Source organism: Musa acuminata, chromosome BXJ1-8, assembly GCF_036884655.1.
Source record: "Musa acuminata AAA Group cultivar baxijiao chromosome BXJ1-8, Cavendish_Baxijiao_AAA, whole genome shotgun sequence".
NCBI classification, from domain to species: domain Eukaryota; kingdom Viridiplantae; phylum Streptophyta; class Magnoliopsida; order Zingiberales; family Musaceae; genus Musa; species Musa acuminata.
In genome coordinates, this window is record NC_088334.1 from 9,269,436 (window position 1) to 9,339,021 (window position 69,586).

The window sequence follows — 69,586 nt, forward strand, 5'->3', positions numbered from 1 at the left end:
AGCAGAGAGGGAATTTAAAGTCGAAGTTGAGGCAATTGGGCGTGCCCGGCACAAGAATCTAGTTAGATTGCTTGGTTACTGCGCTGAGGGGGCATATAGGTACTCCAGTCAGTGTGTTGATTGACTGTGAAGTTTCTTGCTGCGATTCAGCTAAATGCATAGGGTAGGATGCGTAAGGAATGACATGCTAATCTACATACTTTTGTTTTGGCTAGGATGCTTGTTTATGAGTATGTAGACAATGGTAATCTGGAACAGTGGCTTCATGGAGATGTTGGAGAAGTCAGTCCTCTGACTTGGGATATCAGGATGAACATAATTCTTGGAACTGCAAAAGGGTATGTTTTCCCATCCTCTCTCTCTCTCTCTCTCTCTCTCTCTCTCTCTCTCTCTCATATATGGAGTAGGTGGTTAGCAACTTCTTGTCTTTTTTCATTGGATTCTTTACAGGAAGTATACAATTTGTATCATGGAAAATGTATTGATCTTGCTACTCTGTGAAAGGAGCTTTTATTGAAGTGTTTAAGAAATAATATCTTGTTGATGTAAGCATAAGAATCACCCAAGTGAAGAATCAATCTCACAATCCGATCATGACATTGTCAGATCTGAAGGCATTTATGGAAGTCAGCCCAGAAATAGTTTTTGGAATATTCTATATTCACTCCTGTTTGTAGCTTACCACTCAAATGAGCATCAAACTGGCAATCTGATCATGACATTGTCAGATCTGAAGGCATTTATGGAATTCAGCTCTAGAAATAGTTTTTGTAATTTTCTGACTGAAGGCATTTCCGGAATTCAGATCTGATAATTCAATTTTAGTTTAACTGCACTTAAAACATTTATAGAGTAACATGGCAACCATCTAGGCCTATTCAATTAGTGGTGAAGATCCTTGATTTTTAGACATCTGACTTGCTGGACATGTTCAAGTTCTTGCAAGCTATTTTATCTGATTTCTTATCCTTAGTCCAAATCTATTAGGATTATGTTGTTATAATCCATTTATTCAGGTGTCCTGCCCTTTCCCGGGTCCTATTTCCAGCGAAACAAGGATAGAAGGAACCAGTTGATACCAAACATAACCCCTTCCCTAACAAAAATTCTTAATGGCCATAAACAGGTTCGGTAGAAAAAATGGCTGCAGTTTTTTTTTTTTTTTGTATTATGAAATGTACTGATTTCTTAGAAATACTAATTTGTTTCGATGCTATTGGGAACGTAACATATCTACTTTTATCGATGAGATGGTACAACTAAGATCTAAATTTGGTAATGATTGTCACAGCTTGGCCTATCTTCATGAGGGGCTTGAACCAAAGGTTGTTCACCGTGATGTCAAAGCTAGTAATATTCTACTTGATCAACACTGGAATCCTAAAGTCTCAGATTTTGGGCTTGCGAAACTCCTATGCTCTGAAAGGAGTTATGTGACGACCCGTGTTATGGGGACTTTTGGGTGAGTTTGAGCATTTTTCTATACTGAAGCCTGTTGTCTTGCATAGAAGATCATTGTGACTCTTAAGTTTGTTGTTAATTGCAGCTATGTGGCACCAGAATATGCTAGCACTGGCATGCTGAATGAGAGGAGTGATATCTATAGCTTTGGAGTCCTTATCATGGAAATTATATCAGGAAGGGCACCCGTCGATTACACAAGACGTCCTGGAGAGGTTGCCTTTCTCCCACAGAACATGATTTCTCAATGAAATTTTCTTATGTTGATAGAAAAAGAAGTTCAACATATTTGAAATAACTATGCTATATATAATGAATAATGTCATCTTTTTCAGGTGAATTTGGTTGACTGGTTAAAGACCATGATTGGGGATAGAAAGTCCGAGGAAGTGGTGGATCCTAGGATGCCCAAGAAGCCATCTCCAAAAGCATTCAAAAGGGCTCTTCTGGTGGCCATCCGATGTGTCGACCCTGACGCGCATAAACGGCCTAAAATGGGGCATGTGATCCATATGCTCGAAATGGATGACTTGCTAGTCCGTGAAGTACGTCAATCTTATCCATACTCAAAGGCTAATGCATACGGTCATTATGTGTATACTTGTTGCACCAGCTGACCCTTTCTCATCACCTGCTCAGGAATGCAAACTAGACCGGGATTCATCTGCCAGTCAATCATCAGGCAGATACAACCCAATGGAAGAAGGAAGCTTGAGCAGGCGTGACCACAGGACCAGGTGGTATTGACTTGTACAAGAAGGTCTGTGCTATTCCCAAATCCAACACTTTCACTATCGCGTCTCTCATCTTCGGAAGAGCAACATGGGAGAGCAGTCGATCTTTTAACGAACCGTACCATGATGACTATCTATAAATTTACATGCAGAGTTTCAAAAGGGAGCATCAGCATTCACCATCCCTGCTAACTGCTACAAGTTGGTGGTGCACATCAGTCGAATTCCAAGATCTACGTTTTCTTCATGTGGTTTCTTCACCATTGGTTTCCGCTGTTTCTGACCTATATATCTGACTCATTCATGTTTTAGTACACCTTGATGCATAAATGTGTACATGTATGCTCACATGAGATTGAGCTGTCCCGGTCCACTATTTATCGTTCCCCTTTTAAGATAGTTGGTTCCGACTATCTTAATTCATCGTCGAGATCATATTGTTCATTAGTAACTCTGATTGGTAAATTGACCTGCCTAGACTTCCACCGGGTTTCTCAGTGTCTCAATGCTGTCCTTCAATCTGGAAACAGAGAGTTTTAATCTATGCACCTATATAAATATTTCTTCTTTTATGCTTCCATTCTGTGACCACAGTATAATGTTCTATCTATGCAGCTGATTACCGTGAGAATCTTTCTCATTAGTCATTACACTTTCTGGGCATTTGGGAGTTTTGTGAATGTGAATCTGCGTAATCTCCAGTGTTTGATCTGTCGTTTCAAATTTTGTTTGTCCGTCAAAGCTTTTTGAAACATAGACGAGTGAAATCACTATTATGTGCTTATTGACGCTCGAGTATTCAAACTAAACAAGATGGTCGATGTTAATAATTATGCGATAAATACAATAAAGAATCTCCAAGTCATAAATCAAACCCATTTTAATCTATGATTTTGAGAGTATTTTAATATTAAAGTTTATAAAAGCTCTTAGTTTTGAGAAATTATATCCATTATTTCCTAAAAGATGATTTTATCCATTGCCTCCGCCTCATCGATTATCACCATTGACCTCGGTTGACTTCGTGTGGGGCCTTGATTGTCTCCATGCATCCCTCATCTGCCTCTTGTTACCTCTACTCCTGATGCACCATTATCCTCTCTAACGACCCCCTTTGCCAAATTAACAATGGGGATGATGGAAGTGACGAGATGAGGATGAGGGGGCCGTGCGCCCTCGTCATCGTCTGCAATTGCTTGCCAAGATGACGACAGGGATGGCGAGGTTAGGTTGACAAGTGGTGGGTGTGGGAATAGTGAGGTGGAGGCAACTACGGACCTACGTGCAGAGACAACCACAGATGAAGGTAGAAACGATGATCGATAAGACAGAGGTAGGGGTAAAATCATCTATTATGAAAGAATGATAGAGTTGGATTTTTTGAAAACTAAAAACTTTTTTCAAGAATCTACCCAAATTATATTATAGTTTTTTTAATCATTATAAAATAAACAGTATAAAAAAAACATTAGGCTAATTAATCATAAAAAACTACTTTACGATGTGAATGTTACCAGATAAAATACATACAAATATACAACCTCGGAACTTATCTCAATCAACCATTAGTCCAACCTTGATTTGAGTTGGGCAAAACCCAACTCGAAGTTGGGTTTGGGTTAAAAGCTTAACTCAACTCACCTAAGTTGTAGTACTAATTTAATTTCGTGGCACCATACAAACCTAATTATATATATATATATAAAAGCTTATACAATGATATAAGTTAATAACTATTTGGTCCATGGTCCATGCATGTACCATGGCTACAGAGATGCCACTCCTTATAGCTTTCGTGTGTGGGGAAACTGTGGTACAGCTTCACACGTTGAGCTGCCCCTAACCTAACGATCCAGACTCCTCCGACTTCACCCAGAGATCGACGTGGTACAGTTCCGTCCACCTTGTGGTGTAAATGGCTTCCACTATCACTTCTTATCGCTCCGGCCAAGACAACAAAAAGCTTCTCCTGAACAGAATCAGAGCCATCCAATAGGGCCTTCTACGACCAACACAATACTCGCAACCTCATTGGCTACGTGCCAACGCGACCCGTTTGAAGGCAATAGCGAATCGATCGAGCAACTGTGGCGCTGTCAATTCGAACCCGACCGTTCCTGCGATGAGGAGAGAAGACTTCGAGCTGAGGAGGGGATCGAGTGGAGGGGTGCAGGAGAAGAGGAGGGGAGGCGTTAACGTGTGGCGTTCCCTCACCAAGTAAAGCCCACAATTGACCGAAGCATGAGAACGGGATTCAAAGCACGAAGGCGGAAGTCCGTTTCTCCTGCTGTCACGAACACCTCTCTGCTGCATTCTCCTCGGTCGTCCTCGGCCTCTTCCTCGTCCTCGTTGGATCCACATCAACTGACTGTGGCTCACTAGACTCTCACCACTCACCCCTTCCCTGTCTATTTCTGTGGTCAATTCATAGGTTACGTGGAAAGGACGCTGGCATACGATCCTACTATTGGCTGGTCGGTGATCGGTGAGCCTAACCCAACCTTATACCAATATAATACGACCGGACTTTTTGATTAGACTAACTGTAGTTAGTGGCTGTAGCCTTTGGGTTAGGCTCACCGATCACTGACCAGCCACTAACTACAGTTAGTCTCGTTGGCACTAAAGATACGTGTTAGGCACTCATTGCTTGGAATGGCACCACATTTATTTATGTACGCCTAATCATCATCATGGTCATCAGTTAGGAGCGAGTCACGGTCGCATTCCCGCAAACAGAAAACAGGCGCCATAAGGTGAGGAGACCCGACTTGCAGAGGTGCGTCTCCGTCCATCACACCGCACGCCAGTGAGCATGACTGTGGATCACGTAAACGATCTCCCGCAGACTACTCTTTGCAAGAATGACGAGATGATAAGAAAGGGATACGTGTTAGGCATTCATTGCTTGCAGTGGGCAGTAGCTCCACGTTTTATCATCATCACCATCAACACTGGAAAACGACGGCCACGGTGGCATTCCCGCAAATAGGGAACTGGCGCTGTGGCAGTTTGGTGAGGAGGTTCAATTTAAACGCTGGAGAGCGCAGTGGTGCGTCTCCGTCCGCTCCACCGGAAACTGCACACACGCGTTCGTTGACCCCCCTCTCACGCGTCGCCGTGACAACTCGTTGGAGAGAGACCGCACGACCTGCCTCCCTCTGCTTCTTTCCGTCGAGTGGCCTTTTAATCATCAGCAGGGATTAACAGAAGAGGAGGGCATCCTCCATTCGCTGGAGTTAGGAGCCCATGGCGGCAGCCGCGACGACGCTAACTTCGTGCCGTTTCCCCCGGGACCTGTCCCTGCCTCCAAGAGCCGCGGACGACTGCTCTCTCCACTTCCGCCCATTCCCTGTTCGCCCCCCCTTCGGTAGGGCTTCAGCGCTGCAGCCGTGGCTGCGGCGACCGACTGCTGTCTGCTTTGTGCTGAAGGAGGTAAGTAAGGAGCAGAAGAAGAACGCGGGGTATACTTGGATGGAAGATGCCAGCGAGGGCGAGGAGGAGGGGGAGATGGAGGGAACGGAGGAGATCCGGATCTCGTGGAATCGTCGCACGGAGGAGAGGGCGGCAAGGAAGCAGGAGGAGAGACGGACGTACCTGATAGCGGCGGTGATGTCCAGCCTCGGCATCACATCTATGGCCGTCGCCGCCGTCTATTACCGTTTCTCGTGGCAAATGGAGGTCGGTGGCCGGCCCATATCTCTGTTATTTAATCCGGCAAAATGGTCCGTCTTATTTACATAAATCAATGATAGCCATATCAATCTGCGCCGCAGGGAGGACAGATTCCGCTGACGGAGATGTTCGGGACGTTCGCTCTCTCTGTGGGCGCGGCGGTACGTCTTATTCTCTCTGTTCTTCTTCTCCTATTCTTGGTCGGAGTAATGCGGATGAATCATATAAACAACAGAGTCGTCTACACTGGATTGTTGTACACTATATTCATCGAGCAACGAGATTTGATTTCGTTGCGTGGGTTGCAGGTGGGGATGGAGTTCTGGGCGCGGTGGGCGCACCGGGCGCTGTGGCACGCTTCGCTCTGGCACATGCACGAGTCACACCACCGTCCGCGCGACGGCCCCTTCGAGCTCAACGACGTCTTCGCCATCATCAACGCCGTCCCCGCCATCTCCCTCATGGCCTACGGCTTCTTCAACGGCGGCCTCCTCCCCGGCCTCTGTTTCGGCGCCGCAAGCTCCAACCCCCACCTCCCTCTCTCTGTCTCGTTTATCCTCGGTTGATACGAACTCCACGTGGCTGAATCCTACAGGGCTTGGGGATTACGCTCTTCGGCATGGCCTACATGTTCGTCCACGACGGGCTGGTCCATCGAAGGTTCCCCGTGGGACCCATCGCCAACGTCCCCTACTTCCGCCGGGTAGCCGCCGCCCATCAGGTACCACCGACCGCCGGCGCCGTCGAGAGCCTGGCCCCAAGACGGCTGAGCCTCTTATATTAATAGCAACCATGTGGACCAATGTCGTATATATCACATCTTGTATGTGTGTGTGTGGTTACTTCGTACAGATCCACCACATGGACAAATTCGAGGGGGTGCCGTATGGGCTGTTCCTGGGACCCAAGGTGATGCCGACAAATACTGAGTTGGGACCGCGCTGCCGATTCCAGAGACGTAACCCCATTTCTTTTTGGTGATTGCAGGAGTTGGAGGAGGTCGGAGGCACGGAGGAGTTGGAGAAGGAGATCAGCAGGAGGATTAAGCTCTACAACAGGTCCGACAGCAGCTGAAGCTTTCGCCTTCTCCAACATGGATTCACTTCGTGCACTTTATAGTATAGCTTTAGTTGTCACTTCCGAGGAACAGTTGAATGGGGTGGTGAAGAATGTATGTGAGAAAATGTTCATAGCGGAGAAGAGGAGATTCTTTTACTGTGAAATCAGACGATCGAGTTTTATTTATTTATTCCGCTATAAGATTAGATTGAAGGGATTTCGGTACTTCGTTTAGCATCACATGTGCAGCTTGTGAGGCATAACAGAAATAAGATTAAGCTTATGAGAACGAGGAGAATATTTAGTGCGAGCATACGGTCGTCCACGAAAAATCCGCGCATCCATGTGAAGTTAACTACTCTAGATATGATCCAAAACCGTATCTGTGATACTGTCAGACCATTCATGTGTTGGTTGACATGGAGTCTTGTTTATTAGGTCACCAAAGATGGTGCCGGTTAAATATGAATAACTAACGACATGAGACTGCTACCTCCGATCTAAATGATTAAGAGTTTTTGATAATCAAACATGTGGCATGCATGTGATAATCAAGTCGACAGGAGAGATAAGTTCAATACAAATGATTACGAGTTGTCTCCTTTCTTTTAATTAGATATTTGGTAACCTTGCATGCTCATATGTCATTATATATCATAAAATATAATATAACAAATATTCTAATATGTCATATTTTTCTTATCATATTACAAAATCTAACATGAGAATGATATGATCATCTGAAGCCACTCTCGATTAGTTTATTTGATCAATTAGTAAAAGAGTTTGAACAACATCGACCTGACGTGAGTGTCAATGATATTTTTTCCTGACAAATTTAATGGTCAATTATTGTTCATGACGAGTGCTTCCGTCGAGTGGCATTTGCTGAGGTGGATGGGACACGGCGATGTGCACGAGCAACCCCAACCATCAAATGTAGGGTATTTTAACAACCTTCTTTCTAGTGCAGACGATGATGTCACAATCGCTTTGCCTCCTCACAACTTATTACCGTGATCGCTCCTACCGACGATTTGTCATGAACTTAACTGGAATTGTCTAAGTCGTGAGGTACCATTACGGCAAAGACTTGAACTTAACTTGCGTTGCCTAAGTCGTGTCTCGCCTTTACGATATACATCCATAAAGATCAGCCCACTTGCAACCTCTCGCAGGTCCCGAAGGACCTATAAAAGAGAATGTTGATTAGTTCGAAGAACGAGCGACGGACAAGTCCCGACGTCTCGCAAAAAGGGGAAGCTTTATAAGTAATTCAGCGAGCAGCTTGCATGCACAAGAGAAAAGAGAGAGAGGAGGAAAACACGGACTTTAGAAGGTTGAACGAATAAGTTGCAAGTCCACAAACAGCTGCTCACTAGGTGTCGGGTGCGACAATAAGTTCCCGTCAAGGTAACGTGCGAACTTGTGAAAGATTATTCAACGCCCAACACTATATCGAAGCGCCATCCCCTATGGTGCCACTCGGGTGGTTCCAGGGTGTTGAGATGGCTGACGTTTAGCGTACAATAGCAGGTTGCAGAAAACAACCCATGGCACACGAAAATGGAGTTGTTTTGGGTTATTTTGCTCGATTCGGTGAGCGGTCGCACTATAGCACTATAACTTGTTCGAACATACATTTTTAGAAGCAAAAGGACATAAAACTAAGCCAAAATATGTTGCCAAACAACGATACATATAAACAAAAGTGACGAATGGTTCGTTGAACAGAGTTGTTGCAGGTGCGTGATGATCGTTCGTGACATTCTCCCCCACTTAAACTGTTGACACCCTCATCGACGCTTATTGGTAGTTGTTGATGATTGCTTCTTCATGTTGTAGGGTGTCTTTGGGCTCTCAACTGGCTTCAGTTCAGGGAAGTTTTCAGCACTTCACCAAGTATTCAGTCTGCTCAGCTCCAATGGGTAGCTTTATCTTGCGATCTGCTAAAATGGTTTCAACTCGCTTCTCGTATAAGGCTCTAGTGGGGGGTAGCCGAGTTGGAACATTTCAGGAAGCATCTTGCAGACCCGAGTGGTAGGCTTTTATGTTGTTGGCATGAAGAACATTGTGAATTTTGAACCACGTCGGCAGTTGTAACTTGTAAGAGACGTTACCCACCCTACTGATAATTAGGAAGGGCCCTTCATACTTGCGCATCAATTCTTTGTATACTTTGTCCCTAAAGAATTGGAGTGATGCTGGTTGGAACTTTACTAAAATCAAATCGTCGACCTTGAACTCTTGCGGTCGCCTTCCCAAGTTCACCCACTTCTTCATCATTTTGGCCGCCTTCTCCAAGTAAGCCCGCGCAATATCTGCATTTCGGTGCCACTCCTTTGCGAAGTGGTAGGTTGACGGATGACTCCCAGTATACCCGATTGTCATGTTGTGAGGAGTTGACGGTTGTTGTCCTATAATGATATGTTGGTTGGCACTCATGTAATGTCGAAGATATTGCTTTAGGCGCGAGTTTATCCTTTCGGTTTTCCGTCTGGGGGTGGAGGCTTGTGGAGAAGTATAACTTCAACCTCAATAATTTGAATAGCTCGGTCCAGAATCATCCCAGGAACCGAGCGTTTCGATCATTGATGATATTATGCGGGACTCCCCAATACTTCACCACATCCTTCATCATCAGCTTGGCCGCCTCCTTTGCTGAACAGTGTAGGGGAGCAGCAATGAAAGTTGCATACTTTGAAAATCGATTGACCACCACAAGTATCGATCTGAGTCTCCCTACTGCTGGCAAGATTGATATAAAGTCTAAAGAAATGCTCTCCCACGACCTTTCTAGTACGGGCAACGACTCTAAAAGTCCCACCAACTTTCGTTGCTCTACCTTGTCTTGTTGGCAAGTGAGGCACATTCGAACATATTCCTCTATATCAGTCTCCATCTTCGGCCAATAGAAGGCCCTCTCCACGAGAGCCAAGATTTGGTGAATGCTTGGGTGTCCAGCCTAAAGGGAATCGTGACGCTCTCTTAAGATTTCATACCTCAAATTGTCCACTCGAGAAATATAAACCCTATTCCCTTTTATGTAAACGAGTCCCTCCTAGACCCAAAACTGTTATGCCTTGCCTTCTTTAATGAGCTGCATCAGGGCTACTGCCTGGGGATCACTATACAGTCCATCCCTGATCCTGGAAAGGAAGTTGGAGTGCAACTGACTTGTTTGGCCTCTGCCCTCCAATTGTACGGCATTCACACGCTCCACTTTCCGACTCAATGCATCAGCCACGACATTTGCCTTTCCGGGCTTGTACTCCATTGCTATATCAAATTCAACAAGGAAGTCTTGCCATCGTGCTTGCTTTGGGGAGAGTTTCTTTTGAGTTTGGAAATAGCTTAAAGCGATGTTGTCTGTCCTCAGTACAAATCGCGATCCAAGAAGGTAGTGTCGCCAAACTCGTAGACAGTGGATCACCGCTGTCATCTCCTTCTTGCGCACCGGATACCGTCGCTTGGTCTTATTGAGTTTTTGGCTCTCGTAGGCCAATGGATGACCCTTCTGCATGAGTACTCCCCCAATAATGAAGTCTAAAGCATCTATATAGACTTCAAATAGCTCCCCATAGTCTGATAATTTGAGCACTGGTTCTTTCAATATAGCAGCCTTCAGATCTTGGAATACAATTTCACATTTATCAGACCACCTCCAAGGCTGCTCCTTCTTCAGCAACTCCATCAGTAGAGTCACACGCTTTGAATACCCCGCTATGAAGCGTCGATAGTAGTTGACGAAACCAAGGAAGGATCTCAACTCTGGCATCTTCTTTGGAGTTCATTATTCCACAACCGCTTGCACTTTCGATTTGTCCATTCGAATGGAGCCATCACCAATTCGATGCCCCAAGAATAAGATCTCCATTTGAGCAAAGTAGAATTTCTCTTTTTTCATGAACAAAGTGTTCTCCCTGATAACCTTGAAAATTGCCCGAAGGTGCTTGACATGCTCCACGAGCGTTTGACTATAGATGATGATATCGTCCAAGTAGATGACCACAAACTTATCCAAATACTCTTTAAATAGCTGGTTCATGAGAGTGCAGAACGTGGCTAGAGCGTTGGTTAAGCCAAAAGACATCATTAATAACTTAAATGCTCCATACCTGGTCAAACAGGTAGTCTTCGCTTCGTCGCCTTCAGCAATGCGCACCTGCTAATACCCCGACCGAAGGTCGAGTTTTGAGAAATACTTGGCGTTGCCTAATTGGTCGAATAAGTCCGCGATGAGCGAGATGGGATACTTATTCTTCATCGTCACTTTGTTGAGGGCTCGATAATCGACACATAGTCGGAGGGTCCCATCTTATTTCTTCTAGAAGAGAACTGGAGCTCCGAATGGTGCTTTAGAACTACGAATGAGACCATCGCTTAGTAGTTCACCTAACTGCTTTCTGAGTTCTACCAACTTTGGCAGGGGCATGCGGTAGGGTGGTCTCACTGGAGGCTTCACTCCTGGCTCCATCTCGATATTGTGATCCACGCCTCTGTGTGGCAGAAGAGTTTTCGGCAACTCGGGTGGCATAACGTCAGTGAACTCTTTCGGGACGTTCACCACCGCAACAGGTTCATGAATAGCCTTCTCGTCGAGTGGCTCTAGCTTCATAGCAGCCACAAATGTTAATTCACCTTTTCGCACCCCCTTCTTCAGTTGTAACGTCGATATCTATTAGGGGTCCTTGGTTCCTCTCTGAGAGATGGGAGCTACACAGGGGTCGTCACCCCCCATCATGCATAGGGAGTTTAGGAATGACATTAACACCAACTTCGTCGCGTGCATAAACTCCATTCCAAGGATCACTTGGAAGTTGTCCAATGGCACTACCATCATGTTCATGCTCCCGCTCCATGTTCTGATCTTGATGGGGACTCCCTTTGCCACCCCGGAGATTTGCTTGGCCTCCGAGTTCACTGCCTTCATTCAGCTTGGGCTCTTCTCTAAGATCAACCCAAGTCGCTTTGCTTCTCGATCGGCAATAAAGTTATGGGTAGCGCCTGTTCCACCATTGCATGAGTCGTTTGGCCATTGAGCTTAATGTCTATGTACATCAGCTCACTACTTCCTGCTTTTTGTAGCCTTGTCTTCGTGTTCTCCCCCACTTGACCTCGTATGGTATTCAATAAATGCATTGCTCCCATCTAAGGTCCTTGCGACTCCTTACCGTCGCTGTTGGATTCAGAACTACTCAAACTAATAGCGATAGCCTTGCCCTTGTCCGATCTGAGGGGATAGATGAAAGCTGTTAAAGCATTGAGTGCCTATTTTTGTGGGCACTCATTCACCATGTGCGGCCCTCCTCATAAGAAGCATCCGCTAGGTTTTGGGGCATTGTGTTTCAGGCTTAGCCCTTTGTGGGAACTCTTCTTCCTTTGTTCGCCCCTGAGCTTCTTCCCTCGAGAATATTTTAGAGGGCGATTGCCTGACGATTGTTTCCTTCTTCTTGGGTCTTCAGAGGAAACAAAGTCGGTAAGCCTTTCTACGATAGCAATTTCCCTAATCACATCGGCAACATTCCTTCGATGTAGTTCTTGTTGAGCCTATGGCTTCAAACCATCGAGGAAGCTGAATAACTTATCCTTCTTGGATATGTCTTGTATGTCTAGCATTAGTGTAGAAAATTGCTTCACGTAGTCTCGAATGGAAGTATTTTGGCGGAGTTGTCTCAACTTCCTTTTTGCGATGAACTCTATATTCTCCGGTAGGAACTGAGTTCTCAACTCCCGCTTCAAGTCCTCCTATATGTTAACTCGATACTGACCTTGTTGGATCTCCACCCAATGGGTTCTCCACCAAAGTTTTACATCTCCGTTCAGATACATGGTTACTATAGAAACTTTGATTTCTTCATAATCAGGCCTTGTAGGTTGAAAGTATTGTTCCAAGTCGAACAAGAAATTCTCGAGTTTTTTGACATCTCTGGCCCCTCCATAACTATGAGGCTCAGGTGCCCTCAAGTTTTGTAGCAGTGCAACGCGGGTGTTGCTTCCTCCCGCATTTAGTGCTCTTGTGAGCATGGTCACCCTTGAAGTGAATTCCGCCATAACTTCCTGCATGTGTTGCACGGAGTCTTTGGTATCATCTGACAATCGGTCGATTATGGCCTCAACCTTGTCGATCTTGGACTCTGCTTCTTCTTGCGAGCTCTCTACCCCAACAAGCCTTCGTTGGCCATAGTAGAGTTCCTCCAAGCTTGCTTTAAGAACATCCAAGTGGGTTTCTGCCGTTGTGAGTCTCTCCTTATGACTCTTTTTCCCGGTTGGCACTCTAAATTGTGCCTCCTCCACTCGCAGAGAGTAGCCAACTTCACGCTCATCGTGTTCCCTGTCGCACTCTTCTTGAGTGGTTCCAACAGCATGGCGGCGAGTGTGCACTTGCAGCCCACTTGTGGCTGCTTGGGGCAAGGGTTCGACTTGCCCCATCTTGCTTGATTTGCTACGATGCTTTGCCATGGTGAAGTTATGAAATTCCTTCGTTGTTTACTCGAAGTGCTTGCCCGCTCTGATACCATAATATCACGGACTTAGCTAGAATTGCCCAAGTCGTGAGGCACTCTTGTGGTAAATATGCGAACTTAGCTTGTGTTGCCTAAGTCGTGCCTTGCTCTTACGATATGTGTCCGCAAAGATCAGCCCACTTACAACCTCTCACAGGTCCCAAAGGACCTGTAAAAGAGAAAGTTGATTAGTTCGAAGAATGAGCAACTGACAAGTCTCGACATCTCGCGAAAAGGGGAAGTTTTACAAGTAATTCAGCGAGTACCTTGCGTGCACAAGAGAAAAAAGAGAGAGAAGGAAAACAAGGACTTAAGAAGGTTGAACAAATAGCTGCAAGTCCACAAACAACTGCTCACCGAGTGTCGGGCGCGACAACAAGTTTCCGTCAAGGTAATGTGCGAACTTGCGAAAGATTGTTCAACACCTGACACTATATCAAAGCCGCATCTCCCATGGTGCCACCCGGGTGGTCCTAGGGTGCTGAGATGGCTGACATTTCGTGTATAGTAACGGGCAAGGCACATAAAAACAGAGCTGCTTTGGGCTTTTTTGCTCGGTTCGGTGAGCGGTCGCACTGTAGCATTGCAATTTGTTTGAACTTACATTTTTACAAGCAAAAGGACATAAAACTAAGCCAAAACATGCTGCAAAGTAGCTGTATATGTAAATAAAAGCAACGAAGGGTTCGTTGAACGAAATTGTTGTGGGTGCGTGACGAACGTTCGTGACAGATTGCTAAGGACCATCGATGTGTAATTTGATGTGATATCTCCCATTATATATATATATATATATATATATATATATATATATATAGCTAATCGAGATATTATTGTGCATATATCAGTGTTGGATGATATCCTAGGAGCTTTTTTTTGTATGTGGTTTTTTTACTGTTAGTATTAAGATCATGATTTAATGTTAAGAATAATTATATATCTCGTCCAATGTTTGTGTAATCATATTATACATAATCCAAAAAATATGATATGATCGTAAGTATGATTGTAATGCTTTGAGGAAGAAGTCGTATCATATATGTGATGGTGAAAGTATCAATTATATGATTCTGAGGTGTTAGATATAAGACACTAAGATGCGAGTCATTAATATTTAGGTGTTAACAGTGAAGTATAGGGCATATAGTATTGATATTTCATTGGCCCTTCTTGCATCACTATTCTCATACCCATCTCACCAAGACCATCAATAAGCAAGCATAATTAGGTCATCAAGATTGCTAGGGCTTGAATCTAAAAATTGACTACAGTTTTCCTCCTTTAGATGGGACAATTAGGTACACACCATAAAGATAAAAACCGAAAACATGACAATGTGACATCTAGAATCCGAGAACACAAGCGTCGCATATCTTCATTAATTGCATCAGAATTCCCATAGAACTCAATTACAGTACTTTTTTTTTATCGAATTCATATTCGATTAATCAATATTCAAATACAATTTAATTGAATTAGAGGATCCCCAATACTTAAAAAAAAAGGTTAAAAAAATCTATTGTCATTTTACCCATATTCGAAAGGACAATTCCCTAATTATTTCAGTATTTGAATTTAAAGTTGATTTAATTTACTTAAATAATTAAATTTAAATTTAAAATTCAATTAAATATTTAAGTATCTGAATCCGTAAGATCGAAAATTCTCCATCCATTGCCATCCCTGCACGGTGTATAGCGGAGAACTTTTTAGACTATCATTGACCTCTATTCAAAATCCAACCCTCCTTTTTGCCCTTCCCGGTGTAGATCGTAGAGACAGAGAGAGAGAGAGAGAGAGAGAGAGAGAGAATTGGGGAGGATGAAGGAGGTGGTGCTGCACATCTACGACGTGACAAACAGCGGATCGGAGAAGACGAACAACACCATCCTCCAGATCAACCGCATCTTTAAGGATCGGATCGGCCTCGGTGGCATCTTCCACAGCGCCATTCAGGTTCATCCTCATCTTCCCCCAATCCTTCGCTTCCTCTTCCTCCTCCTTTTTCTTCTTTCAAGTTCCTTTTCTTTTTCTGTCCAGAAACCCTTTTCTTTATGTGCGTCAAGGAACTGATTGAGATCTGAAAGGGTTTTAGATCCGTCAAGAAACTGCATGATTAGTCGTTCGTTGCAATTCTTTTTACTTATTTCTGTTTATTTTCTCCCTAATTTTCTTTTGTTTGGCTGCTTGCCAAGAACCCTAATTAGGTCACCCAAGAAATCACATGCTTAGTCGCCCTTTGCAATTCTTTTCTCTTTATTTTGGTCTATTTCCTCCCCGGTCTTTGTTTTCTTTGGCTTTTTGGAAGAACCCTAGCCTGTGAGCAGACGGGATCTGAGTAACCGTGTCGGATGCCATTTTTGATCGAACTAGAAGTAATATTGGCTGCTTTTTTGCGCTTTCCTTATGCGCACGCTCGCTGTGGAAACCTGAAATAATTGATCGATTGCTTCATCTAGCAATTTTTTTAATGATTTTCTAGATGCGATTAGGGTCAGATAAATTTGAACTTCTGAATAGATTTGGTGGCTGCGTCGCAAATTAGTTAAATGAATATTCCATTAGTTTTGTTGGCAATCACTATACCTTTATCCTGTGTGCATTTCCATTATGATAGAGTGGATCGCTACCATTTGTTGTAATTCATAAATAGGATGAACATATAGGCGTTCATCAAACATCTTCAATGCTCCTGCTTGATCTGGCAGGCAAGCCTCCGGCATGTGTGGATAATTTTTATTCTATATTATTCTTAACGTGCTATTGCTACTTTCATTTGAAACTTTTTAAATTGTTGTTTCTACTGTTACAATAACTTCGCAGAATAAATACATCTAGTTATTGCCTCTCTCTATAAAAAATGTCTCTTGAGCTTAGTTTCAGACTTCGCTTCTTCATTGCCATAATGTTTATATTAGTGAATTGGTATTTCACATAGGCTTACACCTAGCTATCCTACATTTATTCCAATTAGAGATTATATGCTATGCCAAAGCTCTCATTGTTGTCAATTTAAACTCTTAATTGGCTGTTAACACTCATCTCTTTGCAGTCCATCTTATTTTTGACAAAATTGTTTGCTACATTTCATTTCATTTTTCATGAAGCCTCCTACTTTTTATTGGCTATTAGTAACACTTCACAGAATTTTTATGATTGTCATGTAAACTGAGATAAGCAAATCTTCTTTCTCCCACGTTATGTAATCATGCAATGGGATAGTATTGGATGGTTTGGTTTACTGGAAATTGATATCAGAGCATTCATTAAATTTATTTATAGTCCATGAAGATGGTGTATTGTGGACTACAGACAGATTACTATGTTTCAGTGATCAGATTTTACTTGGTTACCAAATAGGTGTCTTATTTTTGCATTTGGTGAATTTTAAGGTAGACTCGATTATTTTTTTTTTTGACTGCTTGAATTTTAGGTGAGCATGCAGGTCTTCTTTTCTTTAGTTTTTGTTATCTTCATGATGATGGGTTTCCAAATATTGAGAAGAAAAGTTTGAGATCACTTAAAGCTTTGCCTACAATCAGTAAGGGACTTGTTAATTTAATCTACTTTTGAAATCATCTCCCCTGGACCTTATGATGGTCTGATCAGGTAAGCTTGTTCATTTTATGTCTTCCACACGCTACGCATGTGTGACATTAGGAAGGGGGAAGATATGAGGCAAGAATATAGTTGTTTGGAGGGAACAAAAAAGTTGATGGCTTCTTAAGATTCATTTGCATTTTTATTCAATGACACACTCATTCTGATTTGGAGCATTTCTCACAGTAGTATTTTATGGCCCTTCACACATTGTTCTGTTATCGAAATGGAAGAATTCTTATTTTGTCTTTGGTTTTTTTTCCCTTGTAGTTTCTTTGATCATATGCATGGATCCATTCAGTTGAGTTGTTGTTTTTCTGATCATATGCATGGATCCATTCTGTTGAGTTATCGTATGTCAGCAGTATGATAAGATAATTTTAGGTATCACTAGCATTTTCTTATATTCTTGCTGTTATTTTTTGTTCTTAGACTCTTTTGTTATTTCTAGAATATGCTACATTTCATACAATGGTTTTTTTGCTTGATTTCTGTATCATGATGTTTATATTTTGGCAGGTTTATGGAGATGAAGAATGGTCATTTGGGTTTTGTGAACAAGGTTCTGGGGTTTTTAGTTGTCCACCAGGAAAAAATCCTATGTATACCTATCGTGAGCATATTATTCTGGGAGAAACAAACTGCTCCATTTTGAAAGTAAATCAAATTCTGAGAGAGCTTAGCCAAGCTTGGCCAGGACATTCATATGATCTTTTAGCCAAGAACTGCAATCATTTTTGTGATGCTTTCTGTGAAAGGCTAGGTGTTCAAAAGCTTCCAGGTAACACAGTTATCTTTATTGCGATTTTTATAACCAATAGATTTAGTGGAATCTTCTGTCTGTTTACCATTTTCAAGTTGAAACTTGTTCATTATCTACCCAGACATTAAAAGTTTTTTAGTTTTCTTTTTGATGGCTAGATGTTTTCCCCAGAATTAAAAGATAAGAGAAAAACATAAAAGAACTTCTTTCATTTTTTATATTCATTATGTCAACTTGAAGAACTGATAGCCTTTTTGCCTATTCATGAGACTTGATTAAAATTTGGTAAGCTTAAAGTGACCCTTTAAAGGGTAATAAAATCCCATGACAATTATTTACCCTTAAAAAGGTAACAACTAACACTTCATGCTCCAATTTTGAGTTCAATTCCACACTTCTATTAGAATCTAGAATGAGATGATGAGCTTTCTTGTTGGTTGTATTAATGGGTTTCTTAATCATTTGTTCTTTTCTTTTTATTATCATATCCATAACAGCATGACTATTTGAAAGTCTGGCTTTCTTTTGTTGCAAATACTGATTGAAGATAAATTGTTTTAAAGGCACATGGATATCATCCAAAATTTATTTACTCATCTATACATGCTGAAAAATTATTTATGATGCATTCTCATACTTCATACATTTGCAGGTTGGGTCAATCGCTTTGCCAATGCTGGTGATACTGCTATAGTAGTTGCAGAAAATGCAGCACTCCATGTACGAAAATAATCCTGATCCAATGCTCATTGTTGCACGATTTTTATCATGTTTTTAGACATGTAGATTCTTTAGGCAATTTAAATGTTTTATGAAATCACATCTTTTTTTTTTTTGAGGTGAATGCAGACCGCTACATCCTGAGTTCAATGAAAAAATGATATTGAATCTCCGCCTTTTAAATTCAGGCAAAACAAGGGCGTGGTTATAGAGTGAAATAGCATTACATAAAGAATTGGGGTTAATTTACTATGGCTAAAGTTATAACTGTCACAGAGCTTTCTGATTCTGATCTTCCAAAGTATTCAAGTTTAAGAAGATTGTCTCCCCACAGTGTGTCAGTTTTACCTGCATTGCTTTTGTTTCTTTAATTTCGTTTTCAACGCTAATGTTGCTTTTTTTGCAGCTGAGGCAAGCAAAAGACGAGATTGTTACTGCTAGCAAAGTGGCATACAGGTTCATGGCTGGTCTAGCCTCTAATTCCCGGGCCACTCCAGAGTCCCCGAGCTATTCAAACAGAGGTAGCCCTCGATTTCAGGGTGCATGGTTCAAGAACTTGATGTCCATTGGTGCCAAGCCATCGGCTGGCACTTCGGAGATTCCAGATGAAACTGATGACAGTCCATTGTACCGCCAGAAGCCTTCGGAGCTATCGCAGCACAACTCGAGGCAAAATAGTTGATATTACTGTACAAGTATTGGTACCGTGCATTAGACAAAAATTATTTACAACTAGACATGTTATCAACGTATCAAACTGTAAATCTCGGGTTCCTCCTTGTTATTCAGAGTGTCTTTGCAGCAAAAACAGATAGTTTGATCATTGTTTTATAACAAAGTATTTGGAAGTTGATCTCCCCCTTAATTTAATGCGGCTTTGTTGATGGGATTTGGCTGCAGTTGATGGCGCACTCGTCTGAGCCACAAGGATAAGAAGTGGACAGAGGCATACATACGGGTGCCATCTTTTTCTTGTTCGTTTGGTTGCATCCCTTTCCATACGAGCAATTTGGTCTCATCCTCTCCCACCTCTCTGCAGGGCGACAGAATGGTGCTGGGCTTAACGTATGATGGGCCAACATCACGAATTGCTCCATATTCTCTGGTACTTAATTCTATCGCTATATGTGATGATTTTGGAATCAGAACTCAGCTTTACAAACTCATCAGGTTAGGAACCTTACGTCCAAGACGAGATGTTTTGAAGCCGACATGACCTCGATGATGTTTACAATGGCAAAGTCGTATCTATCCGCCGGAGCATACGAGATCACGAGCTTCCCTTCGTCCAGGTTGATGAGGTACTCCTTAGACAAAGGGCTTGCGGTTGCCGAAATCGTACGGGAGGGTGAACAATAGCTATTACAATCTTAATAAAAAAATTCCCAACATATTTTGATTTGATAATAATGACAAGTATGGGGGAAGAAAAGAAAACTAATAGTTCGTGCTTTGATTTTGCCGATTGACTCACAGAGCTAGCCCTAGGAAATTTATCAAAGGGTAATTTTGACAACCCAACAAAGACAATAAAGCAAAAATATAAAAAGAGACAAGAACACCAAATTTACATGGTTCGGTCAATTGAACTACATCCACGGACGAAGGAGGAGCAAATCACTACTATAAAAGAGGGACTATTACAAATGCCTTAGGAAGACATTCCTAGGCCAGAAAACACATAAAACTACTAAACAAGAAAAGCCTAAAGTAAACAATTAGGTTTTCTTGTTGTGCATCTGACTTCAAAGCCTATGTCCTTAATTATAGTTTAAACAAGAGATACCAAACTTGATTTTCCTGATGTAGGACTATGTGAGACTTGCCAAACTAATAAATCTCCACCTTGGCATGTCACAACAAAACTTGCTCCACCTTCTTCACAAAAGCCCCAATGGGCAATCACTAACAATGAACACCAACCAAGTCTAAGCATTGCTTGAACTTGTAAACCGGAAGAGGCTTCGTAATCATATCTGTTGAATTGTCCTTCGTATTAATTTTCTGAACAAGGACTTTTCCCTCAACAATGGTATCCCGAATAAAATGAAACTTCACATCGATATGTTTCGTCGTTTCATGATACATCTGGTCTTTAGTTAAATGAATAGTACTTTGACTATTACAGTAAATTGTATTAACACCTTGATGTAGACATAATTCGCCGAACAAACCTCTTAACCATAAGACTTCTTTGATTGCCTCTGTCACTGCCATATATTCTGCCTCTGTAGTAGATAAAGTCACGACAAGTTGTAAGAAAGCTTTCCAACTAACTGCACAACTGCCAACGCAAAAAATATAACCTGTCAGATCTTCATTTATCAAGATCTGCAGCATAATCGGAGTCGACGAAACCAACCAAAGTGTCACGATTTTTTTCAAACACCAAACAAGCATCTAAAGTCCCTTGCAAGTATATTAGAATCCACTTCACAGCATGCCAATGTGTTTTACTCGGGCAAGACATATATCTGCTAACCACACTAACTGCTTGTGAAATATCTAGACGAGTACAAACCATTACATACATAATACTATCGATAGCACTGGAATATGGAACTTGCACCATATATTCTTCCTCTTCAACTGATTGTGGTGACTGAGCAGTAGATAGCCGAAAATGGCTAGCAAGAGGAGTACTAACTGGCTTAGTGTTTTTCATGCCAAACCTCTCCAAGACTTTCTTAAGGTAATTTTTCTCGGTCAGAAATAATTTTTCAACTCTTCGTTCTCTTTTGATCTCCATGCCAAGAATTTTTTTAGCTGCTCCCAAATCTTTCATTTTAAATTCACTACTCAGTTGCATTTTCAAAGTGTGAATTTCTGATAAATTCTTAACTACAATAAACATGTCATCAACATAAAGCAACAAATACACAAAAGAGCCATCAGTTAACTTTCGGAAGTAAACATATCTATCATACATGCTCCTCGTGTAACCATGACCCAACATAAAAGAATCAAACCTCTTATACTATTGTCTTGAAGACTGCTTCAATCCGTATAAGGATTTCTTTAATAAACAAACATGGTCTTCCTTACCGTCAACTTTAAATCTATGAGGTTGCTCCATATAAATTTGTTCTTCAAGTTCACCATGTAAGAAAGTTGTCTTGACATCAAGTTGCTCCAATTCCAAATCATACATGGCAACTAAAGCAAGCAAAACACGAATAGAGCCATGTTTCACAACAGGTGAAAATATGTTATTAAAATCAACACCATATACCTGACTATAGCCCTTTATAACCAATCATGCTTTGTACCTTGCATCTTCAACCCCTGGAATACCTTTCTTCCTTTTGAAGACCCATTTGCATTCAACAATTTTCTTACTCGAAGGCGGCTTCACAAGATCCCAAGTTTTATTCCGATGGAGAGATTCAATTTCTTCATTCATTGCAATCAATCATTTAGCGGAATTATCACAAGAAACTGCATCTGAGTAGGTAGTAGGCTCACCAACTTCACTTGTTTCTTCTGCAACAGACAAAGCATATGTAACCAAATTTGCATATCTTTGTGGTGGTCGAATATCTCTCCGTGGTCTATCCTTGGCTATGGAATATTGTTCTTCCTCTAAATCATCTTCGTTAGTAGACTCGGGACCATCTACTGATATTCTTTGAGTAGAAGAGTTCGACTTAAAAGAATTTGAACTACCAATCTCAAGCTCCACCTGCTTCTGTGCATTATTATTTGTACAACTAGTTGATTCCTATTTAGAAGATAATATAGACAATTCATCAAAAGTAACATCTCTACTAATTACAAATTTTGGAGATTTGAGATTAGAACACCATAATCTATATCCTTTCACCCCAGAAGCATACCCAAGGAAAATGCACTTTTTAGCTCGAGGCTCTAATTTTTCTTCATTTACATGCATGTATGCTGGACAACCAAAAACTTTTAAATCAGAGTAATCAGCAGGAGTACCTAACCAAACTTCCTCCGGAGTTTTAAAGTTAAGTGCTGCAAAAAGAGCGCGGTTGACAACGTAACAGGCCATATTAATCGTCTTTGCCCAAAAGTCCTTTTGTCAACCCTGTATTTGAGATCATACACCTTGCTCTCTCCAAGAGTGTTCTGTTCATACGTTCGGCCACACCATTTTGCTAAGGCGTCTTCCTAATAGTGCGATGCCAAACAATTCCTTCATTTTTGCATAATTCATCAAAGTCACCTTCACAAAATTTTATGTCATTATCTGTTCGAAGCCGCTTAATCTGTTTACCTGTTTGCTTCTCAATCAAAGTCTTCCATTGTTTAAAGGTTAGAAAAATATCATTTTTATGCTTCAGAAAATAAACTCAAACTTTCTTGAAATAATCGTCAATGAAAGTCAACATATACCTGGCACCACCCTTAGACTGAACACGAGCTGGACCCCAAAGGTCTGAATGAATATAGTCAAGAGTATCTTTTGTTTTGTGAACCGCCGGAGAATTGAAGCTGACTCATAAAAATCCAGTGGCCTAGTACTCTGTCCGCAAAGAAGACCCCTTTTGCTCAATATACTTAAACATTTTTCACTCATGTGACCCAAACGCATATGTCATAATTTGGTGATGTCAGAATCAGATAATGATGATGACGAGACTACAACTGAGCCTGTGACAGTAGTTCCCTACAAAATATATAAGCTACCAGACCTACAAACTTTCATAACAATATAAGAGCACTTCTAGAAACTTTCATAACTCCACCTTTAGCTGCGTATTTACACCCAAGAGCCTCTAGGGTGCCTAAAGAGATGAGATTCTTTTTTAAATCAAGAATATGTCTAACATTAGTGAGCGTCCTCACAATACCATCATGCATTTTAATTCGGATTGTGCCTTTACCAACAACATCACACGCGGCATTATTGCCCATCAAAATAATTCCACCATTACAAGATTCATATATGGAAAACAAATCTGTATTAAGACATATGATAAGAACAACCCAAATCTAAAATCCATTCATTTTTAAACATTGTCCTATCATCAGTAGCAAAGAAAATATTTCCATTATTCTCACTAACTACTATACTAGCTTCATCGAATTCAGTAGTTTTCTTAATAATTTTTTTCTTTTGCTTTAATTTATTTTTTAATTTAAAGCAATCAATCTTAATGTGCCTCATTTTATGACAATATCTGCACTCCAAATTTCTATGTTTGGATTTAGATCTAGATTTATATCTACTACTGTCAAATTCTTTTTTATCCATTCTACCCCTGACAATCAGACCTTCAGTCTGATTCTCTCTACTTTCCCCAGTGATATCTCTGTCTATTTACTCTTTAAATTTTAGTACAGATTTAATTTCCTGATACGAAATTATTTATTTTTCATAAATCATAGTATCATAGAAATACTTAAAGGATTGGAGAAGAGAACACAAAAGTAACAGGGCCTTATCCTCGTCATCAATTTTCGCATCTATATTCTCCAAATCCAAAACTAAGGAATCAAATTTATCAAAATGTGAGAGCATAGATGTGCCTTAAGTCATCCGAAACATATACAAACTCTGCTTCAATTAGAGACAATTTTCTACTGTCCTTTCTTATCCATACCTGCAAGATCTTCCTTTGACGTACCATCTGGAATGTTCTCAGCTTCCTGTAGTGCAAATCAATTCCGTCTTGAACCAGAATGACCTCCATCTTGAGTTCCACATGCCGAAGTTGACATTTCTGTCGAATTTCTCGACAACGATCTTTGTTATTGTCATTATTGTCAAAAAATCCCGAAACCAGGCTCTGATACCAGTTTGTTAGAGCTAGCCTTAGAAAATTTATCAAAGGATAATTTTGACAACCCAACAAAGACAATAAAATAAAAATATAAAAAAAGACAAGAACACCATATTTACGAAGGAGGAGCAGGGACTATTACAAATGCCTTAGGAAGATATTCCTAGGCCATAAAACACATAAAACTACTAAACAAGAAATGCCTAACGCAAACAATTAGGTTTTGTTATGGTACATCTGACTTCAAAGCCCAGACCCTTATTTATAGTTTAAACTGGAGATATCAAACTTGATTTTCCTTGATGTGGGACTACGTGCGACTTGCCAAACTAACTGCCGAAATACAATTACCGGCACATATATGAGAATGCATCGGCGTCGAAATCATCTTCCTTCACTGGTGATCAATTGGGAGAATACGGTGCTCTCCGTGGAGACCGATTGCCCCATGCCCGTCCCGGCCATGTCGTCTTCCTGTTTCACGTTTAAGCTGGTCGATTCCACTCCCCTCGTCGCCGCCACTGGAATCAGCAACTCCACAATGCCACTATCCTCGTGTGGTTCTCTCTTCAGCTCTGTTACATGAAGCTGGAGAGCATACTCCAGGTTCCACAGCACATCAGCAAAAGTAGGCCTATCGACGCCGTAGTCTGCGACACACTTCTCTGCTGTCTCACCGAACTTCCTCAGCGAATTCCTATTGATGTTGCCGACAAGCCTATGATCGATGATCTTTTCGAGCTGGCCTTTCCTCTGCCACTGAAGCGCCCACTCCGCCAAGTTCACCTGCTCCATCGAAAGGCTCCTATCGATCACCGCCCTCGCACAAAGCACCTCGAAAAGCATCACGCCGAAGGAGTACACGTCGGACTTGTCGGTGAGCTTCTGCGTCTTGAAGTACTCGGGGTCGAAGTATCCGAAGGTGCCCTTGACTCCCGTGGTGACGTGGGTCTCGCCGCAAGAAGGTCTCAGCTTCGAGAGGCCGAAGTCGGAGACCTTGGCCACGTAGTTGTCGTCGAGCAAAATGTTGGTGGACTTGATGTCACGGTGGATGATGGTGTGCGAGTGGCTGGCGTGGAGGTAGTGAAGGCCCCTGGCGGCCCCGATGCAGATCTCCAGCCTCTGCTTCCAAGAAAGACACGGCTTATCGGAGCCGTACAAGTAAGTCCTGAGCGGTCCCTTCCCCATGTACTCGTAGACTAATATTTTTTCCGATTGCTCCTCGCAGTACCCGATCAGTGAGACCAGATGCCGGTGGCGGATCTTGGACAGGATGAGGATCTCAGTCTGGAATTCCGGGTATCCTTGTTTTGATCCCGGCATGGCTCGTTTCACCGCGACCTTGGTGCCGTCGGCGAGGACACCCTTATAGACCTTCCCGAACCCACCGCTTCCGACCACAAGGCTCTCGTCGAAGCCATTAGTAGAGGCCTTGATGTCGATCAGGGGGATGTGAAGGTCAAGATTATATCTGGGCAGCAGAGGCAGGGGCAGAGACTTCGACCTGCACCTCTTACGTATGAAGACCAAGACAAGGGACAGGAGGCTTGTAAGAACAAGGCCACCAACAACGGCGAGGACTACCACTGCAACAGCCACGCCGCTCTTCTTGGTACGGCTGGAATTCAACGAATGGTTGGGAATTCCGTCGAGGCTGCCGAACGTGTCGTTCACTTTGAAGATTTCCAGCCCATTGAGGATGGCGTTAGCATCCCACGGCGAACTATCTAATGACCGGCCAATGCTGATATTAATCATTCCCGAGCTTGGGCCTTCCGCGTCGAAGTCGATATAGAAAGCTTCCGAAGGAGAATCAGTGTGAAAGCTGGAATGTATCTCAGTTTTCAGGTTCCCCACGTAGAGGACGAAGATGATTGAATTGTTGTCTATGAAGTCGCAGAAATGTGTTCGAACCAAGTACGTGTAGCCGGCGACCACAGGGAAGCTCCATGTGACATTGAAGTTAAAATCGGGGTTGCTGGCCGGCATCCAGCTCGGGATGTTCATGGTTCTGGCCGTACTGTAGACTGTCGGCGGCGCAACCTCTGCAGTGTCGTCAACCTTGTACTTGATCCGGTCGGGGTCCGTGCTGTTCACCTGGGAGGTATTCTTGTATGGGAGGTAGTCATCGTCGGGGATCCACGTCCTCCAGAGGGTGTCGTTGGCTGGAGTCACTTTGGGGCCCCCGACGTTGATCCTGTGGACAGTCTCGAGCGCTTGATGGGTCACTTGGCCAATATCTTTAAGTGTATCTTCGTCCTTGATGAGATAGGCCGGCGCAGTGAAGACCTCGATGGCGTTGACGAAGGCCAACGGCGAACTCGAACTGGGAACGAAGGTGACATCGAGCTCACCAGAGTCGACCCAGAGGAAGTACTCCTTGATGGTTGGGACCGTGGAGGTCGGGGCGGAGAAGTCATCGAGGAGGACGAAGCGTTTTAGAGCGATAACGTCAAAGAGGGCGGCGGAGAGGTCGTAGCGACGGTTGGAGACCGGGAGGAAGTGGAGGCGGAGGATGTGGGTTCCCGAGGAGTTAATAGTGAAGCGGTACGAGGCAGAACCGGTGAAAATACGGGCGGTGAAGTAGAGGGGGGAGGAGGGGGCTGCGGAGGTGTTGGTAACGGAGCTAGACTTGGCGGAGTCGGAGAGGAAGGGGGAGTCGGGGACGAAATCGCGAGAGGGGGTGTCGGTGGCGATGGTGTCGCGGTGTGCGGAGCCGCAGCTGAGGAAGTAGGAGGTGTTGGGGGTGAAGGCGGTGGTGGAGGTGAGAAAGAGGGGGAGGAGGAAGCTCAGAGTGCGGAGATCCATTTTGGCCTTGCGGAGAATTGTGAGGGCTTCGAAGATTGCAGGGGGTTAGTGGACTTGGAATAGGACCTTTGCGACCACCTTATCCTGTAGAACTAATAAGACTCATCTTATTCACTCATGGCAGCTCGACTGCAGCAGTTGCCTGCACGAGGAGATGCAGCAGCTTAGACGAAACTTGGGAGGAATAGTCATTGCACGACTTGTCTTGTTGACCCAAGTCAACCAAGAAAGATGGAAAGGAAATACTCGCCACACACTCTCAGAGGTCGCCGATCGCGTGCAGGCGATGCGGCAGCTTAGACGAAACTTGGGAGGAATAGTCATTGCACGACTTGTCTTGTTGACCCAAGTCAACCAAGAAAGATGGAAAGGAAATACTCGCCACACACTCGCAGAGGTCGCCGATCGACTCTGTTTGATCGTTGACGCAGGTCATATTAGTTTGCCGATCACACCTTAATGAGCTCTGAGAGCCATGCATCTCAGACACAAACTAAAGAGGTGAACTGTGTAAAGTTTGAAGAAGATCTGGTTCATGCCTACGTCGAGCAATTGCCACAAGCTTGCAATTAGCCGTGGTTGCAGTCTTTTTCGTTCTTCGTTGCCAGTGATCATACGGATACCAGTGGATCAACTCGTCCTATCACAATTTCCCTTTCTTCCTATTTAGCATCACAACACCACTCACAAAATACAAGGTATGCAAATTATCGATATATTACAGCATAATTTTTCTTCTCATCTGGCACTGTGGCATTGCCTTGTGCTTATTTTTGTTCACAAGCAAACAACACAGCAGTACAAGCATCACCAACTGAAGCTAATGGATTCAAAATGTAGATTGTCTGCCAGGCCTGATGAGCAAATGGCAGCTACCTCATGCCGCAAACCACCAGGACCACTGGCCATCACCCCAACATTAGAACCATCGAACTCCAGTAGCATCTCTGCAAGCACCAGTTGATGGTACCAATTAATTAGAATATATACATCTCAACACAAAATTCGAAAGGAGCGCAGGTTTCTTACTCTTGAGAGGTGGTCTTCCACCAAAATGCACCTTGGTGGCTTTAACAAGGGACTCTTGCGGAACGCTTTCAAGCTCTCTATCCGCATTGTAGAACCAGGAACTGGGCGACGTTGTCGGTGTCGGTGCATCTATATTCTGGATCTGTCTCGCTTCCTTTGAGTTCCCTTTCTTGTTCCACAGAACCGCTGCACTTGCCGCCGCCATTATGCAGATACATATGAAAAGTAAATTTAGAACAGATCTCGAAGCATACGAGAAGATTTGGTTGGTGTTGTGGTCGATTGGGTATATGTAGTAACGCTGGAGGATGCCGATAAGTACGAGGAATGCAACAAAAGAGGATGATACTATCGCAGCCAACCAAAGCCAGCCATTGGGACCGAGCACCGGAGCGATGGGAACGTCAGAGGGAAGGGGCTTGAACCATATGGTTCGGATGTTGGTTTGCGCCTCATCCGTGGCAGATTTCTCTCTGGTCACAAAGGCTTCGATTCGCAGTTCCAAGCCAGAAAGGTCCGAGACATTTCCAGATATAGGAAGGAGGAGGTCGAGCATCGTAAGGTCGGCGGCTGTCTTGAAGGCACATACGAGGAGGACGGCAGGGGTTGGACGATTCAGAGTTGTCCTCTGGTGGATGAGTTCCCGAATTATGGAGATGAAGGGTGTGATTCCACTGCCACCGCTCACTAGTATCAAGGAATCATACCTGTGAGGATCAAAATTTTCGCACGTTAACGTCAACAACGGACGACAACAATATTACTGATTCAAATCATGTTCTTAAGGACCTTAGGAAGTTCTTGGACACCGGACCATAAGGGCCTTCGACCGAAACATCGAGGCGATCTTGTGGAACCGGCGAAGATAATGTTCTGTAGAGCTTCTGAGTCCAGCTTCCTTCTTTCTTGATGATTACGGACAGCCGCTCAGGTTCCAAGTTGCTGCTGGAGCTCACAGTGAAGGGGTGCCATTGAAGTGATGAAACTCCCGGAACGTGGATGAAGATGATGCTGAGAGGCTCAAAGGTCAGTCCTACACAAAAAGAGTCAACGTGAGACAACCATGAAGTAATTGTGTGTAGGTTTTCTGCTAGCGAGAATCGAGCAACTACTGACCTGGGCTCTTTGCGAAGTTTAGCTCAATGGATTCAGATGGCAAAAGGCGTACGGAGACCAACCTAACCTTGGTTCTTGATTGCAGGAACCGCAGGTAGCGGTCGACCATGAAAAGGTAAACACCCGGAAGAATCATGCAGAAATGAGAGATTCCCACATGCATCAGGTAGAAGAAGAGGAAGACGATGTAGAGTTGATGCGTGTAGAAGAAGAGCTCGAACATCTTGCGCCTGATGCGAGGAAGCGTCATCGCCCACATAGTCAATCCCGCAAGCAGAGCTATCTCTCCAGCCACATAGGCTGTCCCCGTGTTGTCCCATTTCACCATCTTCCACCATAAGAAGCCATTAACTTAAAGGGTTTCTAATCATAAGGATTATGCACAATACAACATATTTGTAACCTCTATTTGTTTTTCCCATGAATACTTCATTCTAAATTGTATTAAGCTGCTGTTTTGTCGTTCTACTTATTGTTAAAATTGATGCTTATGATATGTCCCTTTCACCTGTGAACAAATCTACTTGACGAGTTTTTGGAATGTCAAGTGAGAGAAGACAAAAAGTAGTACCATATCAATTTGGTCGGTGACTGCCCAGTAAACTATATAACATATGCCATGCGCCGAGAAGACGGCCATGGTGATGTGGCCAAGCCAAACGTGATATCTGATGCTGGACTCGGAGGTGAGCCCGAGGAGTGGCAAGAGTGACGACCCGCGAGCAACCGGGAAGAAGAGGAAGGCGCAGCAGAGGTCTCCAACAAACCCCAACCATACGGCCGCCATGTCCAGCCTAACTTGCCATCTGCCCCATATATATATATACATATGCACCACAATCTCGTTAGAGAAGAGAACGCAGAGGATATATATATATATATATATATATATATATAGTGTTCTTCATGCTTTGTCTTACAACTTCACTCCAACATCGGTTTGATGCAGCTGGGGGAAGTTAGCGACCAGGAACGTGGAGTAGAACCAGACGAGAAGCACCAGAAACATCAAGCAGAAGGTTAACTCTACGCCGGAAACTATTCCAAGCGGCCAATTCACAGCCACAGGCCTCTTCCATGCCGCCAGACGATGAATTGAGCTGCCAATACACAAATAATATAAGTCGCATGAGAAAAAAAGGAATTCCACCATTTCTTGGGAATCCCACTTGTGGTGCTACATGTATTGTATACCTCTGGGAGGTGTCACTTTTCTTCACCAGGTGGAGATAAAGACAGCCAAGAACTGAGATGAATAAGATCGGGAATGTGTTGATCAAGATGTTGGAACCTGCGCCATAAAGTGCACACAGTATCAGTATATAGAAAGCAGTAGTGGGAGCAATGGAAACCTTGTAGAGAGAAGAATTTATTGCTAGCTTCTCAATATCAAAGACAGCACCACACCTTGCCGTCCAAAATACGTTGAGTCGGTCTCCGCGCGGATCCGTAGCGACCAGCCATTTCGGTATGTGTTTGTAGGCATAACAATCCATATCATCAGCCACCCAGCAAACACAGCTGCAGCAAGCAGCTGCAGTGCCTTCAGGACCAACCCCTTGCTCCCGTTACGAAGAGAGAATCCTCCGGCGACAGCCGTGTCCATCTCTTCCTCTCAAAGCTCAAATTCGGGTGATGCTTTCGTCGATATGACACCGGCAGGGTGAAGATGCCTGTTTTATAGGGTAACTTGGAGGACGAATGGATTACGGCGCACCCTACCGGGAATGAAAGGCATGATTCACGTCCTCCGTTCATCCGCATGCGTCCGTTAACAGGCCGCCATGTGTAGGTCAACTCCAATGTGCGTCGGTTATCGGTTGAATTCAGATTAATGTTCAGAGGTCTACTTGCAGTGCCTCCACCAGTGCCGTCACATTCTTTTCAATGACGCCACGTTACATTCCCTTCTTTGGCCGGATGTAGGAAACGGTCCTTCGGAGGAACGCAAGACGCATGAGGACGGTGATGTCAAGCTACATATGCTGCCATGAAACATCCATGAGTGACAGTTGACAGGGCTTTGTGGAGGCTGCTCATTGGCTGGCATGGCAATGAAATGTAGGGGATTGGGAGCGCCCGTAACAGCTCGGACAGGCTCGTGCTGCGGGTTCGGGGCGCAGGTGCCCCGCGCGCGGCGGGCGCGTGCGCTAGTGGGTACAGTGGCACGCGGGGGCAGGCGAGCACACGCTCGCTATCGCGGCCGGGCCACACGGGCTGGCTTATGTGGGTAAAGACATCGACCCATTGCTGGTCACGTGTCATGTTTTAGAATTGCTCCCTACTTGTAACAGAATCTAAGCGTGGCAGCCTGACCGACAAGATTCGGCAGCTGGATGGAAATTTTGTCTCACTAGATTTCTGATGAGGTGGGTTAACCCCATATCTACCATCTATTATATATATATATATATATATATATATATATATATATATATATATATATATATATATATATATATATATATATATATATATATATATATATATATATGATCAATTTGATTTAGACTTATAATTTTAAGATCTGGATATGATATTAACATCAATATTTACGAAATAGTATGTTATAATTAAAAAGTAAACAAAGGAAAAGACAATCAATCTGCATATGATTAGAAGTATGAATATGATATCGAAATCAACATTCACAAAAGAGTGAGTCTAAGTTGGAAAGAAAATATGTTGAATTACAATTTGACCTTCCAAGAAAGAAAATAAGGGAAAAGACAATGTAAATAATTTACATGTGAATAGAGATACAGGAATTCAAGTCTTGGGAAAACTATTATTATTCAATCCTGAGTCTTATTTAACTATATTTTTAGTTCATCTTATTTGATCTCAAACTAATTGTATATGATATAGGTTGTTTCAATTCTAGTGATATAAGAGTATTCTTGTGAATTATTCTTTTGTTTTATACATATGAATATTTATACAAACTTTATATAACATCCCTAGCTCCATGGAAAGTTGCGGATGAATATAATGTTATAATTCTATAGGTTTACTTATAAGAATATAATGCTAAAATCAGAACACATAACTTCTATATAGTAATAATTAGACTAATTATATATTATCCCATGTAATTAGTTACATTTAGTACCCCGATTTTTATACTTTTAAAAGTTACATTGAAATCTCTATACTTACGAAAGTAAAACATTTAACCTATTTGCTCTAACAAAATTTATCTCTTAATTTTTAATCCTATAAAATTATCTTTTTAACTCTACATTAGATCAAGATGCTAAAAATAGAGATCAATGTAACTTTTAAAAATGTAGAAATCAAGATGCTAAAAATAGCTAATTGCAATAGGTAATATATAAATAACCAAATAATAATTATATATTTTAGTCTATAATCAATTTACTCATAAGATAGTTCATAATATGATTAATTAATTAATTAATTATATAATTTAAACAATAATCAATTCATCAGGTTTCTATCATGTAACTTTAAAAAATTAAAAGATAATCATATAAATAAACCATGACTTAATAAGCGCAGTGACTCACATGCAAATCAAAACTTATAATAAATAGATATTTTCTTAAAAACATATAAATTTTATATGTGTTCAACATATGCTTTCGAAATATACATAGATATCAAATATTTTCTTTATGCTTATATAATTTATAAAATTTTAAACTTTACATACATTTTAAAATCATGACTTGTTAACATATAATGCTTGAATATCAAATCCTTCATTATTATATCATTCTTATATAGTTTATAAAATATTAGTTTCATATGCATTTCAAATCATAACCATTTAACTATATTTTTTTAAATAATATATGTTTAAATATATTTTTATGATAAAAATATAAATATAGCTAATGTCACATATCAGATAATAAAAATGCAAAACTATCATTTATATAAACATAGCTAAGAGTTCATAACTTAAATATAGTTAAGGTATATATGTTAGAATATAAGTTGTAGTAGTATCAATGGCTATGATAATGTTAGATCCTCATGACTTATAATCATGCTTAACCCTAATGGTATAGATAACACATATTTTTCTAGTTTTTGAAAAATTATAGGGACTAAATTATAAAAAGTAAAAAAAAAAAAAAAAAGGTTTCACCCGTCGCCTCTGAGGGGGTTTCGGGGAAGGGCAGAAAAAATATCAGAAGAAAAACAAGAGAGAGAGAGAGAGAGAGAGAAGAAGGGAATAATTATAGGGAGGCGGCTGTGAGAAGAAAGAAAAGAAGAGAAAGGAGAAGAGGAGAGTGAAGGAATAGATAGATGATAGGGGGGCGGCTGTGAGAAGAAAGAAAGAAGACGAAGAAGCGAGAAAGGAAGAGAAGAAAAAGAAGAAGAAGAGAAAGAAAAGAAAGAAAAGAAAAGAAAAAGAGATGAGAAAATAATAAAAAAAAATAGAAGGAAAAAAAGTATCGAGGAGGACTTGTTTTGATATAAAATGAATTCAGTTTAGAAAAATTGTATTATGCACTGTTTTGAATTTTCTTGTTCTTCTATAATTGATTGATTCTGATGTTCTTAGATGATTTGATATTTATGTTGTGGAAAGTGTTAGGATCGAAGCGGCACTAAGACGGGGTGTGAATTAGTGCAGCGGTAAAGTACGATGAATTTTTGACGATTTAAACACTTTCAGAAACTTCGTACGATAAAAGCAACGTTTTGTTTGAAACCGTTTCGATTGCGTTTTAACTTGAAGGGATACGTAAGAAGGAGATAAAGAAGTAGAGCATCAAAGTGAAGATGGTTTGCAGTAATATAAATGACAATAAGATAAATGCAAACTGATTTATAGTGGTTCGGTCATGCGACCTACATCCACTTGCGAAACCTTCTTCGATGAGGCTCCCAACTTCCATTAGCAAATCACTATGAAGGGGAAGGACAAATACCCCTCTTACAATATTTTACAAGTGGTTCACTATCTTACAAATTTTCAAAGAGAAAGAAGGAGATGAACACTCAAGCAATTGAAAACAAAAACTTGAAAGACTTTGCTAAGACTTTTATCTCAATCTCTTGCTTCTTAAAGATTTTATTCTCAGCTGAGAATTGAAGGGTATTTATAGGCCCTAAGAGGATTCAAATTTGGGCTCCAAATTTTAAATTCTCTTGGGTTCCCAAGGCTGGCGGTGCCACCGCCTGTCAGTGTCTGACACTAACAGTGTACTGGCGGTGCCACCGCCCAGTCCGGCGGTGCCACCGTCGGACCTCTCGAGTGCTGGGCAGTGCCACTGCTTAGTCCAGCGGTGCCACCGCTTGGTTCTCGGGTTTTAGGCGGTGCCACCGCCTACACTATTTCAGCTCACTAGTTGGGCTCCAAACTTGGCCCAAACTAGTCCGAACTCGGGCCCAATTGGCCCCTACTTGGGTTATAGGATTAACACCTAATCCTAACCCTAATTAACGTGCTAAATACGAATTTAAAGACATTTCCTAAGCTATTACAAAGTCCACAAGTCAAGACTTCTTCCGGCGAACTTCCGGCGATCTTCCGATAAACTCTCGGAAACCATTCTGCGGACTCCCAGCAAGCTCCTAGACTTCACGATTTGATCTTGGCGAGTTCCAACGAGCTTCTTCAGCAAGCTCCGATCTTTCTCGGTGAGCTCCGCGAACTTCCAACGAACCTTTCGGCGAGCTTCCGAAAAACCCTTCGGCAAGCTCCCTACTCATTCTCTGCTATTTCCGGCAGCATTCCTGATGAACCTTCGGACTTCCGTCGAACTCTCGAACTCGCAACAAATCATTTGCGCTTGACTCTGACACTTTGTTTCACTTTATGTCTTCATCGTTATCGTAGTTAATCCTGCACACACAAGCCAAAACTCTACTCCGATCTAGACAATTATTACAACGCGAATTGACATTCTATTGCCCGGCACGTCATTGGTTGGCGCTTCGCCCGATTCTTCAGCGCATCATCCTCTCTTGCGGCTTGTTGCCCAATCGGCGGTTGACCTCCGCAACCCCGATATCCTTGGCGCAATTCCGTTCTTGGCCCGATGCCCGACGTCCGAAGCCTTCTGCCATCCAATATCCTAACATGATCTCCTCCGGCGTAACGTCAATTCCTCCTGCGTTAACTGTCTAATCCTGATCGAGTAGACCTGCATCACTCAAAATGCAGTTAAACATCTAAAAACAATCAATTAGTTTCATCATCAAAATCCGAGATTTAATAGAAAAAATAAAAAAAATATTATTTTAAAAATAAAAAAAACAAAAGGAAAGATATATGGAGGATTATATATAATCAGGGTAACATGATAACTCCATTTGATCTATTTTCTAAAATATTAATATGAATGTTTAAAATTTATAAATACATATGATTTACCTGAATTATGAATTTATTTATTATTTAAAAGCATTACATAAAGAATTATATGTTAACGATTTGGAAAAGCATATGATTTGAATAGTTATTTATTGTGTTACAAGTGTTTACTTATTTATATTATTTATTTATTCATATGAAAATATCAATTCAATAATATATTTAAAAACGATTAAAAAATATGTGAATATTATCAGTTTTAAATGATGTATGATCGTATCAATTTTGAAACAATATATAAAAAGATTTGTTAAAATAAAAAAGTTATTGATATAATATTTTTAGTAACATGAAAGTTGTTTGTTTAATATATTTATGATCTGGACCCTATCAATACTGATTATACATTCCAATATATTTCAAAACCTAGTTTGAATTCAAGATATAATACGAAAGGTGACACATTTCGCCAATAGTGTTAAATCATTGCTCTTTATTTACAATTACTTTTGAAAATGACTTATAAATTTTATTATGACAATCTCTTATTCGTTGTATATGGATCTGATTTGTATCAAGTGTATCAACAATCTTGTATATCAATTTCTCTCGATATATTATTAATTATTTTAGTGTAAAACTTTTTATTGCTAATAGATTAGTAAAAATATTTATTTGATAGATAATTTATCGATACATAATTTTACTTGGAAAAGAAAATATCTTATATTAACATATTTAGGTTCATAACCATAAATTTCAACACATGAGATCATATAAACTTTGAAGTCAACTAGTCCTATAAAAAAAATTAATTATAAAACTAACATAATTAAATCAACTCTTCGTTTATAGCGTTCACAAATGGTAAAGTTGATAGTTTTCTCTCTCTCTCTCTCTCTCTCTCTCTATATATATATATATATATATATATATATATATATATATATATATTGATAGAGAATCATATGAGAGTTAGCTAATCATAAGTAGTTTTGGAAATGGGTTTAGTGAATCGTGCGATCGCTATATTAAACCATGTCTAATTTGTTTACAAGGATGATTGAGCTCATGATATTAGGTCTACTGCACCACACGTTAAACATTGCTCAAGTTTTTTGTCATCTTATGCCATATGCGTTTATTAGAGTTAATTATAAATTATCCTTGTAGTTAGTTATGTTTAAATATATTTACGTAAGTAAAATATTTAATCTCGTTTCTCTTCATGTCATCGATTTTATTATTGATAGATACTGTACATAAAAACTTAACTATCATTTTTCTTCTTCTTCGGCATTAATATAAAGATCCAAATATAATTTTTTAAAATATATAGATCAAGATATTAAATATAATTAACTATATAGGATAATATAATATGTAATTAGTCCGTAACTATCAATAGTTTGACTACAACAACTTTAGACGAAGCCTAACAGACTGACTCGCGTTTGATTATTGACCAAGTCAAACTGAAAAAAGATGAAAGTGTAAAATCGCTACTACACACTCGGTGAGGTCTTCGATTGACTCAGGTTTGACCGTTGAGGAAGGTCATCTTACTTCGCAGGCCATATTTTAATGCTATTTAAGAATCTTCAAAGGGAGATTTGGTTCATACATACATCAAATGATTGACATATTGTGAAAGGGATACGGAAAAAGAGAAGAGGGAAGATAGGGAGGAGAAAAGAAAAAAAAAAAAAAGAAACAAAAGAAGAGGAAGAAAGCAAAGCAGAGAGGAGAAAGAAACCGAAAGACGGAAGAAAGGGGAAGGAGGGAAGGAAGAGAGAAGGAAGAGGAAGAGAAAGGGTTGTTTTGATAACAAATAGATACAAAAAAAAAAGAGAAAAAAAAGGAAAGAAGAGAAAAAAGAAAAGAAAAGTAAATAAAGGGTTCGTGCAATTGATCTTTACTAGAGGAAAGAAAGAAAATCAAAAAAATAAATAAAAAGAAATAAAATAGGAGAAAAAATAAGAACGAAAATTGTGGAGGACTTATTTTGATATCAAATATATTCAGATCAAGCTCAGAAAAATTATATTAGGTATTGTTTTGAATTTTTTATATCTTTATTAATTAGATTTATATTCTGGATTATAGGCTGATTAATTTTGATTTTTTTACTTAATTGGATATTTATTTTAGAAAGAAAATAAAAAGAGGAAAATGGTGATATTGGAAAATTAAGGAAAGTAAAGATCAAAATATGTTGTATTGAGGCTATGTGATCAGGGTAAATATCCGATGACTCAATCTAGTTTATTTTTAAAAGTATTAATGCATGTAATTTTTTATTTACATAAATTACAAGTCATTTTATTATCTAAAAGTATTGCAAAAGGATTTATATGTTCACGATTTGGAAAAGCACATGACTTGAACTGTTATTTGTTATGTTACAAGCATCTATTGATTTATATTATTTGAGTCCTATGAAAATATCGATTCAATGATTATATTTGAAAAGTATTAATATATATATATATATATATATATATATATATATATATATATTAGTTTTAAAATGATACATCAATTTTAGAATAACATGTTAAAGCATGTAGTCTAGTTTTATATGAAAGTAATTGATATACTATTTTTTAGTAACACTATAACCATCTAGTTTGTATAGTTATGATCTGAACCCTACCAATAGAGGTTATATGTTGATATTTGTTCGGAAATTGGTTTCTTTTATGTGATGACATAGGAAGATACTATAAGAGTTAAACATGGTTCTAGGCCTTGTCACAGGAAGGAATATATTGTGACTATAACCATTGAGTTATAATTTGCTCGTATGATTGAGTTATAATTTGCTCATTATCTCTAAATTTTTAAAAATTGTACAACAAAACCATGATGGATCCATAATTGATTAAATTATATAATTATTTTATTAAGATTGTTGTTCATTGAGATTATTTTGTATATATGTTATTTGGATTGATAAGTTATGACTTTTAAAGGAGTTGTTGAATCTGTCGAATATGCTATAGGTAGATGATTAGTTATGGATTGACTGATTATGAATTGAATTATGTAATAATAATTATTCCGTAAAAATTATTTGTTCTGGTTCTGACCTCGCATTCTTATAAGGAAACCTTAAGCTCGATTGAGATGGAGAGGATTTAAGCTCGCAACTAATTATGGTTGTGATCTTCTTTACTTGGTTGCCGATGATGTCATGCCGATCAATTCTTTGTCGATCTTTGTTCTACAAAACACACCGAGTTTGGATATCTGAGATGAATTTAGAGAACGTTGCTACTGCTGGTCTAAGTGAGACACTATTACTTGTTGGCTCGTTCTTTCATGATTTTAAAGAGAGTATTTCCTTTCACAGCATTACTTTACTCACAATATACAAGATGCAAACTCTCCACACATTGCAGCATAATCTACAGACGTCACACGACAGAACTTCACGAACAAGACCATGCCAAATGCTTTCATTTGACACTGGCATTGCGTTGGGCTTATTTTGTTCACACGCAAACAACACTTACGTACGAGCAGAGGCACTTCGTGAATCACCAACTGAAGCTAATGGATTCAAAGTGTAGATTGTCTGCCAGGCCTGACGAGCAAATGGTTGCTACTTCATGACGCATACCGCGAGGGCCGCTGGCCATCACCCCAACGTTAGAACCATCAAACTCCAGTAGCATCTCTGCAAACACCAGTTGGTACCAAGTAATTAGAATATGTACATCTCAAAGCAAAACTCGAAAGCAGCGCAAGTTCTTACTCTTGAGTGGTGGTCTTCCGCCAAAATGAACCTTGGTGGCTTTAACAAGAGAATCTTGGGGAACGCTTTCGAGCTCTCTATCTGCGTTGTAGAACCGGGAACCGGGCGAAGTTGTCGGCGTCGGCGCATCTATATTCTGGATCTGTTTCTCTTGTTTTGAGTTCTCTCTTTTGTTCCACAGAACCGCTGCACTTGCCGCCGCCATTATGCAGATACATACAAAAAGCACATTTAAAACAGATCTCGAAGAATAGGAGAAGACTTTGTTGGTGTTGTGGTCGATTGGGTATATGTAGTAACGCTGGAGAATGCTAATAAGTAGGAGGAATGCGACGAAAGAGGACGATACTATCGCAGCCAACCAAAGCCAGCCGTTGGGACCGAGCACCGGAGCGATGGGAACGTCAGAGGGAAGGGGCTTAAACCATATGGTTTGGATGTTGTTTTGCGCGTCATCAGTGGCAGATTTCTCTCTGGTCACAAAGGCTTCGATTCGTAGATCCAAGCCAGAAAGGTCCGAGATACATCCAGATACCGGAAGGAGGAGATCGAGCATGGTGAGGTCCGCCGAGGTCTTGAAGGCACAAATGAGGAGGACGGCAGGAGTTGGACGATTCAGAGTCGTCCTCTGGTGGATGAGTTCCTGAATTATGGAGATGAAGGGTGTGATTCCACTGCCACCGCTCACTAGTATCAAGGAATCATACCTGTGAGGATCAAAATTTTCGCACGTTAACGTCAACAACGGACGACAACAATATTACTGCTTCAAATCATGTTCTTAAGGACCTTAGGAAGTTCTTGGACACCGGACCATAAGGGCCTTCGACCGAAACATCGAGGCGATCTTGTGGAACCGGTGATGACAATGTTCTGTAGAGCTTCTGAGTCCATCTTCCTTCTTTCTTGATGATTACAGACAGCCGCTCAGGTTCCAAGTTGCTGCTGGAGCTCACGGTGAAGGGATGCCACTGGAGTGATGACACTCCCGGAACGTTAATGAAAACGACGCTCAGAGGCTCAAAGGCCAGTCCTACACAAAGAGAGTCAACGTGAGACAACCATGAAGTAATTGTGTGTAGGTTTTCTGCTACCGAATCGAGGAACTACTAACCTGAGCTCTTTGCGAAGTTTAGCTCAATGGATTCAGATGGCAAAAGGCGTGCGGAAATCAACCTGACCTTAGCTCTTGATTGCAGGAACCGCAGGTAGCGGTCGACCACGAAAAGATACACGCCAGGAAGGATGACACAGAAATGGGAGACGCCCACATGCAACATGTAGAAGAAGAGGAAGGCAATGTAGAGTTGATGCGTGTAGAAGAAGAGCTCGAACATCTTGCGCCTGATGCGAGGAAATGTGGTTGCCCACATAGTTAATCCTGCGAGAATAGCTATTTCGCCAGGCACATTGGCTATCCCGGTGTTATCCCATTTCAGCATCTTCAACCATAATAAACCATTAAATTAATTAGAATTTATCCGACTACCAACAGTCATCGTAATGATTTGTCGACGTGACAACTTCGAACCACGACATTTCATTAATAACAAGCCTTTTTCTCTCTGCAGTAATGATATGTGATGCACTCACTACCTATAAAAATTGGATATATTGGCTGTTTATGCCTAAATTAATAACATGAATTTTTGAAAGAAAAAAAAAATTCTTTTTTGCTTCTTCAAAGATGTCTTCCTTTGGTATTTTCCCCATAATATTTGTATATTATCATAATTCTTGAATTATCTTTAATCAAGAAAACTTCGATTATATCTTATGGATCAATTCGGAGAATATGAAAAAGAGGTACATCTGTAAAAATATAAAATGAAAGAGTTTTTCTTAAAAATTATATTTTTTTGGAAACTGATATATATATATATATATATATATATATATATATATATATATATATATATATATATATATATATATATATATATATCTTAATGCATTTGACCTAGACTTGTTATTCCCAAACTTGGCAAACCGTACCACATATAGTACATCTAATGGAAAGTACGAGAATGTACTAGTAGTACCTCATCAATCTTGTTGGTGGATGCCCAGTACACTATGTAACATACGCTGTGCGCCGAGAACACTGCCAGAGTGATGTGGCCAAGCCAAACGTGATATCTGATGCTGGACTCGGAGGTAAGCCCGACGAGTGGCAACAGCGACGACCCACGAATGACCGGGAAGAAGAGAAAGGCGCAGCAGAGGTCCCCAAGTAATGCCAATCGGATTCCCGCACCGTCCAGCCTTGTTTGCCATCTGTCCATTTATATGCACCACAACCTCGTCAGCTAAGAGACAATATATACTAAACCCACAAATCAACGCAGATAAAAATGTTTCATTCTTTGTCTTACAATTTCAACATCTCTCCGGTATCCTGAGAATGAGACTGGTGCGAGTTGGAGAAGTTAACGACAAGGTACATGGTATAGAACCAGATGAGGAGCACCAGAAACAACACACAGAAGGTCAACTCTATGCCGGAAACTATTCCAAGCGGCCAGTTCACAACCACAGGTCTCTTCCATGCAGCCAGACTATGAGTTGAGCTGCCACTGAATAAACAATAACAGTTGCATGAGAAAGGTGCTATTTACTGCGATACAAGGGATTACACCACATCTTGCAATGTATACCTCTGGGAGTTGTTCGTTCTCTTCACCAGGTGGAGATAAATACAGCCAAGAACTGAAATAAACAAGATGGGAAACGTGTAGATCAAGATGTTGGTACCTGTGGTGCACACACAATGTGAGTATAGAGATAAAAGCTGTACGAGAAGAAAAGGAAGAACAAGTTAACGCCAGGTTATCAATGTCAAAGACGGCAGCACACCCTGCCGTCCAAAATATGTTGAGTCAGTCTCTGAGAGGAGCTGCGGCGACCATTGGTTTTGGTATGTTTTTGTAGGCCTGACGATCCATATCATCAGCCACCCGGCAAACACAATTGCAGCAAGTAGCTGCGTTGCCTTTAGGATAATCCGCTTGCTACCAGTTTGACGAAGGAGACCTCGGACAGCCTTGTCCATCTCTTCCTCTCAAGAATCGACTGTGGCTAATGCTTGTAATGTACCACCACCGGGGTGGCGATGCCTGTTATATAGGGCCCTAAAGGGAAGGGAAGGCATGATTCACGTCCTCCATCCATACACACGGGTCATTTAACAGGCCGCCCCATCTGAGTCAACTCGACTGCGGGTAAACAACCCGTTGACATCTACTTAATGCTAATATTGTGTGGTCCACTTGCAGTGCCACCACAAGTGCTGTCACATCTTCTAGTGTCAGGCTTCAGTTATCTTATCGAACCACATGTTCCGTCAAAATACGTAAATCACTTAATACAGGCAAGTGTACAAAGGAGAAAACATTATAAGAACAATGAGATAATATCGAGGTAACACTCGAGTCTCACAGAAATCGATATGGTTCCCTTATGTGGAAGTAGATTTTTTGACTTGATCCCTTCGATACATAAGATTAAAGTTAGAGGTAGATTTTCTGACTTGATCCCTTCGATACATAAGATAACCTTGAGACTAGATGAAGTGAGATGAATGTGATAAAAAGATGATGAACCTTGATTATGTTTCAAAAATAAATTTTTATACAAAATAAAACAGGAGTGGAACATTCGCAAAGAAACAACCCCTAATCGTTTCGCTTAGACTCTTTGTCCACATAGACGAAAAAAATTTATTTATTATAAACTTACGTCCACACGAGTAGACCAAGGAAATAAATCTTCTCTCCCCTATGCCAATTTTGCTGTCAAATTTAAGCCACAAGTCGAATAATAATTGATCAACAATATTTTCTCTATCAATATATAGAATTAAAAATTTTAAATATTTAATATATTAAACAAAAATATAAAAAAATAAGACTGTTATTATGAATTAACCCAACATAATTCCAAACTTCTTTATATATCCTCTCATAAATTTCCCAATCCCTCTTAATGAATTAAACAAAAGCCAACAGCTCTCTCGCAAGCCCGTGTATGTGACCGAATAATATACGAATACAACTCTACAAAACTATTTTTATTGTGGGTGAGGATACTGAGAACATATAAATTTAAAATGAGGACAAAAGGAATACCGATAAAAACTTAGCTAAATTTACGATGAGTTTCCTTAAAATAAATAAAGGGTTTCGAAGTAGATACACTCAGCAGCGTAATTACAAACGCTTAAATTTGGCCCATACACTTTCTGAACAAATATTTTTTTTAGTTCTTGCAAAATATTTAAAAATAAGCTAATGATTATAAATACATCTCACCTTTAGACTAACGTAGTTTAAATATGCACGTAAAGCCTAATAAAAATAATAGTAAACCTATCCAGCCTCATCTATGGATAAACTTAACATGTCTAAGTTAATAATCAGAGATATCTAAAACAAAATTAATAATTATAGATTTACCTATTTGTGCAAAATTAACCCAATTCTCAATACATATAAAATGCGATCAAAAATTAATATATATAGCGAAAAGCTTAAGCTGTTTTAAGCACACCCTTAGGGGCAATTTCACGTGGTTGCGGCACGTGATAACGCACATTTTAAGCGCTTCCAACTCGTCGAGTCCGGCTGGTCAATAAAACCTAGCGTCACCAGCTGAAGCTTATCGACTCGAAGTGCAACCTTTTGCCCGGACCTGATGAACAGATGCTTGCAACAGCATGACGCAAGGAACTCGGCCCACTGGCCATGACTCCTACGTTGGAGCCCTCGCTCTCCAATAGCATCTCTACCAGCACAAAAGTACACCACTGTCAGCTCACAGCACAAATTTCAGAAGCATGGAAAAGTAAGGATAGCAGATTATGAATGGCCCTTACTCTTGAAATCAGGCCTCTCTCCGAAATGTACCGTGGTTGCTCCAACGATGAACTGATGAGGAACACTCTCCAATTCACGATCAGTAAGGGCCTCTGTGTTCTGGATCTTTGCTTTCATGGTGCTTCTCTTCTTGTTCCATAGGACCGCTGCGGTAGATGTCACGACTATGCATATGCATATGAACAGAAGATTTAGGAGGGATTTCCATGAGGAGAAGAAGCCATTGGTGCCATTTTCGATTGGGTATAAGTAGTAGCGTGTTACGATGCCAACGAGCACGAGGAAGGCGACGAAGGAGGACGAGATTATTGCGCCTAGCCAGAGCCAGCTGTCGCGTCCGAGGACTGGTGCGAGAGGCAGGTCTGAAGGATCAGAGATGAACCAAGCTGTCCGGATGAGCTTGCTAGGTTCGTTGGGAGGAACACTTTCTCTTGTGACAAAGGCTTCGATTCGTAGCCCCAAGCGAGAGAGGTCGGAGACGGTGCTAGAAACTGGGAGGAGGAGATCGAGCATGGTGAGGTCGGCGGAGGTCTTGAAGGCGCAAATCAAGAGGACACTTGGGGTAGGACTGTCAGATGTGCTACGGAAGATGAGCTCCCGAATTATGGACATGAAAGGGGTGATTCCACTGCCACCACTCACCATTACGATAGAATCATACCTGTAAGCAGGATGGTTAGTGCCTTGTGGTTCATGAGCAAGAAATTAAGTCATGGCGAGATTTCTGTATGAATTCGTGGACACACCTTAGAAAGGCCATTGCGTTAGGGCCATAAGGGCCTTCCACTGAAACTTCCAGACGATCGAGGGAAGAAGAGACTTTATGGCACAGTTTCTCTGTCCAGCTTCCTTCTTTCTTGATGACGATGCTAAGTCTGTCCGACTCCAAATTGCTGTTGGAGCTCACAGTGAAGGGGTGCCACTGAAGCGATGAGATGCTTGGCACGTTGATGAACAATATGCTCAATGGGTTGTAATGCAAACCTTCAAGAAAAGGTTAGAATCGAAACTAGCTACAGATTCCAAAGTCAGTGCAGTAGTGAACAAGAAGGTAGGTAGTGGAATCCTTACTTGGATCCTTGGAGAAGTTCAACTCGACTGTTTCGGATGGCAAAAGGCGAGCAGAGACCAACCTGACCTTATTCCTTGACTGCAAGAATCGCAGGAACCGATCTACCATGAAGAGGTAGACCCCGGGAAGAACTAAGCAGAAAAAGGATATCCCCACATGAAGCAGGTAGAAGATAAGGAAGAGAATGTACAACTGATGGGAATAGAAGAAGAGCTCAAACATCCTGCGCCGTATGCGGGAGAACGTGGTCGCCCACATGAGCAGCCCCGAGAGGAGAGCTATTTCTCCTGCCACATTCGATACTCCTACTCGCGCCCAACTCAACATCTGCGAGTGAAGGTCGAGCATCAACTATAAGAACAGAACATACATACAGCAATCTTCCTGCTTATCCAGCATAGGTAAGTAATCAATCATAGAGAGTAAAAGAGATAGATGGGTCCATAACAGAGAATAAGAATGCAGCTCTCTCTCTCTCTCTCTCTCTCTCTCTCTCTAGGCTTACCTCAGATAACCGGTTGGTGGCTGCCCAAACGATGATGTAGCAAACCCCATGAGCGGTGAATACAAGCATGACGATGTGGCCAAGCCATACGTGGTACTTGATGCTGCACTCCGAGGTAAGCCCAACGAGTGGCAAAAGGGAGGATGCCCGAGTGACCGGAAAGAAGAGGAAAGCAAAACAGAGACTTCCAAGCAATCCCAGTCGTAGAGCCGCTATTTCTAACTTAGCTAACCACCTGCGAGTATCAAGTCAGTCCTCCCTGGTCAGAATAAACAATGTCTTCGCCGGATCAAGTTGATGAAATGCTAGAGACAGTGAGAAACAGGGTTAGTTCTCTTACAGCCCGTTACTCTCCTTCTCCCCACCTTCTCCTTTGAAGTTGGCCAAGGCATTACTTAGATAACATGAGAAGAACCACACAATAAACGCTAGAAACATCAAACAGAATGCTAGTTCTGTGCCTGAGACGATTCCCAGTGGCTGCTTTATAAGCAGTGGTCTCCTCCACGCTTTAAGAGCGCCGCTTGAACTGTGATGGACAATCGAATAGACAGCGACATGGAACACATTAGCCATTATTACCCAAAGCATCGTGCTGTAGATTAAGTTTGCACTTCTGACGGAGTATTAGTTGAGTGCAAACGTAGCAAATGTCAAACAAGTTTACCTCTTGTTGCGGTCACTTTTCTGAACAATGTGCAGATACACGCATCCAACAACAGCAATGAATAAGATCGGGAACGTAAAGATCAGGACGTTGGTCCCTGCAACACCATCAACATATTGATAACAGGTTTCATGTCAGATCAAATAGACAAATTAAATGCCAATGGAATAGTGTCACAAGACCTAGTCTTCCGAAGTATGTAGTCTTCGTCTTCGACAGGAGCATCGGCAACCAGCGCTCCCCGAAAGTGTGTGTCGGCAACATACCCCAGATCATTAGCCATCCAAGGAAGACCACTCCAAGAAGCAGCTTCATAGCCGTCAGTGCCATCTTGTTCGCTCTATGTTCTACCCCATTAGCCATCGCTAGCGTCAAAATCTTCTTCTTCTTCTTCTCCGCCACCTCCTTTGTGATTCTAAGCACAGGTTTTCCAACATCGGGTGCTCAATTTACACGTCAAGAAAAAAGAGATCTCGACGAAGATGGAAAGTAGCATAAAGAAGGCATGATTGCTGTCTGTCATCAGAACACGTCTGAGAATAGGCTAGCTGCACTTTAAGGAGGTCAACTCCAATCTCGGCAATCCTTGGGAAGGCCACGACACATTCCTTGTACAATTGGTGCAGTGGGCGACGACCAGGGGAAAAGGATCCTTATTTGATAGCTCGCGAGCCATTGCTTCCAGCGGTGGTGCGCGGGAAGGGAGGGCGACGGGACCGCAGGGCCAAGTGCGAGGGCGGCACTCGTGGGCGAGTGTGCACGACGGGGCCTCTGCAGACGGCAAACACGCGGCCGCAGGGCGCCGGGAACAATCTTTTTACACGTTTGGTAAGAAATAAAATCTTAAAGAAATAAAATCTTAAAATTTTAATTTGATCATAGCAGGTTTCTCGGATTGAAAGATGCATATAGAATATTTGGTGTTAAGAGGGACTGTTAGATCTAATCGTTGATTATAATTATGTTAATGACATAAATGACGATATGTCTCAAATAATGCTTACCATTGGTGATTTCTCTTTTTGTACATTGTTTTTTGGCCAGCATGTGACTGTTCTAATTTGGAATAAGACTCGGGGATGCTTCAAATATGAATTACATGACAGTTGATGGAAATTTTTATTTTTTATTTTATGATAAGCATTCTTAATTACTAGCAAATACCGACTGTGGAGGATTAAATTAGGTCGTCGTTGTGATCATAGGTTTTTTCTCATGATTAAATTAGACATCCCAACTATTTAATATACAGTAGATTTAGCCATAGATAAGGCAATGCAGGATAATGGTCTCAGTGAATTAGATTAATTTATAAGAGTGTGGCATATGTGCTATTATTAATATATATCTAAGTATTTTAGATTAATAATTTTGTTTCAATAAAACTAATATATTATTATGTATCTTTCATTTATTATGTGCCTTTTATTTTAAAAGTAAAAGCATGGCAAATAAGTTTACGTGGTCATAATAATCATTAAAATTACGATCACCACAATAAGAAAAATATTATCGATAAAAGCAACAAGAATTTTTTTTTTTTTACTTCCAAAAGTTTCAGAAATGTGGGACCATAAGTTGTTAAAACAACATTATGATAAAGATTTGATTGGTAATCAATTAACTCTAAAAAAATAAGTTTTTTTAAAAAATCTTATATATATATATATATATATATATAATAATAATAATAATAATAATAATAATAATATAATATATGATAGAAAGTATACAATCAATTAATCATCATTCAACAAGTAATTATCATGTGGTGTCTAATAATTTATGAAAATTATTATGATATTTTATGATGAAGGAAAGGTTATTGAAGATTATCTTCCCATAAAATATTTTATGAAAATATTATGATATTTTATAATGAAGTATAAAAGCTCATATTCAACATAATAAAAAGAGGGTTTTATCTTTTTTGATCAGTTATGTTCATGCTCATATACCTTGGTTTTCTAACTTGAGCGTTGAAGGGATTGAATCGAGAAACTTTCTGTGACTTAGTTCTTAGTACAAATGACACATTTGAAAGTTTAGCATTTTCGAATAATTATACGTATACGGGTCCAGATCATGTCGAGTTCATCAGGACATCAATATTTTTCTTCTCAATAATATAATTTTTAAATTAATTATGAAAGGAAATGATCATCAATCAGAAAACTAAAATTAAAAAGGAAAAGAGATATTGACAGTATGCTCAAATAGACCACTAATTAATTTCCTACTTATTCCTTGATAAAGGCGCGTTGCAAGTTGCATACACACTAGCGGACCTACTCGAACCGAGTCTCTTATCACGCCACCTTCACCGCTTTCACGTTTGGATGCAAGATCGTAAACCTCGGAGTATATAGCTTCCCAGTAATATATCTTCTTACCCTCACATGCAATCCTATGAAATCTCATCCTTGGACAATGGTGACATGTCTGCCATCCACTGTTTAGTACTCTTAGCTCAGGAGGGACTTCCAAGACAAATTCACAATCATGATGCAACTTGGAACGCTGCAGCCTCTGACAGCTGACAGATGCTTTGGTCCCGGAACCGGTGACAGGAGAAAAAGGAGGCCCAAGCATCTGAAATCACCATCACACACCCACGCACAGAATACAAGAGAAAAAGGTTTCACCGTGAGGTCATGAGAGAGAGAGAGAGAGAGAGGGTGCCTTGTAAACCTGTGGGCGTGGGCAGGAAAGAAGAGGAATGGGGAGGCAGAAAAAGCACATGAGAGGCGTTCCTACGGGCACGCGCGACCACGATCAGCTTCCTCCGAGGCTTAGGTGTCCGCGAACAGTGTACGGATGCCGATGGAGGTCGTACGAAAGGCGAGCCCTGTGCCCGACCGATGAACCCATCTATGACAACGAACATGACAGGCTCGGTCGATGCTCGGGAACCGATGTGCATGGCCTGCGCACCTGAAAGATACGAACCACTCCTTTCCATGTCCTTACCCCTTCCCCCACAGCACCAACAGCAACTTGGGTTGCAAATGGATGGATCGTCCTGATTCCAGGCCTTTACTACCATACCCAGAATGGAATCGCTTGTAAAATACGTTTGTGCATCTGCATGATCAGTGACTACAATCCAAGAGTCATCGTTTCTATTGAAGCAATGGAAACACGAAGCAGCATCGATGTCAAAGAAGATCGAACATCTTGAAATCACCAAACACTGAGCTTTAGCGTAATACTTTGAAGAACACTGCAACGAGTAGAAATTTTTCTGTGCATGAAAGGTTAACACATGAAGATGCATGCAGGAGACTCCTGGGTCAAAATCTTGAAGAACCGCATTAGTTCGAGGGCGAGCTAAAACAAAGCTTCTGCGGAATAAGAGGAAGGAAGGCAAGTCACAATAGAGGTTACTTCGCTTTTGTTAGGTTGTCCGATTAAACACTGCACATTTACATGCTTCCCTTTTACAAATTTCAGTATTACTTGCTGGAAGAGCAGATAGCGCAGCTCAGAGAGAAGGTAGATCACATGAGCGCTGCTTACGACCATCATATTTAGGAGAGAACGACCCATTACAGGTGTTGACTAGCAATTCTGTGTTTATCTGATGATCACAGGTTTTGTACTCGGATTATTGACTTACATAATAGCCAGCCCAATAAAATCTTGACCTCTATATTGCGATGACAGTTCTATAGAAGGAGACCAAAGATAAAATGCTCGGATCGGACAATGCTATACTGCACAAGGTGGCGCGTGTAGCACCGGCAGCAACGGGATCAAGTCTGGCTCTTCCCCCACCACAACAGCGATTGTATTTGCCAAACCTTTGGCCACTGTGTATGTCGCGGTCATGTTGTTTTCCAGCAGGGGTTCTCACCCGGACCACTACGGCACCATGCTGAGGCTGCCCGCGACCAAGACAACCGAGTCCTGTCAACTTCTTCCTCCTTCTGCTCCTCTAGAGAACATAGATATGGGGAGTCCATTCGCCCTAAAATGAGGACAACTATCTCGCAAGATATGGCTGGCAAAATGGAACACCGAGACATGGTTGTAGGCAGAGTTGCATCGCCTGGCCTTTGTCCGCTCTGTGTCACGGGAGTTAAAAGCACAGGAATTCTAGTACGAGCTACTGTTACACGGCGAGGATTTTGCTAGCTAACAACTGTTTCTCCATATTGCTAGCTAACATATGTAAATTATCTCTGTCTTGTGGTGAGAAACCTCAGATCATCTTTTAATCTTCATTTCAGATAAGAAATATTTCTTCTTTCAATCACGAAAGTTTAAGCAAAGATTTTAAGTAGGATAAGTCTGAATCAAACTAGTTATGATAACATACATGATATTGAATATCAATGCAATCCAAAATTTTAGATGATTAACTTGTAGATGAAATCGAATACATGTCATCTATTTTTTTCAATCCTTATTAAACTAGTTGGGACAACATAAAAAATATTGAACACTAACATAACTAAAAAAAAAATTAAGTTCGATATATCATATTCGATTCTCTCCATCCTTAACAACCTAATATTATTTTTTATTTTCTAAAATATCATATTGAGATTTAATTTAAGCAAGCTTTACTCAAACTAATCAAAGTAATATACATTTGACCAAACACAACATAAGCACCTGACTTTTTTAACCCTTAAGAATACCAAACTATTATTTGGTCCCCTTTGATCTTCACCTTACACATTAATATTATATATATATATATATATATATATATATATATATATATATATATATATATATAAATATATATATAATATAAAGTGTGTTGAAAGATGATATTACTTGACTTGATTTTTTAAGAAGATTTTTATTGGTAACCCTTTTTTCCATTCAGAATCTAATTTGAAGCTTACTGTTTACAACTCATTTTTAATCCTGGCAATCTCTTTAAAAAATAATATAATATTATTTACTATTTACAGCCTAGTATTATCGATTTTATCGATTTTTTCTTTTCTTCTTTCCCACAACTCATTTTCATCCTCGTCGTCGACACCACTCCATGCTGATGTCATTGCGACCCCCTCTAATGCCTCTTTGGTTATTTTTGACATCGTTAACATTAAGCAATGACCCACTTGATCTTCACCATGTGTAGTTGAAAGCCTCGTTACTTGTTACCAATATTACTTGATGCTGATATCACTCGCCATCATTGTTAACACCACTCAATATCATCCGACCTTGTTTATTATCCCCTCCATGCCATCCTCTAAGGAGGAAGAATAATAGTTAGAGGAAAAAAAAAAAGGAGAAGAAGAGGAGGAAGAAAAATAAGAGGGTATTCACATTAGTTTATAAATGAATAATTTAAAAATATTAAAAATTCTAAAAATATGAATGTAAATAGTAGAAAAAAGATTACAAATAATAATCTCCATCTCATTTTGAGACTTTTAAATATTGCTAAGGTACCTCTCTACAAATAAATGTAAATATTCTCAACTTATTAATTAATTCTAATAAACTCTTCCAAATCCTTCTATACCATTTTTTTTTCTTCCTCTTGTCATCATGATGTAAAATGATGAAAGAAATACTGATGATCAATGCGATGCTCCAAAAGATTAAGCGTTTTTTTTACAATGGTCTAACTGAGGTAAGCTTTTAGATCAACAAAATAATTGATAATGGGGGGAACATTATGAGCCTAAGATTGATAATTAAGGAAATATGAAAAATATGGATATGATTGGCAATTGATAATTGTAGTTACTAAAATTATTTTTCAAAATAATTGTACGAAGTAAGAAAATTATCAATAAAGAAAAAGGTTTGCTAATAATAATTCTTTTAAGGACTGAAATGTACCAGATGAAATATAAAGTTAGATGATAAAATAACGTGTGAGGTGAGTAGTCACGTGACAGCGATTGATAGAGGGCTCTGCCACGCCAATAATCTCTTCCCCGATTCCTTAAACAAAAGCCTGGCTGTGAGTTCGCCACCCACTAAAAGATCCGAACGCACCACCCCACTAAACACCTACCGGAGTAATTCCCTGTCGCTCTAATTCTTCTCTACCGCCGCCTGCTCGTGGAAATCCGAGGTCTGCAACTGAGATATTTACTTCCCAAGAAGAAACGACGAGGTGTCGTCCTCATGACCTTATCGTCTCATCATCGGACATTAGCCGTCGTCTAATGATCCGCCAGCAACGAGCAAAAGGCGCAAAGCATGTTTGTGGAAATTAAAGTGGAATGATGGGAACTGACACCAGCTTTGGTCCCCGAGACCGACGGAGAAGCAGCGATAGGGAAAGACGAACAACCTGAAATCACCACCTAAATGGCAAAAGTCGATGACTTTGTATAGAAGACAAGCGATGACGAGCGGAGGAGACTGGGGAGGGCGGCGAAGGTGCCATGTGACCGGCCTCCCTCTTCCTGCGTCCCATTGGTCGGGCGACGATCGCGATAAGCTACCGTACGCGCGCCCACTTCGTGGCCGCTGTCCCGTCTGGGACAGGGAACAGGATTCTGATCTCGCGACCATGATGGGGCCCGCGGAGGCGAAGACCCAACCGACGACCTGAAGGCTTAGGCATCTTTCGGGAATAAATCAGGGGAGTGGTGGGCTAAAATGATCCATGTGTTTTCCTTATTTTGGCATGCCTTTTTCCCCACTGCTTTTGCTTTTTTAACTGGGCGGAGCGGTAACGGGGAAGAGGCGGTTGCTCTTTTTCTGGTCCACCTTCCGTCCCCACTACTGCCTTTATTTCTTTCTACCGGTGTTGGTCTGAGAATAGGGAAAGGGGAGAGAGTGGTTCCTACTCTTTTCGCCGTTCTTTTCCTCCTGAGCAAACAAATACGAGCTGCTCTCCTTCTCTTTGCTTTTACTTCTCCTTCTCGCGAGGGCACCGCCGGCCTCGCTCTTGCTCTCGCTAATTCTTGTGAGATATTCCTCTCTTCTTTTCTGGTCTCGCATGATCCCCTTTTTCTGCCCTTTTCTGGATCATTTGCTCATCTGATCAGGTGGGAAGAGAGGCGGAGGGCAGATCGCGATGGTGAGGGGGAAGACGGAGATGAAGCGGATAGAGAACGCGACGAGCCGGCAGGTGACCTTCTCGAAGCGCCGGAGCGGGCTGCTGAAGAAGGCCTACGAACTGTCCGTGCTTTGTGACGTCGAGGTCGCGCTCATCATCTTCTCTTCCCGGGGGAAGCTGTACGAGTTCTCCAGCTCCAGGTTCCATTCACCTGCCCTCCCTCCCTTCATTATTGTTTATGCTTTCTTTCCTCCGGAGGGTTTCTTGATGATTACTAACCCAAAACAAAGAAATTAGAACTCGAACAAAAACCTTACCTCTCTACCATGATTCTTCTCCGGCAGACATCTCAGATTTTGTGGGTTGCTCTATCTTTGTGATCAGCTTTCTCCTCTCGCTTTGGTCATCTTCTAAATCTACCTAGGGTCTCATTTTCCTATTTCCTAGCTAGTGGTGCAGTTGTTCCCTGGAGAGAGAGAGAGAGAGTTGTCTATCTGATGTTGCCTTCATGGTTAACCAGCCAAATTCCCAGATTTTTTTTCTGGTCTCTTCTTCCACCATCTGCTTTGCAATGGTGGAAAGAGGCCTATTCATATCTTGCTTCAAGAAAACATGGCAAAGTCCTTTTACTTGACTAACGTACATATATATCAGTACTATATCTATAGTGTGGCGAGCAACATCTTGGTTGGTTCACAGTCTCTCCTCCTGTACGTACAAATGGAATGCCAAATTAATATCAGCTACATGTATTTACGGAAATCCATTATTACCTCGAGAAAAAGTTCCTCGTTGAGGGTTTACAGAAGGCCAATAGTAAATGAACTGAGTAGTTTGGTATGGCTACCTCGTGGCTGAGGATTTCCAATACAACTCTTGACATAGTAATTTATGAGAATACTTCGTTACTGTTCTTTCAACCGGAGATCAACTTGAATAGTTCCCTTCCTGCACTGTTTTGATCTCTTTTCCTATTGACAAGCACGCACTTCATGTTTGTGGAAATGTCTACTCTACGGGTATCAAGTTTCCTGGTATTTGCAGTTAATGTGTTACGTCGTCCACATTTATATCTCTTGTGACATGTTGCAACATGGTGCTTATGGAAATCACAATTCTCATGATTAGAATATGAAGCTTTACATGTTCCTTTAGTTTCTTTCATATGAGAGCTCTCATCTCCTTGTATTCACATATATATATGCACAGACAGACATACTAACATGAACAAAGACTTACATGTATTCGTACACATACTATTTTCAGTGAGATACTTATTGGTCGCTTAAAGAACTTAAAATATAACTTCTGTTGGTCTTTTTAGCAATCATGGAATAAATTCGATATTGGAAATAGATAATGACACTTGATAAAATCCTAATCAAAAGAAGATGCATGTGATATATGTTATTCGTATGAATCATTTTGGCTTATGTTGTCTAAATTGTCTAAGAAGCACAAATGTCCATATGTTTACAGGGTTACCAGATCATGCATGTAACTTCCATTGATTATATGATGTTTCTTTCTTTACGAGTGAAATATACAACCATAAGTGCATAAAGGCATCTTAATCCCTTTTTCCTTGATGGCATAGATTGATCAATATGCATATGCTATAATGAAATGAAAAGCTTTTGTTGTCTAGTGAAACTTGCAGTCCTATGGTTCAAAGTTGTCCAGTCCATGTCTATACTCAAGGAAACAAATTAATGTAGTTGAATGCGAAGCAGTAAGAAACAAGTATTTGTCTTTGTATTGTGAAAATGAGGTGCAAATCTATGAAGCATGTGGCACAAAAAACCTAGTTCTTTAAACAACTATTATACTTGGTTTATATTATTGTTCTCTGAGCAAACTGATATGATGTGTTAAGTTTAGATCTAACTTGTGCTAAGTCTATGGTTAGCTCAATTACACACAAGACAAATAAAATGTTTATAACAATGACAATTTGTTGCCTCAGTCGGTTCACTCTCTGAGCATGACATACCAAACCCAAAACTAATACAAATTTCTAGTCTCTTTTGTATGTTTATGCATAAGCTTGAACAATTGAGACAAGTAAACTGTGAGATCTGCTTCCCTGCAAAATTCAATTTAGCAAGATATAAAAAGGTTTATGCTTGAATTTTGACTTCCATAGTAAATTCTAGAAACATAAAGGAACAATGACTTGTTTTCATTAGTGTTTTGATAACCTGACCTTTTCGTCACCTGATCCTCAACTTAAGAACCATAAACTGAATCTTAGTTTACTCAGAAAAATATTATTCCTCGTTACTTCAAATCTTAATTGGAGAATTTAGAATGCTTAAGCCACAACCACTACACAACTTTTATTGCATAGCCCCTTATTTTTACATCTACGTGTTCTTTGTATAAGTAAATCATGATTCTTAATTTGTTCTTGGAATCTATGTATTGTTGAAATTAAACTACGTATCATAAATATGTTCACTGTATCAAGAGGTGAAATATATTAAAGACCTATAGAAGGATAAATTAATTCTTGAAAGAGTATCTTAAAAAAGAGTGATTCATATTAAATATAATAAATATAATGTATATATGGAGACTAGATAAACCCCATGTGTTGGCCATGAAATATATAGAGTTTTTGAGTGAAACATAGAATATTTTGTCTTGTCCTTGCTCTTTCTTTGTCTTGACTTCTAAATGAGATATCTTATAAGCTTTCATATATCTTTATGATTAAAGATTTTAAATACTATATAAAGAAGGAGCGTGAGATGATCGACTTGAGCCTAATGATTTATTTCCTTGGTATCGAAGTTATACAAGATAATGAAGGAATTTTTATCTCATAAGAAAATTATTGAAAGGAGATTCTAAAAAAGTTCTCTATGGAAGATTGTCACCCTATTAATACAATCGTGAGATATGAGAGTAAGTTGATAAGGAAAGATGAAGGTAAACTAATTAATCCAATTTATTATAAAAGTCTAATTGTATGTTTAAAATATTTGACATGCACTCGACCTAATATACTATTTGGATTTGGTTTAATAAGTAGATATATGGAAACTCCTAAGACATCTCATTCGAAGGCTAAAGGAATTTTGTGTTATATTAAAGGAACAATTGAGTATGGAATGTTCTATTCATCATCTAAAAGGTTGGAGCTCATTAGATATAGTAATAGTGATTTAGCCGAAAGCTACGATGATCGGAAGAGTATAATCGAATTTATATTTTATTTTTGTGAAGCTACAATCACATGGTCTTAAAAAAATAACATATCATTACTTTACCAAATTGTGAAGCAGAATATATAATAGTATATTAGAACCCTTGCAGATTCTAAACTTGGAGTTGATCTCTTTAGGGGATTGGCCTCCTTGGAACTCTATAGGGGTTCCTCCCTCCAAGTTGCTGCTCAAAGGCTGCAGAAAAGATTCATCTATTGCCTGTGAAAAAAGAAGGAATACATGACTATTTATAGGGCTTCTAAACCCTAACTCTTAATAGGACTCCTACTCAAGACTCCTACTTCTAACCAACTCCTAATAGGATTCCTACTTAAGACTCCTATTCCTTTACAACTCCTAATTCTTAAGACTCCTATTCCTTTACAACTCCTAATTCTTCTTTAAGAAACAACCTCCTAATCCTAGCCGGCCTCTTTACCTCTTTAATAGGGGTCGGCTTAGGTAGGTTTTACATGAATGTCCCTCTCAATTAGGACTCTCCTAGCTAGAGTCCTAACAGACCCGCCCTCTTCAAATCAGCCTTGTCCTCGAGGCTAACGATTCATGAATTCTGGGAATTTGATCTTCAAGTCGTCGTAGTTCTCCCAAGTGGCATCTTCTGATAATAGGTTCGCCCACTGTATTAGCACTTCAGTAGCGGGTCGTCATCGTTGAGTCACATTCCGTCGATCAATAATAGCACTTGGTTGGGTCTGGAGTTCTCCTTGCGTAGTCATATTTGGTGGGTGGCTTTGGGCTATCTCCAAGCACCTATTTTTGTATGGCCATCGGTTTGTGGGTGATATGTCATACTCCTTTTCAATTTAATACCCTGCATATGGAATAACTTTGTCCAAAATCTGCTTGTGAAGATGCAAGTAGAATTTGTCACAAGCATAATGCATTCCTTATAGTGTAATTCTTTTAAGTCTCAATTGTAATAAGCCACGGAACTTGGTGCTTCCTCCAATTTTTGTAAAATCTGCTTGGTGCTTATAATCTTACTAGTCTCTAAATCTTCCTGCCATTCTATCTTAATATCCTCAAGGAAGTCGCTGGTCGGAAGTGAAACGGTCGAAACTTCAGCTTGCTCGGTTAGTTGCGAAAGCGCATATGCAAGAACATTCTCTTTCCCCTTTTTGTAAGTTATTTCATAATCAAATCTAAAAAGTTTTATTACCCATTTTTGCTGCTCAGAGGATGATATCTTTCGCTCCAAAACGTACTTAAGGCTTTTTTGGTCGGTTTTAATTTGAAATCGTCGACCAATCAAGTAGGGTCTCCACCGCGTTGCTGCGCGCACAATGGCGAGCATCTCCTTATCATATGTTGACTTATTTTGATAGGAGGGAGATAATGCCTTGCTAGTGTATGCGAGTGGTCGACCATCTTGCATGAGAATGGCTCCAATTCTGACTCCAGATATGTTGGCCTCAATAATGAAGGGTCGGTTGAAATCTGGTAGTGTTAGCACTAGCGTCATCGTCATGGCTGCCTTAAGTTTGTCGAAGGCAGCGGAGGCTCTGTCCGACCATTGAAAGACATCTTTTTTCAGTAAGGAAGTAACTGGTGCACTAATCTCTCCATAGTTTTTCACAAACTTACAGTAGTAGCCTGTTAAACCCAGAAAGCCATGTAGCAATTTTATGTTCCTCGGGGTAGGCCAGTTTTGCATTGCTTCAATTTTGAAGGGGTCCACCGTCACACCTTCCTCTGATATGATATGCCCAAGATATTTCACCTTTTGTTGAAGAAAGTAAAAATTCGTAGTGGCCGTTGTGTGTTCAAAAGGCGGTTTTCGGTATGACTTCTTCATACACTCGTATTTGATAATACCCGGATCGAAGGTCCGGCTTTGCGAAGATTTGTGCTCCCTTTCATCTAGCAATTCATCTATTATTGGAATAAAGTATTTGTTCTTGATGGTTATGCCATTGAGAGCTCGATAATCAATGCATATTCGTCATGTTCCGTCCTTCTTGCGTACAAGTAACACCGGTGAAGAGTAGAGGTTGCAACTTGGCCGAATAACTCCTGTTTCGAGCATCTCTTTTACAATCCTTTCTATTTTATCCTTCTGGAGATGTAGATACTGATATGACTGAGTATTTGCTGGAGGTTTGCCTGAAAGAATCGTTATATAATTATCATGCCGACTGGTAAGAGATAGGTTGTGCGGTTCGTCAAATATATCTGAAAATTCAGCAAGCAAAGGAAGTAGGTTTGGATCTTCAAATTTTATTAGCTCTCCCTTAGTTTGCTACTCAAGTTATACCAAAAGGCCGCTGCATGCTTTATACAAAACCTTCTTCATTTGTTGTGTGCAAATCGTTGTTATGTCGCCCTCACGTTTCCCGTTCCGTATCACCTGTTTCTCCTTACTGTAAAATTTCATAATTAGTTGCATAAAATTCCAAGAAATATCACCTAATGTTGTCAACCATTTAATTATGAACATGGCCTCATGATCATCAAGAGGGAGAAGGAAGAAATATGTAATTATCTCTTGGTCCTGCAGCAATAGTTTCTCCTGCGGGCGCCTACGATCACAATTTAAAATCCGTTCGTCGACGACCTTAACGTCAAACCTGCTGCAATTCTCAATAGGTAAGGCCATCTAGATAGTAACCTTATTATTTAGAAAGTTATTAGAACTGCCCGTGTCGATAAGAACAGTGATCGGTTGTTGTTTGAAAAGGCCTCCAACTTTCATCGTTTGCGGGTTTGAGTAGCCGGCTAGTGCATGTACCGTAACTTCAGTCGGTTGTGGCTCTTCTTCTGCATCTTCTTCTTCATGTTCAAGGCTCTCTTCTGGATGTTCAATGACCTCTTCTTCTATTGGTTCAATCATAAGAAGTCTCCCTTTACTACAGCGATGCTCACGGCTCCACGGCTCGTCACAATGCCAACATAACCCCTTCGCATACCGCTCCCGAAGCTCTTCTCTTGTTAACCTCTTTGGTGTAGGTACTTGGTCGATAGTAGGGGGGGCTGAGGGCTTCAATATTACTGGTTGAGGAGTGACCCCAGTCCTCAGAGCTTCATGGTTCAATTGCTCCTCTTGATGTTGTGCGAAAGAGATGGCTGCCATAAGCATATACGGTTGTCGCACTTTAACTTCTCCTCGGATCTTCGGCTTCAAGCCCTCAATGAAGGTCCTCAATAGCTGTTTTTAAAACCAATCATGAGTTTGATTAGATAACCTTTCAAACCTGGTTTGGTACTCCTGAATGGTGGAGGTTTGTCGGATCTTTGCTAGTTGTTCGTCAATATTCTCGTAATCGGTTGGTCTGAAGCGAATCAGCAGTCCTTCTTTGAATTGTCGCCATGAAAGGACTCCATAAGTATGTTCAAACCAGTCAAACCACTGTATAGCATCCCCTTCAAGATGTATAGCTGTAATTTTCACCATAGATACATCCGCGATTTTATGGTACCGAAAATATCGCTCCGCGCGCGAGATCCAACCAATCGGGTCTCCTTCTTCCCATCTAGGGAAGTCCACTCTCATGTATGGATAGTTGGGGTTGGTCATATAGCCTACCCTCCCTTGGAAGTCATCTCTTCGGGCTTGGTGTGATTGGGCAAAGCTCCCTCCTTGATATGATTTCTTCGGGCTTAATGGTCGGCCCAATATGAGTTCGGTAAAGAGTGTCCGAATCTTATCCTCCATTCGCGCCTCCAAGGCTTCGAATTTAGCATTGATTGCCTCCTTAGATGCCATAGTATATGGCCCCAAATCAATGATGTTAAGATCTCTCTTTTGCTGTTGGGTTAAAGGCATGTATAGGTTGAGAGAAGTGATGGTCGAAAGTGTTGGTGGATTGGTGGATGTAGGCTGCGGTTTAGGCTTGTTTTGTGACTGTTTTGGGTGCAGTTTGAGGGTGTGGTTTAGTAGAGTTTTAGGGCTGTGGATGAAAGTTTTGGATCTATGGTAGATGGTAGCAAAGGTTTGACAAAAATCCATGGAAGTTGCAGTAAGTATGTGCTGTCTTGTAAGAGTAGAATTGTCGTTGAAGAAACAACGGTTTCTCGACGTAATTTCCACCAAAAACTTGAGAGAATTGAGGAGGGAATTGATAGAAAAATCACAGTTTATATGACAGCAAGGATATCTAATTTAATCAAGAAAATTTCGGCAGTATAACAGCAAGGAAATTGGTGCAAGTTGCAATTGCAGAATTGTCGTCGAAAAATTTCAGCTGGTTACGATGAAAATTTGCAGCAACATAAAATCGTTTTTAGAGATGAATTTCTTAATAGATCAATTTTAGATGGAAGCCAAGATGATCTATAAAGTGTATAAGAAATTTCATTCAAAAAAGATTGTAAATAGATGGGTTAAGGCAACGATATGCAGCTGAAATTTTCTGCAGCATAGATTTTCAAGTGCAGCAGATTGGACATAAAATATCAGTAGTTTATATTGAGAATTTTTCAATGAAACTAAAGGAAATTCTATTGTTAGGAAGTGTCAAAGATGTCATAAAAATTTCATAGAAATTTGGATAGAAAAAGCACAGTAGCAAGATCAAACAGATGGTGCTATGCGGCTTGAATTCTGCAATTCAAGTACAGCAGATTGGACATAAAAGATCAGTAGTTTATATTGAGAAGTTTTTGATGAAATCAAAGGGAAATCCACTGTTAGGAAGTGTCAAAGATGTCATAAAAATTTCGTAGAAATTTGGATAGAAAAAGCACAATAGCAAGATCAAAAAGATGGTGCTATGCGGTTGGAATTCTGCAATGTATCTTTCGTCGTAGAGATAAAAACTTTGTGACGAAAAGTTTATGCAGCAATATAGGAACAATTTTTTTTTTTTTTGGATTTTCGAATAAGGATAACTAAATTGCAGCAGCAGTAAGGTAGGAAACCAGAACCTGTTGCAATTCACGGGGAGATCAAAGGATGATCTGCGGTGGTGGAGATGATGGCGAAATTCGGTGACGATCTTTTAAGCAATTGTGGGAATTGCTTTGGATGGTTGTAGAGGGTTGATGGATGGCTGTGGAAGGGCAGCGAGACGCCAAGAACACTGCTCTGATACCAGGTGTTAGAACCCTTGCAGATTCTAAACTTGAGGTTGATCTCTTTAGGGGATCGGCCTCCTTGGAACTTTATAGGGGTTCCTCCCTCCAAGTTGCTGCTCAAAGGCTGCAGAAAAGATTCATCTATTGCCTGTGAAAAAAGGAGGAATACATGACTATTTATAGGGCTTCTAAACCCTAACTCCTAATAGGACTCCTACTCAAGACTCCTACTTCTAACCAACTCCTAATAGGACTCCTACTTAAGACTCATATTCCTTTACAACTCCTAATTCTTAAGACTTCTATTCCTTTACAACTCCTAATTCTTTTTTAAGAAACAACCTCCTAACCCTAGCCGGCCTCTTTACCTCTTTAATAGGGGTCGGCTTAGGTAGGTTTTACATGAATGTCCCTCTCAATTAGGACTCTCCTAGCTAGAGTCCTAACATAGTATCATAATGTGTTTGTCATGCAATGTGGCTAAGAAAACTACTCCAAGAGCTTCATATGCCGCAGAAGAAATCAATCAAGATTTATGTTGATAATGAATTAGTTATTGTCTTAGCCAAGAATCTAGTCTATTATGAAATATCAAAGCATTTCGACATAATATTTTATTTTATAAGAGATCACATCAAAAGCAAAGAAGTGGAGTTACTTCATGTCAAGACAAGTAAACAAGTGACCGATATACTTATAGAAACTCTCAAATTTGAAATATTTCAATAACTTCGAAAGAAACTTGACATGTTAGATTGAACAAGTTTAAGGGGGGAGAATGTTGGAATTAAACTTATCAAGGTATCATAAAGATGTTTGTTGTACAACAGGTGAAATATATTAAAGGCTTATAGAAGAATAAATCAAATTAACTATTGATTCTTGAAAGAGTCTCTTGAAAAAGAGTGATTCATATTAAATATAATGATTGTAATATATTTTTGGAAACTATATAAATTTCATATGTTAGATCATTAAATATATAGAGTTTATGAGTGAAACATAGAATATTTTGTTTTGTTCTTAATATAATGGTTTTATCTCTTCTTCTTACTATCTAGTTCTAATATGTCATTTTTATCTTTACCATGTTCTTCAGCTAGAAATCCGTTCTTTGTGATTTCAGCTTGTAAGAACAAAATATATAGAGGCTGTATAAAGGTAAAGGAGAGGAGAGCTTGAAGGAGAGAGAGAAACAACAAAGAAATAGAGAGAGAAGCATATTATAAGGATAAGCGTGTGTAAGCGTGGGCATGAAACTGAAAAAACTATTGCTCAAGTGATATCTCCTCCATAGGAAATAACACACGTTTATAAATATTAGGTATTATAAACATGTAATAATAAGACTAAGAACTAATGATTAAGAATTGTTAAATTTGGGTTTACTCAGAACATTCTTCCCAATAACCAAACTTCAAAATCATTTGAAAATCTGAAGACCATAATATAAGTAGATAAAACCTATATTGATCTCCAAAGATATAGATATGACATCTTATTCATTATAGTCATTCATGCTCACAACCCTTTTGTCTTGCTTAGTTAATTGCAAAGTCTTAATATGACATATGTTGTGTGTACTGAACATATCAATTCTTGAGAAAACATGCAATAAGTTTGTGAAATCTTTGTATGAGGATTGCAAACGCTGTTGAATGTCTACACACAATAGATATTAGGATATGCCTATCACCGTTCAGTATAAACATATCAGAATGTCCACCACATGCAATAAAGTTTGTGAAATCTTAACATGAGGATTAGCAAAATTTGATCTTGTCATTATGATTCTCCTTCATCGGCAGGTCATTAGGTAGATTGTTTCCTCTCCAATATTCTAAAGCATAAGATATTCTCACATCCATATTGTCGGCCAATATTGTGATTCATAAATAATATCCATTCATATAACTGTTATTTTAATGTAAAAGATTACGAGGAAGACATACTCTTAATGCTTAACTCAACTCTGAATATCTCATTTATACACGAATGATATCTTTGGTAAAAGTTTCAAATATTAAAGAAGAGATTCAAAATATATGTTGCTCAACTAACTTAGCTGATACAGACTTTGATAGCTTGTTGCACGTTCTTAGGCTCAAATCCTGTCTTCATCGCTTATCCTTTGATGAAAAAATAAATAAATAAATTGCTTCCAGACAATCTCCTAACCCACCTTTTGCTTTTTAGGATGTTTAATACCATAATCTAATTGGCAAAGGTCCATACTCATGATCTGTCAAAGTTCCAACTTAGCTATTTGCCTGATGCAACCTCCCTTCTTGCTTCGGGCTTAAGACCAGAATAGTGAAAATTTCACGATTAAGATGCATATGTAGAATCGATAAGTACGAACACAACATTTTTTACCCATTTATTGGCATCGAATAAGTTATTGCGTGCACATAATCTGGTGTAATATTTCTGCAATTCTGGTTCTCATCTTTTCTCCTTGGATTTCTTTCTGTTAAGCCATCAATTTTATACTATTTGAAGCTGACATGCCTTGAATTTGTTCTTTATTTCTCTAGCATGCAAAGCAGCCTTGAGCGTTATAGAGAATACTCCAGAGAAGATACTAGCAGCACTATAATGGAAGAAGATACTGAGGTATTGTATTCCTATCTTTTGTAACTTGGGTTCCATAATTGTACTTTGCCTCAGAGTGGAACTTCTTAAACTATATGGGTTACCTCCCAGAAGCTGGTTTATACTGTGTTCAAGTAAGAATCAACTTCAAGAAGTTAAAAAGACCTGGTTCAATAAGCGACAAACAAATGATTTAGACATCTTATTTTCTAGGATTGGATTGGATTTCTTTATAGATCATGCATGATCAGGAAATATACTAAAAATGACTGTATAATTAGCATGTACCGTAATATTTATAGTTAGTTTTGTCAAGTGTAGCAGTGGAAGCATGAAGCAGCATGCATGTCAAAGAAGATTGAGCATCTTGAAGCCTCTAAGCAGTGAGTTCTACTCTGATAGTTTGCTCGTCTGATATTATTGCAATCAGAAAACAAAACTTTAAAGGCATCAACTTCATTGCTGCAGGAAGCTTTTGGGTGAAAAATTAGAGTCATGTTCATTTGATGAGCTAAATGAATTAGAAGGTAAGATAGAACAGAGCTTGCGTAACATCAGAGGAAGAAAGGCAAGTCTTCAACCCAAGTTTCTACTATAACTTGCTGTTAAATTATTAATAGAAACCCACTGTAGCTTACATCCTTTATTTTATATTGATTTCAGTATCATTTGCTGAAGGAGCAGATTTCACAGCTTAAAGAAAAGGTGAATTGATCAAAGCTATGCTATAGACAAAGTTTTGCAGACCAGTATCGGATCGGTAACTGATATTGTTGTTCACTTGATTCAGGAGAGTTCCTTGGTGAAGGAAAACGCATTACTACGTGAAAAGGTACGTTTAATTGGATTTACCAAACTAATCATCACAAACTGTGTGGCTGAGGGATAGGAAGTTTGAGAATGATAGATAACATTTTGAAGAAAACTAAGAAATTTTCATTCAACGAGACAAATACAAGAAAAAATTTCTTCCTGAAAAGGAAGACCGAACTCCACATCGTATATGCAACTAACTGATCTGACAATTTATAATGTTTGAAGTGCAAGCGACTGCCTCAGCTGCCATCTGCTGCTTCCAAGGGAGTTCCGCCATTTGGCACACTCGGCCAACATACTGAGGTGGAGACAGAGCTGCGCATTGGATTTCCAGGAAGAGGGACGCACTGAGGCGTGTGGCTAGCGAGGTTAACCGATCATTCTCTATCTCGGATCTCCATGTCTCGCTCACAATTTAGGAGCACTTGTATACATATCAGTAGCATATGATGATAGGCACATTCAGAGCGAAGTATCTATGTGCTGAAAAAAAAAAAAGAATCCCTTATTGTTATTTTTATCGGAGTGCAATCGAGAAAAAAATAGATTTATCGGTCATGTCAAAGTAACTTGGGAACTAAATTTGGAATTTTTTTTTTTTTTGGGCTGATACTCTAAGATATTAAATGATAAGCAGCTATTTCACTTAAGAAACACACTTGATGCTATTTGTGAAGTCAAACGTATCAGCAAGATGGCGGTGGGAGTGGTCCGAACCAACGTAACTGCCCCTGCCCTGATATGATAATATGTTAGAAATCTTATAACGATGATGAGTCTTAAGTTAAACTGATCGATTAGGTTATGCACAAATTGATGTATATCATTTTGGTAAATCTTATATTAGTATACCAATATGAGATTATATTAGTATCCAACAAACATTGAAATGTTAATGTTACCCTGAGACAGTATTAGCCTTTGAGCATTTCCAATGTAGCATCCAGATTTGAAAGAAAAATTATCAAGCATCAATGTCAAATGTACATTTGATCCTCAACTCACATTTGAAAGGTATTCTCAAACTCACTTATTATGATCCTCTCAGCCTGTTTTGTCTTGGTGTTTTGTTCTTGGTTCATGTCATTTATTGCATTTCATTAGAAATGCGTGTCCAGAAGACATGGATCACAGTAAGCTTCAAATACTCCGGCACTAAAGGTGGTTGTAGAAATCTCTCTCTCTCTCTCTCTCTCTCTCTCTCTCTCTCTCTCTCTTATTATGCAGCAATTTTGTTTGGGTAAGCTGCAAGTTTAAGCCAGGGGAAAAGATATGGTACATAGTTTAGTTTTACCTTAACATACAGGTAGCAATTCAACCCAGTTAGGTCCAACTAGTTTCTATTTAGCCCAATGTTCTAATTTGATTCGACCAAAGTTTGTGTGATTTCAATTGGCCATTGCCATTTGCTACTGTATGTCCTCAAGCCAAAACTCATTTCTGTCGTGGCAGTATATAGGAAGATCGAAGTGTTCTTAGGTCGGAGTACGCAACCACATGCACCAAAATGTGGACGAGGCTTTGTTTGCCGAAGCAGAATAGATCTGAATACAGAACAACCGCCACCTCAATGGCTGTAGTGCGCGCAGTGCATCTCACGTCTGTAGATGGAGTGCGCTTCATCGTTGACCTGCGGAATGTATCGATGCAGCTTCAGTGGAAACCATAGTAAACTTCAAAATCTCTACGATCCTACTACACATCTACGCACCCCTAAGACGACGACAGGTACGATCGACACAAAGGGCACGTCCATCGGCCCTCATCCATCCATGAGTCGAGACACGCCGTGTGGAAGGCATGAGCGCAGTTGCTGAGCTCCCTCACCTCATGGCTTCCCTCGAAGCTTCGCATGCAAATAACACAAACATGCTCTCTCCGTTCCTCCTGCGCCGCCCACCTCTCGACGAGGCTCTCAAACTTCACCACCGGTAGCCTCGCTTTCAGCGACGTCAGCGATAACAGCGGCCTCGTTTCCGTGTGCGGAACTGGACGAGTGATTTCCCCGGTGGGAGATTCTGCATCCGAACGCCTGAAGAGAAAGCCAAGATGCTTGGAGACGACGAAGATGGCGTACCTCACCAGGCCCAAGAGGTCGAGGAGGAGGACGTATAGCGTGGGGTATGAGAAGTAACAGAACCCCGAGGCCATGGTATTGTGAGAAAGGAAGAGATGGGAGTTGAGGGAAGCATCTTTACGAAGAAGGGTTCGGCTTTGGAGCGAAGGCTGCAGGAGCATATGATGACTTTCGCTGCTACCAATTTGTTCTGTCCGTGCAACAGGCGCTGTAATTTATTCGTTGGCATTGTGACTTTAACGACACGCCAACGTGACCGGCGGCTAGCCTCTGGACATGAGTTGGCAAAGGATTGAGGATCCCCGTTCTATCGTTTTGCTTTTCGGATAAAATATTTCTAAGACTTGTTTTGGATTGATTTTCAATTGTTTATTGGGTCCTATCATCCCACTACTGATTATACTGTCATATATTGATTATGAATGAATATTTTATATATGAGTTGATTAAATACTTCAATATTTTAAGATGATTTCGAATGTTACACCATGATTCACGTTTTGCTCACAGACGTATCCAAAGAATAGTCCACATGTCCATAATGAGTCGAGTGTTTGAAATGAGCTCTGAGAAAAACAAGTTGACCTCAATAGTTTATGGATTTATCTTGCACATCGCTCGGGAAGCTTATACTATCTCGACTCTCATTTAAAGTTTGCATCGTGGTATGTCAGTATAGGACTGATTACATATTTCCTCGTGTAGTTAATTATGTTTAGTATTTTTATTTTTATATTATAAAAAATTATATTTATAAAAGTAAAATATTTAACCTTAATTTTTATCATGTTGTCAATTTTATTGACATAAAAAATTAGAGAAGTTTTTCTGAAAGCCTTTTTACCGAAGAAGTTTATGTGAAATTAATATTTTGAAATGGATGAGAAAGTAAAATTATTATTTTTACTTCTTTCATCTTTTTACATATTACAATACGTGCGATTTTTTTTGTCGATAAAGTTGATGACATAAGAAGAATTAGGATTAAATGTTTTACTTTCGTAAATATAATAATTTCAATATAATTTTTTTAAAATATAAAAATTAAAATACTAAATGTAAACTACCTACGGCTAATTTATACTTAGCCCCCGTTTATGTGCCAATCCTTCCTGGCGTGTATGTTTTCATGGTCGATTGCCACCTGCGGTTCCTGCAATCAAGAGCCAAAGGTTTGGTTGGTTTCCGCACGCCTTTTGTCATCTGAATCCGCTGAGCTAAACTTCGCAAAGAGCCCAGGTTAGTAGTTCCTCGATTCGGCAGCAGAAAACCTACACACAATTTCTTTATGGTTGTCCCACGTTGACTCTCTTTGTGTAGGACTTGCCTTTGAGCCTCTGAGAGTCGTCTTCATTAACGTTCCGGGAGTGTCGTCACTCCAGTAGCATCCCTTCACTGTGAGCTCCAGCAGCAACTTGGAACCTGAGCGGCTGTCTCTAATCATTTAGAAAGAAGGAAGATGGACTCGGAAGCTCTACAGAACATTGTCATCACCGGTTCCACAATATCGCCTCTATGTTTCGGTCGAAGGCCGTTATGGTCCGATGTCCAAGAACTTCCTAAGGTCCTTACGAACATGATTTGAAGCAGTAATATTGTTGTTGTCCATTGTTGACGTTAACGTGCGTTTAAAATTGATCCTCACAGGTATGATTCCTTGATACTAGTGAGCGGTGGCAGTGGAATCACACCCTTCATCTCCATAATTCGGGAACTCATCCACCAGAGGACAATTCTGAATCGTCCAACCCCTGCCGTCCTCCTCATTTGTGCCTTCAAGACCTCGGCGGACCTCACCATGCTCGATCTCCTCCTTCCGGTATCTGGAAATATCGCGGACCTTTCTGGCTTGGATCTTCGAATCGAATCCTTTGTTACCAGAGAGAAATCTACCACGGATGACGCGCAAAACAAAATCCAAACCATATGGTTTAAGCCCCTTCCCTCTGACGTTCCCATCGCTCCGGTGCTCGGTCCCAATGGCTGGCTTTGGTTTGCTGCGATAGTATCGTCCTCTTTTGTCGCATTCCTCGTACTTATTAGCATTCTCCAGCGTTACTACATATACCCGATCGACCACAACACCAACAAAGTCTTCTCCTATTGTTCGAGATCTGTTTTAAATGGGCTTTCTGTATGCATCTGAATAATGACGGCGGCAAGTGCAGCGGTTCTGTGGAACAAGAGAGAGAACTCAAAGAAAGCGAAACAGATTCAGAATATAGATGCGCCGACGCCGACAACTTCGCCCGGTTTCTGGTTCCACAACGCAGATAGAGAGCTCGAAAGCGTTCCTCAAGATTCTCTTGTGTAAGCCACCAAGGCTCATTTTGGTGGAAGACCACCACTCGAGTAAGAACCTGCGCTAATTTCGAGTTTTGCGTTGAGATGTACACATTCTAATAACTTGGTGTTAAGATTAATTCAAAAAGTAGATAAAATAAAAGATAAAAATTTAGATTTAAAT

General features: G+C 40.4%; 8 protein-coding genes and 1 pseudogene across 11 annotated transcripts in view; 5 read left to right on the forward strand and 4 right to left on the reverse strand.

The window, feature by feature from the left end:
- The window catches only part of LOC103993187 (probable serine/threonine-protein kinase At1g01540), a 3,882-nt gene extending 1,107 nt beyond the window's left edge, over positions 1-2,775 (forward strand). Inside the window, exons 2-8 of the mRNA XM_009413155.3 lie at positions 1-99; positions 216-338; positions 1,292-1,462; positions 1,547-1,676; positions 1,797-2,006; positions 2,101-2,221; positions 2,348-2,775. The exon at positions 1-99 is cut by the window's left edge and continues 6 nt beyond it. Of these exons, the coding sequence (XP_009411430.2) occupies positions 1-99; positions 216-338; positions 1,292-1,462; positions 1,547-1,676; positions 1,797-2,006; positions 2,101-2,208 (841 nt within the window). The 3' untranslated portion in view covers positions 2,209-2,221; positions 2,348-2,775. The remainder of the gene's footprint in view (positions 100-215; positions 339-1,291; positions 1,463-1,546; positions 1,677-1,796; positions 2,007-2,100; positions 2,222-2,347) is intronic.
- Positions 2,776-5,237: 2,462 nt separating this feature from the next.
- Positions 5,238-7,119, forward strand: LOC135587447 (beta-carotene 3-hydroxylase 2, chloroplastic-like). Its single transcript, XM_065078864.1, has 6 exons — positions 5,238-5,876; positions 5,972-6,031; positions 6,179-6,385; positions 6,466-6,591; positions 6,723-6,779; positions 6,858-7,119. The coding sequence occupies exons 1-6, from the start codon at positions 5,445-5,447 to the stop codon at positions 6,942-6,944; spliced, it is 969 nt and encodes a 322-aa protein (XP_064934936.1). The 5' UTR covers positions 5,238-5,444; the 3' UTR covers positions 6,945-7,119.
- An 8,000-nt stretch (positions 7,120-15,119) lies between these two features.
- On the forward strand, positions 15,120-19,383 carry LOC103993183 (uncharacterized). Its single transcript, XM_009413152.3, has 4 exons — positions 15,120-15,391; positions 17,555-17,816; positions 18,451-18,518; positions 18,925-19,383. The coding sequence occupies exons 1-4, from the start codon at positions 15,257-15,259 to the stop codon at positions 19,198-19,200; spliced, it is 741 nt and encodes a 246-aa protein (XP_009411427.1). The 5' UTR covers positions 15,120-15,256; the 3' UTR covers positions 19,201-19,383.
- A 4,968-nt stretch (positions 19,384-24,351) lies between these two features.
- LOC135587449 (probable receptor-like protein kinase At5g24010) lies at positions 24,352-27,139 on the reverse strand. Its single transcript, XM_065078865.1, has one exon. The coding sequence runs from the start codon at positions 27,074-27,076 to the stop codon at positions 24,653-24,655; it is 2,424 nt and encodes an 807-aa protein (XP_064934937.1). The 5' UTR covers positions 27,077-27,139; the 3' UTR covers positions 24,352-24,652.
- A 575-nt stretch (positions 27,140-27,714) lies between these two features.
- LOC103993180 (ferric reduction oxidase 2) lies at positions 27,715-30,853 on the reverse strand. Its single transcript, XM_018830864.2, has 8 exons — positions 30,629-30,853; positions 30,416-30,512; positions 30,142-30,321; positions 29,793-30,027; positions 29,222-29,549; positions 28,895-29,138; positions 28,106-28,812; positions 27,715-28,023 (listed from the first exon to the last, which is right to left on the reverse strand). Exons 1-8 carry the CDS (start codon positions 30,825-30,827, stop codon positions 27,884-27,886), a joined length of 2,130 nt encoding a protein of 709 aa, XP_018686409.2. The 5' UTR covers positions 30,828-30,853; the 3' UTR covers positions 27,715-27,883.
- Positions 30,854-38,849: 7,996 nt separating this feature from the next.
- On the reverse strand, positions 38,850-42,343 carry LOC135588967 (ferric reduction oxidase 2-like). The gene is made up of 8 exons (XM_065081298.1): positions 42,133-42,343; positions 41,934-42,030; positions 41,652-41,852; positions 41,319-41,553; positions 40,391-40,718; positions 40,066-40,309; positions 39,277-39,983; positions 38,850-39,198 (listed from the first exon to the last, which is right to left on the reverse strand). The coding sequence occupies exons 1-8, from the start codon at positions 42,326-42,328 to the stop codon at positions 39,059-39,061; spliced, it is 2,148 nt and encodes a 715-aa protein (XP_064937370.1). The 5' UTR covers positions 42,329-42,343; the 3' UTR covers positions 38,850-39,058.
- Positions 42,344-43,918: 1,575 nt separating this feature from the next.
- On the reverse strand, positions 43,919-46,709 carry LOC103993179 (ferric reduction oxidase 2-like). The gene is made up of 8 exons (XM_009413148.2): positions 46,577-46,709; positions 46,395-46,491; positions 46,068-46,256; positions 45,728-45,962; positions 45,222-45,549; positions 44,897-45,134; positions 44,150-44,811; positions 43,919-44,058 (listed from the first exon to the last, which is right to left on the reverse strand). The coding sequence occupies exons 1-8, from the start codon at positions 46,707-46,709 to the stop codon at positions 43,919-43,921; spliced, it is 2,022 nt and encodes a 673-aa protein (XP_009411423.2).
- A 6,345-nt stretch (positions 46,710-53,054) lies between these two features.
- On the forward strand, positions 53,055-65,600 carry LOC135583208 (MADS-box transcription factor 50-like). Of its 4 annotated transcripts, none has more exons than XM_065078868.1 (8): positions 53,055-53,292; positions 53,383-53,585; positions 64,169-64,247; positions 64,548-64,609; positions 64,695-64,794; positions 64,890-64,931; positions 65,017-65,058; positions 65,268-65,600. In XM_065078868.1, exons 2-8 carry the CDS (start codon positions 53,404-53,406, stop codon positions 65,391-65,393), a joined length of 633 nt encoding a protein of 210 aa, XP_064934940.1. In that variant the 5' UTR covers positions 53,055-53,292; positions 53,383-53,403; the 3' UTR covers positions 65,394-65,600. The 4 variants fall into 4 exon arrangements, with proteins under 4 accessions (XP_064934940.1, XP_064934941.1, XP_064934942.1 ...); XM_065078869.1 differs by having other exon boundaries at positions 53,387-53,585; XM_065078870.1 differs by having other exon boundaries at positions 53,061-53,292; positions 53,375-53,585; positions 64,551-64,609.
- Positions 65,601-68,107: 2,507 nt separating this feature from the next.
- Positions 68,108-69,433, forward strand: LOC135589054 (ferric reduction oxidase 2-like; annotated as a pseudogene).
- The last annotated feature ends 153 nt before the right edge of the window (positions 69,434-69,586 follow it).

Bases quoted from the DNA above. Each gene is read 5' to 3' on its own strand.
- LOC135587447 (XM_065078864.1), top strand. From the start codon at position 5,445: ATGGCGGCAGCCGCGACGACGCTAACTTCGTGCCGTTTCCCCCGGGAC. The intron at 5,877-5,971 runs GTCGGTGGCCGG...TCTGCGCCGCAG, and splicing joins GTTTCTCGTGGCAAATGGAG to GGAGGACAGATTCCGCTGAC. The intron at 6,592-6,722 runs GTACCACCGACC...TACTTCGTACAG, and splicing joins GGGTAGCCGCCGCCCATCAG to ATCCACCACATGGACAAATT.
- LOC103993183 (XM_009413152.3), top strand. From the start codon at position 15,257: ATGAAGGAGGTGGTGCTGCACATCTACGACGTGACAAACAGCGGATCG. The intron at 15,392-17,554 runs GTTCATCCTCAT...ATATTTTGGCAG, and splicing joins TCTTCCACAGCGCCATTCAG to GTTTATGGAGATGAAGAATG. The intron at 17,817-18,450 runs GTAACACAGTTA...ATACATTTGCAG, and splicing joins AGGTGTTCAAAAGCTTCCAG to GTTGGGTCAATCGCTTTGCC.
- LOC135587449 (XM_065078865.1), bottom strand. From the start codon at position 27,076: ATGGATCTCCGCACTCTGAGCTTCCTCCTCCCCCTCTTTCTCACCTCC.
- LOC103993180 (XM_018830864.2), bottom strand. From the start codon at position 30,827: ATGGACACGGCTGTCGCCGGAGGATTCTCTCTTCGTAACGGGAGCAAG. The intron at 30,513-30,628 runs GTGTGGTGCTGT...TTTATGGCGCAG, and splicing joins AACGTATTTTGGACGGCAAG to GTTCCAACATCTTGATCAAC. The intron at 30,322-30,415 runs GTATACAATACA...GTGTATTGGCAG, and splicing joins AAAAGTGACACCTCCCAGAG to CTCAATTCATCGTCTGGCGG.
- LOC135588967 (XM_065081298.1), bottom strand. From the start codon at position 42,328: ATGGACAAGGCTGTCCGAGGTCTCCTTCGTCAAACTGGTAGCAAGCGG. The intron at 41,853-41,933 runs GTATACATTGCA...TTGTTTATTCAG, and splicing joins AGAACGAACAACTCCCAGAG to TGGCAGCTCAACTCATAGTC. The intron at 40,310-40,390 runs GTTAGTAGTTCC...CTCTTTGTGTAG, and splicing joins AAACTTCGCAAAGAGCTCAG to GACTGGCCTTTGAGCCTCTG.
- LOC103993179 (XM_009413148.2), bottom strand. From the start codon at position 46,709: ATGAAGCTGCTTCTTGGAGTGGTCTTCCTTGGATGGCTAATGATCTGG. The intron at 45,963-46,067 runs GTAAGAGAACTA...TGATACTCGCAG, and splicing joins GAGAAGGAGAGTAACGGGCT to GTGGTTAGCTAAGTTAGAAA. The intron at 45,550-45,727 runs GTAAGCCTAGAG...CTTCACTCGCAG, and splicing joins CCACCAACCGGTTATCTGAG to ATGTTGAGTTGGGCGCGAGT.
- LOC135583208 (XM_065078868.1), top strand. From the start codon at position 53,404: ATGGTGAGGGGGAAGACGGAGATGAAGCGGATAGAGAACGCGACGAGC. The intron at 64,248-64,547 runs GTATTGTATTCC...TGTCAAGTGTAG, and splicing joins TAATGGAAGAAGATACTGAG to CAGTGGAAGCATGAAGCAGC. The intron at 64,610-64,694 runs GTGAGTTCTACT...TCATTGCTGCAG, and splicing joins CATCTTGAAGCCTCTAAGCA to GAAGCTTTTGGGTGAAAAAT.